This window comes from Pelobates fuscus, chromosome 6 (assembly GCF_036172605.1).
Source record: "Pelobates fuscus isolate aPelFus1 chromosome 6, aPelFus1.pri, whole genome shotgun sequence".
In the NCBI taxonomy this organism is placed as follows: Eukaryota; Metazoa; Chordata; class Amphibia; order Anura; family Pelobatidae; genus Pelobates; species Pelobates fuscus.
In genome coordinates, this window is record NC_086322.1 from 41931891 (window position 1) to 42003979 (window position 72089).

Below are 72089 nucleotides of genomic sequence, written 5' to 3' on the forward strand. Positions count from 1 at the left end.
TTGTGACGGACCCGCTGGCACTCCGACCGAGTAACTCCAATCGATGCTCCTAGTGCTTGCCGAGGACGCCAATCACTCCAACCGACACCATCAGCACTGCAGACTTATCCCATCCCCCAAGCATGAGCCAAGGCTTCAAGAAAGGGTCAAGCAGGTCTGTTTAATGAGCACACAAAAGCAACAGCACTCATGCAGCAAAACAACTCCTCCTCAGAGGAAAACAAAATGACAGTTAAGGTCAGTCAGTGTTTGGAAATATGACAGTTATTAAGGGTCTAAACTGGTGCTCTAAGAAGGGAGGGGGGAATAAAACAGTCAAACTAAGTCCATAAAACAGGGGTTTCTTCACACTCTGCAACCGAAGGGCATAGCAAAACTGCAGATCCTTTGTCAGAGCATTTAAAGGGCCAGAACCAGTCTAATAAAATCCACTATGCCCAAATAACGTATTTAAAGGGCAAAATCTTCCAGGGGCCATAGTCATACGGCAAGAGGCTGGTAATTAGTCCTCTCCAGGCACAAGTGGCGAAGGGCACTTCGTCACAACTATATTTTTTCCTTCAAAGTCAGCCTGACAGACACTAGAATTGTGTTTACGCACAAATGTAAACATTGCAGTTTACTAGAAAAGGCAATGTTTTACCTTGTTCAATAATGGAGACAGTGTCTATGCACCAAAACCCCTTTATTAAGATGAAGTGATTCTGGTGCCAACCGTGATCTTCGATTCAGGAACTTCTTTTTATTTATTTTTTCCCTTTTGTAACTCAGTTAACCTTCTACATATAAAAAAAAAAAATCATAATGTAGAGGCAAGAGTAAGCAGAAGTTCAAAATGTTAAATTGTGGGGGGATTATGGAACTTCTACCTAACTGGTGCACTGGAAAAATACTGTCACATATAAACAACTACCAATTTGAAAGGAAGGGGAAATAAAATATATCAAATCTAATTTACAGTAACAGAACACACGATTTGGAAATCACATTTCATCTACATTATAAGAATGGTAAACAAGAATATAAACTTTTAAACTCTGCTTGCCAAAAGAAGAATATTGTTTTTAAGCATGTATACCAGGAGTTATAGGCGTTTAATTTTATAATTCAGCTCTTTCTTACAGTGGTTTTCCCTCTGGCAACTAATCACATGTAAAAGACAGACCATGTATTGACATTACTTTTGTAACGTATTGTATCTTTGTAACCAGATAGCTCTTTCTTTCTTCCAGTTTCAAAGAATTATGGGAAAAAAAAGAATTAATTTCCCCAAAACACATGCAAGGCTCATAACAAAAAAAAGTGTTTAAGAATGAGGTATTGACCCTACGGGTTATTGCACCACCCTGACTTTGCTAAATTTCCACACATATGCACTCCAAACCAAGAACTGTGCTATGCATTAAGTTTGCATACCTGTGCTCTTCATAAGCCTTTGAAATTGTCTAATGTGGAGTCAAATTGACATTTCTTTACTCTGGTTGAGTACCTCGGTTACTTCTTGGCTTCTTAGGCTATTTTCGAGCCATCCAATATCGCTGTGCTGAGTGGAAGTATTCGGTGCCATTAAGAGTGATCAGATGTCCATCTCAAAGTAATCAGAGCAGCATGCAGAGGTGAAATGTAGCAAATGATTATAGCCTTTATCCCATACCATGAGTCAAGACTACATGTAGGGGTTAAACAGAACTGACTTTATTGCAGATGTGCAGAAGTATTTACACCAGCAGAGGTTCATTTGCAAATAGGGTAATTAACTGTACATACAGTTCCCAATCAAGTCAGCTTTCTACCCCTTGTTTTTCTTGCTGAAATCATCTCTCTTAATTTTGTCCATATAATTTAAACAACCTGAAACAATGATTGCCCCTTGAAAAAAAAATGTATCACCCAAGCAAGAGGAACCCCTACCCTGCAACCCTGAGTCCATGACAGGTTACTCCAAGTCTTCAGTGATTTGACGTGGTCATGGTGCGTGGACGCTGTCTGTGCAGCTCTGGACATACAGAGACTAACACCTCCTAAGCGAAATTTCACCTCCAGCAGTGTTATAGGTATGTCACCAGCCAGTCCGAAACTAGAGTTACAGGCCAGGTAATGTAAATTCTGTGCAACTGGTCAGTGGACCACCAATGAGCACTGGAACCTGGTGGGGACCCAGATAAAGGGGCATTGCCAGGAAATCAGGCCATGGAACTCCTGGCATCATAAACACAACAGTGGGCTGTAGTGGTTATCACAGTGTATTTATTTAATTTGCTCATCGATCCAAAATAGTCAAATCAGAATATCACAATATTTTTTTGTATATAATCGTATGCTACTTACACTATAGTCACCAAAACAACTACAGCTTAATTTAGTTGTTCTGGTGTTTATAGCATGTCCATGCAGCCATACAGCCACTAGAGGTGCTTCCTGGGTCGTTGTGCAGCACTGACGTTCAGCATCTCTATTCTTTGCATGGAGGCGCTGAACATTCCTCATAGAGATGCACTGATTCAATGCATCTCCATAGGGAGATGCTGGTTGGCCAGCGCAACGTTTTGGCACACATGCATTTTAGCCTCCTGGATTGGCTAAGATGGTCAATTCTGATGATCTCAGCCAAGGAGTCGTAGCCAGTGACAGCAGACATGCGCAGTGCTGGAAAAAAGGTTTCTAACCCTATTTAAGGTGGGTAGTGGGGGGGCCGTGCACTTAAAATGACTAACCCTATAGTGTCGGAAATACACGTTTGTATGTCTGACCCTATTGTGTTCCTTTAAGTCACAATCACAAGAGGGGACTTTTTTTTTCTTCATTAGGCATACATGTTCAAAATACATGACCAGCATTCTAACAAAAAAGATATTAAAAAGTGACCTCTGTGACATTCTCTCGGCCATACACGGGAGACAGCTTAGGCAGTGGTTCTTAAATTTTAAACATATATCCACATTGTTTACACAGCATAAGTTTAGTGAAACAATATTGTTATACAAATTTCTAACCACTTTTCCAATTCAAATGAGATCATTGCCGTAACAGGCATGGTAAAAATCACTGCCTTTGACGCCATTTCCCCCACCACCCCGCCACTGAAGCAAATTATTGCCCCAGCATGCCGAAAACATGGATGCCTTTTGATACGCCTCAGGCACCAAAATCCGTGCAGAGTGCCTCGGGCCTACGGCGCGGAAATCCCGCGGCTACCGCACATTACCCTCTGGGACGGGGACGACTTGGCCCTGGTACCACTCACAGCCAGCCCACCTACGAAACCACATGAACCCATAAATGGCCGCAAATCCCAGAAACCGGCGCCGGCAGCAATTGCCTCAAACCATATTAGCTAGATACTGTCCTCGACTCCCCGCACCCAGGAGGCATTGCCATAGCGGCCTGAGAATACTGCCAGCACGGTATTAATGCTCTTTTGACTGCTACGTACGCAGCCTGTTCTATTCACTGAATGTTTAATTACGGATTTACTATAATGATCCTGACGCTATAGGCCTGGACTGCATCTGGAGCATAAACACCTGTGACGAACACGACTTACTGGCAAACTTCCAAAACATGTTCGTTGCAGAAATCAGCCTGGTAAAAACTAAATTACAAGCAGTCACAAACCGCCTCCGAGCATCTGAGGAGGACACTGCTGACCTGAGGTAAGGCATGACAACTCAAGGAGACTCAATACAGCATCTGCAAGATTCCCACTCCCTATTAGCTGCCAGAATGCATACACTAGAGCCGACAAAAGAACGTCAAAATTCGGGGTGTGGATGACTCCCTCCCCACTGACGAATTACCACATCTCATCAGGCGACTTATCGTATCTATCCTTCCAGTCAAACATGCTAAACAGTTCGCATATGATGGACTTTACTGCATTGCAATATTCTTGCAAACGCCAAATAACGTTCCCAAGAATGATGTAGAATTATTAAAAATCTTTATTGAACTTGTATTGAATTATTGCACTAACTCCGTTTTAACCTGATACTGTGACAAATCCTCCATTTTGTCCTCATAACCTGACTTCTCCATTTCAAAACTACATTACATGACAGAATTTCCCAGCACAACTAACACAATAGACAAAGACTGTATTTTCCATAAAAGACATGACTACCCAGGAACTGCTGAATTTCCCCTAACTCGCAACATAGTATGAAGACAAGGCCATGAGAACACTGTAGTAATGAAATGTTCTATTCATAAGAGACCTTGCACCTGACCACAAGACCTGACATCACTGACCGTGTAAAATGACGCTCAAGCCCCCCTTTCCACCGAGTAAACCTCATGCTAAGGGAAATGGCGCTTGAGCCCCTTGTCCCCACCCGTGTCCAAAACAATACCACCTCTCGGTGGGTGGACACGAAGCTAACCACTTAGTTTTTGAGCCAATTAATTATATTGATAGGTGGACACTAATCCAGACACTTAACAATTAATCCAATTAATGATGTTTATTTACTGATATCTTGATAATCAATGATGACGCAAAATGCCTCTTAACCCCTTAAGGACACATGACATGTGTGACATGTCATGATTCCCTTTTATTCCAGAAGTTTGGTCCTTAAGGGGTTAAAAGGGCCTGCGAGCCCGCTCTTGCTTCACTTGCCAATAAATTTCCTCGAAGTTATTTTAACCTGAACTCCGTGTGTCAGACTGAATTACTTCAGCGTATATACGCAATTCAATTTTCTTTAATTTGGACAGGAACAGATAGACATTTAAACATTTTGGTTTACTGAAAAAGTACCATAACAACTTTGGCGCCCGAACAGGGACCCCGGGCTATGTCTGGCCGGTGAGCCGTCCTAAGGAAGACGCAGTTGGACGGAGGAATCCGGGGGGAAGGAAAGGAGATTGATCACCTCCAGGTACACGGTAGAGACTTCTGCAGAGCCACCGGTATGTTCCGGCCCCTTTGATTGACCCGTCCATGTGTCTGTGACTGCTTCCCGGGAGGACATCAAAGACAGGTAATATCTTGCCCGGGGTCTCATTACCCATTTATTTACCTGCATTTAGTCTATCTGTTGCCTGGGTGTGTCTGTATTGGCATGGTCTAGTTTGAGTGCCCGGGCTGAGTGTTTATTTGTCTCCCCTGTTGAGTTGGGGGCTTCCTGACCCGGACCCTCCAGCTCTAAGTGTTGAGTTGGGGGCTTCCTGACCCAGACCCTCCAGCTCTAAGTGTTGAGTTGGGGGCTTCCTGACCCCGGACCCTCCAGCTTTAAGCGCTGAGTTGGGGGCTTTCCTGATTATTTAATTTGTGGTAGGGGACTCAGTCTCCTGGGGGGATTCAAGTAGGCATTGCTTGTTTTCCACATCACTTGGTAGTGAGACTTATAAGTGGGTTTTATAGGGGCACTACGGGAGTGAGGATAGAGGTGGCCACACTTTGTGGACTGCTGTAACGAGGGAGGCTAGACAGGATTCGGGTCGGAGATGATTGCTGTTTCCTGTGGCCGCTGGTAGTGAGACTTGAGGAAGTCGTTCTCCGAGCGGGGACACTACGAGGTTGAGGGAGGTGACTTGAGTCACATGAGTAAAAGAAAGGAACTACTGTTGATTTTATTTGAACTGTGATGCATGCACTGTATTTCAACTGTATTGTTGTCTTGTTTGTTTAATTAGGAGTCATTCAAACTCCTGTGTCTGTCTCTAAGGATTTTTCCTTACCTTTTTACCTTTTCTACACTTCCTGTACTATTACACTATCCACTCCCATTCCTCTTACTAGAGAAGTGATTGGTCACACACTTCTCACCTCGCTCCAATCCGTGTCTACCACCCCGGGTAGGCGGATTCAGTGACTAGTCTACGTTTTGGGAAGACGCACTTGAGTAGGACCCACCTTCCTCAAGTGGCAGTCGAGCATTGTAGACGTTCTTGTTCAATTTTCCTTATCTTTCCCTATATCTAGGACGCTGGTGTAGGGGAAGGGGGAATATGGGGCAGGAATTGAGTAAGCCCAGTAAGGGCTGGCTAGCATGTGATTTAGTTGAAGACAGAGAGGGTGAGGAGATGGTTAAAGGTGTTGAAAAGATTGCTAAAGTATGTAAACTTGCTGTGCCGACATGTGGTAGATTGCAGCCAGAAAGTTGGCGTAGATTACTGATGGAGAAGAAAGGCAAGCTTGCAAATAATGATTTATTAAAGACAGCTGAAGCATGGTACAGAGTAGCGAAGGCTATTCAGCAAGAAGGTTGGGTTGAGGAAGAAATAATTCACAAGGGTGTGAAATTGTTTGTGTATCATAATAACTGTGTTGCTGGGGCTTTTCCTCAGCCAGCGCCCCAAAATGGCGCCCAGGGGATGTCTATCCCCAAGGTTCAGTCAGCAATAGGTGATAGCCAACTGACTATGTTCCCCACTCCCAATCATCCCAACGCCCATCCCACCACCTCCCCCGTTTGCCCGGTCCTGAATTCTGATGGATCTTTCTTTTCCCCTTCTCCTTCCCTAACACTCCCATCATCCTCATCCATCCCTAAAACACCTTCTGTGTCTATTCCTAACATTTCATCTGCCATTCCTTCCCCGCACTTTCTCTCCGTTGATAATCCTACCCTCCCATCTGCATCTGCCCAGTTAGCTAACCCCTCCTCCCCCGCCACTGTCAATCTTGCTGATCCCACTCCGGCTCCTCCTTCTTCACCCACCTCTACTGATTCTTCTCCATCCTCTCCCTTGCCCGCCCCTACCACGGCCCAGGTTCCCACCCCCTTTGCTAATCCCTACCCAACTTTCCTGCCCTCTCCAGGTTCCGCCCCAGCCCCGGCCCAGATGGCTTGGCCATACCCCTTCCCTTACCCCATGTCCATGCCCTATCCAAATTATCCATACCCCTTTCCCCAAGCCACTCCCCAAGTTCCGGTCATGCCCAGTCCGGTACAGTCTGCCCCGGATATGCCCACATCCAACATGGCCGCCGCTTCTTCCCTTAACCCCAATGAAACTTCATTCCCCGCCTCCAATATGGCGGCGCCCAGTCATTCAGCACCCCTGATGCCGGTGCTTCCCGGTGATTACCGATCCCAAGATTATGACCCAAAGGCGACTCCCGCCTCCGGGACTCCCTCTCATCCCCCGGCTCTGTCACCTCAGGTGATCCCCTCACGCAGAAGGGCCCAGATCATAGAGTTAGATGAGGAAGAGGATGACAGGCTGTCTCAGGATTCATTGGAGGCTGCGAGAGTCTCGGCCCACTGCTCTATTGAAGATCCCTTCGGCCATAAGGGTCGGGGAGAACGGGCCCCTCCTAAATATGTAGCCTTTAACCCCACACAAGCTAGTGCTTTAATGAAATCTCTCCCTGACCCGGAAAAACAGCCTATGCCTTTTTACCGAGGGATAGTTCAGATTCAAAAGACTTACTCTGCCGCATGGCGTGACTTACTGAGCATTTGTGCTATTAAAGCAGGGGATGCATATTGGCCCAGCATGGCCCGCCACCTCAGCACAGATCTGCTCACGAGTGATGTTGATTACCCCTCCGGAGTAACTTTTTGCAACCAATTGAAAGACTGGGCTAAAGATAAGCTTGCAGATCAGGCTGCTGGCCTTACTGATGTTGTGCAGGACAAAGGTGAATCTGTAGAAAGATTTCATGCAAGACTGTATCAAATGTTTACAGATTTGGGATTTGATCTTACTGACAAAATTCAGTAAGGGTACCATAACAAGAACATTATACTCTGCTGCCAGTCCTATGTGGACAAACAAAGGCTGCTACAGGCGCTGCGGGGGAAAACCCCATTTCTATTCAAGACTCATTCACTTACCTTCTACCAGGATCTAAACAAAGCCACACTAATGTGGCGAAAATTTCTACAAGCCCTAAGCCAGGCATAGGCAACCTTCGGCACTGCAGATGTTTTGGACTACACCTCCCATGATGCTTTGCCAACATTATGGGTGTAAGAGCATTATGAGGGGTGTAGTCCACAACATCTGGAGTGCCGAAGGTTGCCTACCCCCCTGCCCTAGACCTTCTGCGTCAGATCCGGCAACACCTTGACGACGAGTCTGGAATGTCGACAGCATCACTCCCTTTATTCCCGGAGGGGAACGAGACTCAGTAACTCACATACCTTTGCAACTTTAATGGTTATGTTGTTTCACATTTTGCCTTTACGTTTATTAATGCTCTTTTGACTGCTACGTACGCAGCCTGTTCTATTCACTGAATGTAACGGATTTACTATAATGATCCTGACGCTATAGTTTGCATGACATCAGAGGGCAAACTAAATAATTAGCTACCGAATGCTCCTACTAAAACACAACGGGCCCTTCTGATCTTGAACCCATAAAGGGGACAGGGGAATAATTGAACCCCAGGGGACAGGGGAATAATTTAAGAGCCTGAGTCATACATGCATAAGCGTTTAATTATAGGATGAGCTCCTACTTTTGCTACTTACAACAGTCTAGCTGCCTTGCTACTCTGAGCCAGGGTGAATGGTACCACTCTCCCACACACTGTAAGGGACTCTGAAGCCAGGGTACTTAGGCATGATGGCCTCCCAACACGTAACGCAGACACACCAACTAGCCGCACATGAATGCATACCAAACCCCAAGGGCTCTTTTTAAAGGAGTGGACACCTTTACTCTTTGATTATTTTTTGTTCCCTATTTTTTATATCCAATGACTATACTCATGTCTGGACAAAATCTGTTTCACCAGCCATGTTATATTCTCTAGTACACCACAAATCCTCAGGAAAAGCAAAACTGCCTGGTGGGCATAGGCTGCGCACTCTCTTAGCATCAGGGTTTGGGAATCATACTTACTTTGACCCCCAAACTTTCATGGTGCAAGTGTTTTATGTTCATTTTTCATGTGTTAAATACAGCCATTATCTGAGGCACCAAAGGAATCATTACCCTGTTACACTTTAGTTGAATATAAGAGAACATGTTTCTCATTGTATGCTCTCACCAGCTACCCTAACACATTCCCACTCAGCCATGCTCAGAATGGAGGGAAAGTACTTCTGATTACTAGCTAGAACTGCTTGACTTAGATCATCCACATATGTGCTCTTGTAATCTTTTACCTTAAAAAATTGTGCAAATGTAACATACAGTATGCCATACCAATGTTATCGTATGTCAACAATTGATTTGCATGCAGACGTCGTTGTGGCACTGCACACTTCTTTGTACTCACTTGCACTACCAAAATAAAGAATTACAAACACTTAAATCATACAGTAATTATTAAGTTAGAAGAATCAAAATTTGTATATCATTTCAGAATAAAAAAAAAAACACAAAACACTTCTAGGACCCAAAATAAATGGAAGTATTTATTAGGGAAGGCTGTACAGTCAAGTGAATAGATCCATGTTAGACTTTGATCTAGGGAGAAGTAAAATAACAGTTATGGCTTTGCATGGCTGTGCAACATATTGGAGTAAACCTTGGGCGGCCACAGAAGGATGGACATGATGGACGATAAGGTGGATGTGTGCTGTGCAGTTTCCTTCCATGCTCCTACAGCATTTTCCGCTTTTCAAATTCCTATGAATTGAATTAATATAAGAATGTTAAACATGTTGCAAAAACGGAGCAAATGTGAATATGTGTTTTTATATATATAATTTTTTTTTTTGGTCAGGAAATTTTCACAACAGTAGACTGGTACTCTGTTGCCACCTGGTGTGTGACAGAGACATTACGTTATGCAGCCAAAACATTCAGAACTGCAGTGACTATTTCAAAAACATGCATTTCTGAGTTTTCATTTCAAACAGTCAATTTAGTTGGAAATCTTCACGTAGCAACTTGGAAATAGTAAAACTTGGAAAACTTTGTCGAATTTAAGGTCTGCAAAAAGTCAGGACTAATTTACTATAAAAATAAACACACTCCTACAGCCATATTGGCATTACACCTGCCTTGAGAACGCAGGTTGTTTCCAGCCCTGATATTGTGCTGAAAATAATGTTGTTTTATAAAGTAAAACATTTCAGAGACGCATGTGGTATATTATCTGTTAAGCTAATCTGTCTCACTTAAATATTTTGCTTATAGCTGCATAAAATTACAAAAACTCTTGAACAATAAATCCAAAACCCACAATTCTAGCAGGGCATGCTCTGTGTCCCCAGCGAAAGGTTGTTTGACTTTGTGGGTCATATTTAGCTGTGATACTCTAATTAGCTCACTCTCAAAAATGTAAAAAATAAAAAATGAAAAAAATCAGATCTGAAAGCTTATGTAACGGTGGTTAAAATTCAAAAGTAAATTTAAACTTTAAGCCACAGTAGTTTAAATGGAAACATTCTAGGTTTTCAATTTGCCTAATTTAGCCTGACATTTGAAATTTACTTTGAATTCAGTTTGAATTCTCAACTATTCACACTTCAGAAGAAAAAAGAAAAAAAAAAAATCCTGTTCAAGAACTTCGAGTTCAACATGTTATATCTATGTTGACAAAAGCACTGCATGCGATGTACTTTGTATGGAAGAATGCAGCCCTATTTCTATACTTTACCAGCAATGCGAAAGCACACCGTAAAAGTTGTGTTTCTGTAAATATTAATCTCTTGATTCGTTTTTAAGTAAATGGGCTCACACTGTGGCAGCATTACATTTAATTAAAACGCAACAAGTGCTGTATTGGGTAAGCAACCATAATAACCTGGATATCGATCTGCACTAAAAGATTATTATCTAAAGGGTTGTACAAAACATAACATTAAACACAACAAAGTCTCTTATGTTTAGAGCGTTTTTTTTCTCCCTCAGGTCTGCGGGCGACACAAAAGCAAAGCAATATAATAACATATGTCTCACTTGAGTATTAAATTGCTGAGATGTTGCGATTTTAAGATGAAAGGCACAAAAAAAAAATAATAATGCACAGAATGATTGTGCTTCAAAGAGAGAGCAATCCAAATGAACACACCGACAACACAATCAGGATGTGTATGACAATTATACGTTATTAGAAGAAAAGCTGAAGTCATTTACAGCTTCAAAATACCTCCAGCACTACGGAATGAATGTTTCATAAGTAGCATGACTGTGTGCCATTTCCTGACAGCTGTGCTGTAATACAGCTATTCTGTGCCATTTGCATGTTACTGTGCCAAGTGAAATTTTCATTCTAAACAATTAAGCCTGGCTCGTGCTCTATGGTGTTTAGATCAGGTTTTACAGTGAGACCTTGCACGTTCTTATAGCACTTATAATATCTGGAGGCTGAAGAGAAGCATGAGAGAGAGGAAAAAAAAAGAATATATATGGCTCACAAGCAAACACTGCTCATTATAATTAAAACGGCCAAAGCACATGAAAAACACATTGATTTAACAATCATAATCACTTTGCAAAGCTCAGGGATTCTGTGCTACAGAATTTGGAACATCTGTGTCATTTACCTTGTGCATAGTGCTGCCCAGCTGGGCAGGGGACATGCTGACAACCACGCCAGCTCTCTGCAAAGCTGCAATTTTCTCCTTTGCCCCGCCTTTTCCACCTGCAATGATTGCACCAGCATGTCCCATTCTTCTGCCTGGTGGAGCAGTCAGGCCAGCAATGAATGACACTACAGGTTTGGCATCAGGACCCTACAAAAAAAATGAAAAAAAAAAAAACATTACACAATGTGTTTTTTTTTTTTTATTAACGAAAATAAGTTTCTTATATATTGAGATTGAACAGAAAAAAAAGGCAAAGTATAAATAAAAAGAGTGATGTACCTCAGGGATCTGTACTTGGACCCATTCTCTTGATTTTTTTTTTTTTTTGTGATATTGCAGAAGGTCTTGATGCTAAGGTATGTATTTTTGCTGATGTTCCAGGAGGGATAAGCCAAATGGCAAATAATTTTGGAAAACTAGAAAAACGCTCAGAGTTGAGGCAGCTGACATTTAATGTGAATAAGTGCAAGATAATGTATTTTGGACGTAAAAACCCAAAGGCAGAGAGTACAGAATATTTGATACTCTACTAACCTCAACATCTGAGGAACGGCATTTAGGGGTAATTATTTCAGATGACTGAAAGGTAGGCAGACAATATAATAGAACAGCAGTAAATGCTAGCAGAATGCTTGATTGTATAGGGAGAGGTATTGGCAGTGCTCATGCCATTGTACAGAACATTGGTGAGACCTCCCTTGGAGTATTGTACGCAGTACTGGAGACCGTATCTCCAAAAGGATATCGATACTTTAGAGAGTTCAGCGAAGGGCTATTAAACTGGTTCATGGATTACAGGATAAAACTTACAAGGAAAGATTCATCGAATTGCGAAGAATTATTGCAGGTATAAGAAGCGCTACATTTGAAGAAACATTATATCCCTGAAGAAGTCCTTTGCTACTATTTGGACGAAACGCGTTGGATTTAAGGACTTTTGATTTGTTTACACATTCTGTTTTTATTGTATACTTTTCTTTTAATTTTCTGCAGCCAAATCGGACTGTTTCCAGACCATCACGCTGCCTTTTATTCCACTTGAAGTGGAGATATGCCTATAGCATCTACCTGTCTGTAAGTGCATTCTAATAAATTGTTTTCCAATTTTCTACATACTTCACCATGTATGGTTTTCTTCCAACATTCCTTTGAAGATATTTTCCACCAAAGAATCAACTATCAACTCTAGATTCTATTTAACTCCAGGAGGGGTGAGGAGCCTGCTTTCTACTTACGTTTGTGAGTTTGCTACTAGCACTACACATGTTTATTATATCTAAACTGTATTACACTATGATATAATTTTTATGATTTCAGATTTACTATTATTTTCTAAAGATTTATCTATCCTGGATCCAATTCCCCGGTTGTACTAGAATTTTGTACGTTTATTTGGGTGTTTTTCCCACCTCTTTGTCTGTATTTACTATTTTGGTGTTAGTGAGGTACACCTGGGATTACTCCTATCCAACATACTATACATTTATTTCATATATATTTTTAGTGCATATACTTTTTGCTTTATCACAGGGACTAATGAAAGTATTTCGAAAATTGATTAGATGGGCCGAATGGTTCTTATTTGCCGTCACATTCTATGTTTCTATAAATTTGTCAAATCAATAAAGAAATTAAGTTCTAACAAAAGCAGAGTCTGCTCACAAAAAGTGATAAAGCACATGGACCGGTAGAGTAAAACGGACCTCCAGAAAAGTACTAGCAGATATGTGTGTTAAAAGGGAAATACTCTGTATGCGGGGAGGTATGGATCACAATAAAATAATTACTGATCAAACTTATGTTTGAATGGGGTAATAAGAACTGCTCATTAAACTTGGAAACATTTCCATTGTCATTTTGCACACACTAACTACATTTCTAACTATTTCCCAGTTCTCATTAAAAAAACTGCAGCTTAACTTGCTGTTAATGTGGTTAGAAGTACTAATCTCTATAAATTTCAAAGCAAGGAAGGGAAACAAATTAGTTTACAACAGGAGGTGAGAAAAGATGAAGTAGCAAACACAAGAGCAAATGGACGATGCTGTTAAATAAGAGATCAAGAATAATCAATGTCTTTGCTCGTTTTACTTGCTTCCTCAATTCCAACTCTCTCTATCCTCTTCAGTCTGGCTTACGCTCCCTCCACTCTACTAAGACTGCTCTGACTATAGTTACAAAAGACCTAATCGTAGCTAAATAGAAAGGCTACTACTTACAAATTCTTCTTGACATCTCTGACACTGCTGATCTGTTGACCTTTTCCAAACTCTTGAATTCCTCGTTATCTGTGACACTGTCTTCTCATGGTTTTTCTCTCACAAAGCTCATTCAGTGTCTCCTTTTCCAAGGACACCTCATCCTCTCATTGTGCATAGGTTGGAGTTCCTAGACACTGTTCTTGGTCCACTTCAGCTCTCTCTTTACATGGTTCCTCTTGGCAAACTCATTAATTCCTTTGGGTTCTGCTACCACCTGTATGCCGATGACACCCAGATCTAGCTATCCGCCCCTGATCTCTCTCCCGCTGTCCTACAATGTGTCACTGCTTGCCTGTCTTTCTGAAACTCAGTCTCTATAAATCAGAGCTCTTTTGCCCTCTTCATAATACTGACCCTGCTCTTTCATTTTCCTTGCAAGTTGAGGACTCCTGCATCAGCCATCCTTGCAAGCTCGCTGTTTTGGTGTTATTGATCCTGGCCTCACCTTTGTACCTCATATCCAGTCCGTTGCTAAAAACGGTCAATTCCACCTTAAAAACCATTGCCCGCATCCACTTCTTCTTTATGCAAGATGCTGCAAATGAGCTTGTTCATGCTCTGAATTTCTCACCAGAATTACTGTAATTCTCTCCTGATTCGTCTCCCCAGAAGCCGTACTTGCCCTGCTACAATCTGTAACGAAAGCTGCTGCCAGGCTGATCTTCTCTCCTGTCGCTCCTCTCATACCTTGCTCATCTGTAGATCCTTACACTGGCTTCCTGTATTCTATAGGTGTAAATATTCAAAATACTAACCCTTACCTACAAAGCTCTAAACAACTCTGGCCCCTGTAATATTTCCTCCCCGATTTGTAGGTATGCCCCTTTATGGTCTCTTTGCTCTGCAGGTGACCTTCTCATGTCTGCTGCTTGCACCCTTACTGCAAACTTGGACTTTCCACGGGTGTCTCCTTTACTTTGGAATAGCCTGTCTAACCCCATTAGACTCTACCCTAGACTTCAATAGTTTAAGAAGCCCCACAAAACCCATCTGTTCAGAAATGCTGAAGTTCTGCTACTTTTCCACCTTGTTTTTTTGTTTGCTGTCCCCTTTGATGCCCTTCCTATTGTGTTTTTATACTCCACTCCACTTCTTTTGAGCAGGGTCCTCATCTACCTATTGTTCCTGTAACATTTTGTAATTGATAGATATATAAAAATAAACAATAGGAATGGCAGTTCAATGTTGTATTGATCCTGATGAAAGTTCTGAAAAGGACTGAAATGTTGATCCTACTTGATCTCACTTTTTAATCTTGCTAATACAGAAGATATTTTATTGAAGACCGTGACTGCTGCCATTCCTCTGGTTTTTTGGATAACCAAAGTCCCAGGCTGGGCACCCGGCAAGTATAGGACACTATAGCCTGAGTGCAAGGATTTTCTGATAAGATATATGTATATATCCAACTCATTCCACAGCGCTTCACAAAATTACACAATAAATGAGACCATTATAAAAATATACACACACACACATACATATATGATCCTAAACCCATTTACCTAGGTCATATATTCCTTGTTTTACAAAAAACTTGAAAACAATCTCAAAATGGAAGCAAGTAAAATGCACAAGGGTAAAGCTATGTAATGTTCTGTATTGTAATATTTAATACACTTACATCGGTTTGTAATGTTAGGTATATAACTTCAAAATTAAACAAACTACTTGAGCAAAATTAAGCATACATGTTTCTGGAGAGTGCATTTAAAAAAAAAAAAAAAATCTATATATTTTCCCAATACTTACGGTATTGTGTTCTTTCAGGAAATTAGCAGCATTTTCTTCAGCACTTCCACCTATCTCACCGATCAGGATGATACCTTCTGTTTTAGGATCCTTCAAGAAGACGTCAAGGCAGTCAATGAAATTGGTTCCATTGAATGGATCTCCACCAATACCTTTAAAATTTAGGAGAACATAATTCATAATGTTAAAAATTGTGCAGCGTATCAGTTAATCTACACATCATGTATAGAAAGATCATGAGAAAGTGATCGATCTATATTTAAATATATATATATATATATATATATATATATATTAAATACATGTCTAGTTTATCCAACTCAGGTTACTCTAGTAGTCACAGGTGGTGATGCGAGGTGTATGCTACACCTTTATTTAATGGTGTAACCTAGCCCTTTATTTAAAAAGAAAGAGCATTTCAAAAATATAAACATATCACTTCACAAGCAAAAAGAGAGAATCAGGATTCCAAGTGGTCCTGACCTATTAAAGGGACACTGTAGGCACCCAGACCACTTCAGCTAATTTAAGTGGTCTGGGTGCTGTGATCATTTTGCACTTAGTTTACAATGTAGCTCTAAGTCTGCCCTGTGTGGCTGTCTAACAGACAGCCACTAGAGGGCTTCCGGAATCCAAACGGACTTGGCAAAAAAGTGCCAGTGAAGAAGCAGTCACACAGAACACAAACATTGAAATAGTGTTATGATCTGATAAATGTAATTATGACAAAAAGTGGAGAAGATGGATCGGTAGACAGCAATACCCAACAACATATATGAAGGGTCTATAAGTTCCACATAAGTCAACCTTGGAAATCTGTTTTCCAAAAAGGAACCCATTTAGAAAGCTACATGCATAAACACACTAAATATTGTCTTACAAACCAGCTCCATGTGCAGCTTGACATCAAGTCTACTTTCAGTCAAAAGTTAAATTATTTTATGTATTTGCTCAGATACCGTATATTTGTTTCCCTTTCCTCAGTTTTGCCTCAATTTTAAACAGACATTTTATAAGATTAACTAGAGATTTCAGTTCATGAGCCAATACTAAAAACAAGCAATTACGCCAAGACTGTATCTCAGTTCTGAAAGCAAATCGATTTACGTGTCCTCCAGATATTGCTGTCAATGTAATCAGCGCTTTGCGGAGGGCATGCACAATGAGCCATGTTAGCGCAATACATCTTATTTCTATTTTAATTGGGAATAGACCTGCGGGGAAACTGGTTTAAATAGTTTAAATAAGATAAAGTAACTGTCAGTAGATCAAACTGACTGACATAATCCTGTTTCTGTGAGAGACACAAAACTCATTATTTAGCAATTCATTTTAAATGAAGTTTAATGACATTCTGATGCATGTCTGTTTTATAGTGCTCTACAGATCGCCCTTCAATGCACAGAGAAGCTGCATCAAGAACTCAGATTAAAGTTTATGAAAGCCTACATTTCATTTTGTTCTCCAGACCTTTCTTTTCCTTCACCAAAAAATAAAAATCCCAGTCACAGTAAAAACAGCAGACCTCCTTTATTTGAATGTCTAATCATAAAGGAACACATCAAAGTTTGAGGATTCCTTGGTGAACTGGCGATTACTTATCTTTTTTATATAAAACACCCAAATTCTGATCATTACATAGTGGTAGTGTCTTCAATCAATAACACATGAGATTGCTTAGGCAACTTCATTTTTCCATACATGTCTATGAAATTGAGTTAAAGGGACACTCCAGCCATAGAAACATGTATTCCTGACACTATAGTTCTAAAACCGCTGTTTAGGTGTTCGATACCCCTTGTTCCTGTCCCCCGCCCCCCCCCCCCCCCTCACCTTATTTCCAGCACCTCGTTTGTTTTGTCATGGCTGGCCCAGGCCCGCCTCCTTGGCTGAGATCAAATTTGAGGATCTCAGGCAATTCAATGCACCAATAAGCATCTCCTCATAGAGATGCATTGAATCAATGCACCTTTATGGGGAGTGTTCAGCATCTCCATGCAGCACTAACACAGTAAGCACCTCTAGTGGCTGTCTGAGTGACTGCCACGAGAGGCGTTACTAAGCAGTAATGTATACACTGACTTTTCTCTGAAAAGGCAGTGTTTACATTAAAAAGCCAGCAGGGGCAAGCTGTAGACATCAGAGCTATATCAAGCTGTAGTGGTTCTGGTGACTATAGTATCCCATTAATGCATTTGATAGTATGTTTTTTGCATGCTTAAACCTTTGCATAAAAAAAAAAAAAAAAAATCAAAATCAAGTTTAGCAGAAGGCTGCACTATTTAGCCATTCACCCTTATTCCAGAAAAAGACTTCCTTATCCAGTGTCTGTACACCGCTCAGCCACTGATAGCACCAAGTGATCTGAACTATAAAGCAACCTGCATTAGAAGGAGAGGAAATCCAGGTAGACATATAGTAAGAATATCACTACTGGTTTATAGTTTCTCTTACCATCTGCAGCCAAGTTGTAAATTTAAAGCAGCTCATTGGGTGTTGTTGGGACAAAGACTGTGTGCATACCATTGATAAGGAAGTCTTTCTGGCATGGCTGGGTGTAGCGAAGGAGGCCGGCTTATTATTCTGATGGATGACAGATGGTCATGCAATAAAAATACAGCATAATGAGGTCAAAATCTATCAAATGCATTGAAGTTGTACTGGTGCCTGGAGTGCCCCTTAGCTTCCCATAACGCCCCATTTGCTGCCAGTATTTATATGAAAGAGGTATAATCCTCTAAAACAAGTACCTGCTTTGCCTTAAATGCTAACCATTTGAGCAATAAGTTAAACCTTGCAAATAATAAAGAGAACTTGAAGTACAGCAAAGAAATCAGGTGAAAGTGGAGGATATGCAAGCCAAGAGTCTTCATCTCAAGTTGACATTAAGAAAAATCATTGCTTTCATCCTCTCTTTTTCTACAATAAATTTGTAAATTATCTGGAGTGAACCAATCAAAGGGCAGTGATGCAATGTTTCTAAACCAGTAGCAAATCCAGTCAGCTGTTTGTGAACATGTTTTATGTACTATTAGAAGCCTTTTCTATAGGGTGCTGCAGAACTTTGGTAGATTATACATAATAGGGAGATTTAAACAGACGCAGCTTGATCCACAGTAACTATAGTAACACCAGGATGAGTTTCTCCTTATGCTCCACTAATCAAAAGTTAAAACACAAGGGACATACCAACACACAGAGACTGCCCCAATCCAACCTGCGTCGTCTGATGAACAGCTTCATATGTCAGAGTTCCTGATCTTGAAACAATACCTGCAGGAAAAGGAACCAGGAAAAATTGTATTAACCTCAGAGTAGATAATTTCGGTGTAATTGTGAGGACCAAGTCACAAGTAGGTAAGGAAGACATTAAAAGAGTTTTCTTTATTGATAAACAGATATCTAGGAATTATTTTCAGCAAGACGTTGAAACACGTTATTATTATTATTTTATTATGTATATAGCGCTATCAGATTCCGTAGCGCTGTACAATGGGTGGACTAACAGACATGTAATTGACGGCGCTCTATAAATAATAATAATAATAATAATAATAATTGTAACCAGACAACTGGACGCACAGGAACAGAGGGGTTGAGGACCCTGCTCCATGAGCTTACATTCTAGAGGGAGTGGGGTATAGTGACACAAAGGGTAAAAGTAGGGGTATGAAGTAGGTTGTTAGAAAAGTATTAGGGCTTAGCAAGTAATTTTGACAGTTGCAGGAAACAAAAGACACGCTATTGTGACTATAGGCATGAAATGGAAGCAGAGTAATGTCGCTGTTGCGTATCACAGCAACATGACCCCCACAGTAACCAAGAACAAAGCATTCTATCACACCGTTATATAATTTTCTATTTAATCTGCTGTGCATTTTGTATGCAGAGTATTCTAGCTAATCAAGCAGCTGGAGGAAAAACAAAAAAAACTAGTCTAAAACCATTTAACTCAATCACAGTTTAATTCTATTTGCAAAAATACACATTCATAACTTTTGATAAAACATTTTTTTTTTTTTTTAAACAGCTTTACTAAATAGTGCTGTTATATCACCACCTAGTGCTTATACCAAAGTAGTGCAAACTGAAGAAATTGAGGGTTATTTTGTATGTCATATGCCTTTTAAAGATATATGCAATAAAAACAAGAGCTGGGGTACACAGCAGCTGTCCACGGGCTATTTAAGCTGCAAAACACAGATTTGTATTAGGCTACAAAAATCTCAGTCTTCGTCCAAGGTCCGTTTGGGACAGTTTAACTGTCAATTTACTACTGTCATTGAGTCGCGAGCAAATGTTTACAGCAAAAAGTGTGCATAAATGAACCCTTCACATTTATTTAAAGGGGCACTATAGTCACCAGAACAACTACAGCTTATTGCATTTGTTCTGGTGAGTAGAATCATTCCCTTCAGGCTTTTTGCTGTAAAGACTGTCTTTTCAGAGAAAATACAGTGTTTACATTACAGCCTAGGGATAACTTCACTGGCCACTCCTCAAATGGCTGCTAGAGGTGCTTTCTTAAGCAGTCGTGTATAATGTGCAGCACTACCATTCAGTGTCTCCTCCCTCTGCATGCAGACACTAAATTTTTGTCATAGAGATGCATGGATTCAATTCATCTCTATGAAGAGATGCTAATTGGCCAGGGCTGTGTTTGACTTGTGCTGGCTCTGCCCCTGATCTGACTCCTTGACAGTCTCAGCCAATCCTATGTGAAAGCATTGTGATTGGCTCAGATCACCACTTTTGATGATGTCTTTAAAGGGACACTATAGGGTCAGGAACACAAACATGTATTCCTGACCCTATAGTGTTAAACCCACCATTTAGGTGGCTTGCTCCCCCCTCAGTCTACTTAAAAAAGGTGTAAACTCACCTTATTTCCTGCGCTGCGTGGGTCCACATGCGCAGGCCCCGCCCCAGATCTGGCTTTTAATTGAGGACATCATCAGAATTGCAGATTGTTAGCCAGTCCAATGCTTTCCCACAGGTACACACATTAAAACACATTACATATATGGGGAAACACTTTGGGGCAACTGCGCCCCAGAAAGGAGGGGGGGGGGGGGTTATACATATAAAACATATCACTAGATAGCCCCGGGTTCCATCTAGCAAATAGCAGGGCTATCTGATTAGTTCCACAGAGTTGTTTGGTTTAGTCCAGTAAATTCAAACTTCGCATCTAAAACAAGCAACAACCAATCAGCTGAAAGGCGCAAAACCAATTTGCGCCAATCAGCGCTCTGGGAGGAGAGGGGTTTCGCCGCCCAATCAGAAAAGGCGCATAACCCAGTTGCATCAATCGGCGCTCGAGGAGGAGAGGGGTTTTTCCGCTCAATCAGGAGTAAGGGCTGAAACAGGAGCTCCTTCTCTGATTGGTCACCTGCACCCCGCAGCGACCAATCAGCGCTCACTGGTGCTGACCAATCAGGAGAATGGTGCTAACCCAGTTTGAATGGACTCTCCTTCTCACATTGGTCTTTACGGACTTCCAGGCGGCCTGCGGGACCCACGTGGCTTCGTGGCCGACTCACAGCTCCAGGGATTCGCTATTGCTAGCGCCTCTCTCTGGCGGTTACCTCCACTTAGCTCCCGGGTAGAGGAAATAGTGATTATAGCTATATTAGGAGCAGGTAGGGAGATCCAAGCCGCTGTTACTCCAACAGTGTCCCCACAAACCTCAGGGACCCGTTCATGGAGTCCCGGCGTGAAGACCCTGCAAGGGAAGTGTATCGTTTCGAGATACGAATGCTCCCCCGAGGTGGGGTTCGTCTGTATGAACTGGCGGCCACCCAGGGGAGCACTCAATTATTTCCCTTGCGGTTTCACACTTATGTTGCAGGTGCGACCGTTCTGATGGATTGGTGTGAACATTCTAATGGGGCACTGGGGTGGTCCGCGTTTGGGAGGCAAATAGGCTCCGTTCGCATTGGGTACTCCCGAACGGTACACAGGGCAAAATACGAGAAATGCATACAAATACATGGGGAATCACAGAATGCAAGGGGTAACCTTAAGAATATACAGTCGGAACAAAAAATACAAGGGGAAAAATATACGAATGCTCAGTGGGCATGGTACTAAGTGGCGGTGGCCCACCACACACATTAAGACTTTCTATACAGAGCAATAAATCCCCAGATTAAGGACAGGAAGGAACAATTGTTCAATTAAGTATTTCAAAACTTGTTTTTATACATAGTTTGCCAGGGGCAGGCTTTCTATATGGGAACTTCAGGGGAACTGATCAGTAATTTTAATACATAGGTGTAAAATGTAGATCACAACTTCTCCACAACTCTTCTTCTGGTCAGGCAGTGTGCTAGGTAAAGAATGATGCAAATGCTGATGAAAAAGATGCTTTATCTAGGTTTCCACCATTACAAAATAATCCTGCCATGTGTATGCACAATAAGTGGGAGGCCACTTTCATTATCGTGTGTATGTGCTGGGTATAATAAGATATTGTAAACACAGGAAAAAACTAACAACAAAATAAAACAGCACAAGTGTATGTGGGACATTTCCCAACACACTCACTAGCAGGGAAGCATTACTATCATCAATGTTTATCTGCAAATGGGATATTCAAGCACATGTCATGCTCAGTGTTTTACCAACACTTTAATAACTCTGCCGCTGTAAACACTAGCAAAGACATTTAACATTGATTTAATCAACAGAAGATGGCTAATCAAGTAGACAATTTAAAATAATTCCCTCTCTAAAAAAGTGCAACGAGGAATGTAATATAAAAACTTTAATCTAAGTGAAAACACAATGAGATTTTATTCTTGTACAAATCACGGTTAAGATAAACATGTCATTTTGATATATCTTGGTTAAGTAGCTTAGAACACTGGGTAATAATCAGCAATCATAACATGCATACATTGTTAAAGTAACACTCCAAACACCATAACTACTAGTGACTCTGTAGTGGTTATGGTGCTAAGAGTGCCCTGGTACCCACCTATTGTAAGTAGTTAAAGGACCACTATAGGCACCCAGACCACTTCAGCTCAATGAAGTGATCTGGGTGCCAGATCCATCTACTGTTAACCCTGCAGCTGTAAACATAGCAGTTTCAGAGAAACACTAGGGTTAATCCAGCCTCTAGTGGCTGTCTCTTTTTAGAATTTGCTTCCTCATAAGCACAAGTAGAGCCAGAAACTCCTCCATAGGAACTTAGTTTAGCTTTTCTGAGATAATACAGATCTGTCCCCTCTGTCTGCCTGAAATATTTTCTCTCTTTGTCTGCAGAGACAGTTAACTTGTCTTCAGAACAAAACTGAGGCTATACTCCGAGAGCTTTGAAATCTGCTGGTTGTATCCTCCCCCATTCACATTGCACAGTCCTAAAGTTTGAGACTGAGATAGAAGTGTGAGAGAGACAGCAGGCAGCTTCAGTTCAGGTTTTGATAGATTATAGAACATATCTCATTTTAAAAGCACTGTGTGCAAGTTAGTGTCGGACACATTTTTAATCTTTTAAACAGCCAACATTATCTGCCTTTTAACATTTCAGGTGCAGGGCTAAGAGTCTGCTCTCTTTCTCCTCCTCCTGTACATCCAGAAAGCCACTAGAGGGACTTCAGGGTTCCTTATTATAAGGTTCCTTTAGAGCAGGGATGTCGAACATGCGGCCCCCCAGATGTTGCTGAACTACAACTCCCATGATTCCCTGGCTATCTGTTTCATTGAGAGAATCATGGGAGTTGTAGTTCAGCAACATCTGGGGGGCCGCATGTTCGACATCCCTGCTTTAGAGGGAACCTTTGGTCCCGAACAAAATATTATTTTGTAGGAATATAAGTTCCCTCCCATCAGTGACCTCTGTCCACTCGTTCTGTTGAAAAATGCAAGGTTAATATATTTTACTCACCTTATTTCCAACGCTAAGATACATTGCAGCAGCCCGCTCTGCCACCCTTTTCAGTAAAGCTTGATGGTATCTTTCATCTTCCAGTCCAATGAGAAACACATGCATAACAGGCACCACTCTCCACCAATCAAATGTTCTCCATGAGAAGCATTGATCAAAGAAAAGAGTATGACAGTTACAATAGAATAAGCACCATCTAGTGGGTGTCAGGAAGTCGTCCACTAGAGGTGTGTTTAGCCCTGCAATAAACATATTGCCATAACTACAAAACAGCAATATTTTACATAGTAAAGTTATAATAGGCTAGTGAACCCAGCTAGATGAAATGGTCTGGGTGCCTAGAGTGGTCCTTTCAGTGAAGTCAAAGTCAAAGTCAAAATTCTGGTATATATAAGGACATAGGGCAAGGCAGTAGTTACTGCCATGAAACAACGTTCATACAGTTCCACAATTTAACATAGAATTATTATTTTTAGTCAGACCAATATGGGGCTACTTAACGCCAATTAAATTAATAACATTTGTTGGTTTGTTTCTGATGGATAAGGCAGCCCACTTTGTCCAGATATTCCTACTGTACATCTCCCTCCTGGGAATGCCTTGCAATGGCTATAAATAAGCTATTGAATATAGGTAAAACCAAACAAGAAATTACATAACATTTGGATAAAAAAAAAAAAAATTCACACCTTTTAGTGCATGTTGAAACTAGTTACATTGGTCCAATAATTAAGTTGGACATACTGGATTATTTTACAGAAGTATTGGTGCCTTTAGATTTATTTTATTTTTTTGTTTTTAATATGCTATGCTACAAAGTCAAAATGTTTTATAGTCTACAGCTCGTTTTCTTTTTTTCTTGTAACCCAGCACTAAATGTGTTCTGCCTTGCACATTTTACAAAGGCTTTTTATTCAACTCAAATTTGAAGGAAGCACTAAGACTGTGCCATTAAGCTACCGCTTTACGAGTGCACAAAAAAATATATCTACAAAATGTAATTGCATTCTTATTTGATTTTTCAATTTTCAGTTTATGGGTACTTCCCTCAGCAGAGATGTGCAGAATACTAATTTGCTCTTTTTCCATAGGATTCTGCTTAGCTTCCAAAAAAATTAAAACACTTGTCCCAAAACCTAATTATCTACTTAGAGAACAGAAATTATTTTGTCAAGGGCTCTTCATAGCTGGTACACCTCCCCCCCTCCTACACCTTGCTTATACCTGCAATTGTTAAAATAAAATATATATACACACACATATGACACCTCATATCAACTGAGTAAGTTGGAGTTACAGGTGTAAGGTTTGAGAAGGTCTTGTGTGCTGATCAGAAAAACAATAGCCAATATGTAATTCATTAGTTGTACTAGGAGTGCCTATTACAGGTTTTCAGCATTGAGGTACACAAATCTATTCAGTGTTCGATCAATACTTACTTGCAAATATCTACCACTGTGCAAACAGTGACATTCAACAGGGCACTTAAGTGGGGGGGGGGGTTTACTTGTCTCACAAAACCCATGCCCTCTCTTCCCAAAATATCTTGAGGATGTACTGTTTGGGCTAGGTTTAAGCTTGTTAAGTCCCTTCACACCAACTTTAACAAGTCATTTCAGCACACAGGACAGACCAGACTGTACTGAAACAGAAAACCATTCTCACATAGTTGTAACGACACTGTAGGTTGTACTATTAAGAAGTCCCTTTACTTGAACAGAAATGATGGACATAGCCCAAACCAAGGAAAATTGCCCTAGATGATCTCTCCTCCACCATCTGCTAAACACAAAATTGTGTGTAGTATTTTGTAAATCATCCAATGGTGGATGTAAAGGAAGCTGGTAGATAAATAGGTGGTGGTGGGGAAAGAAAAAAACAAAACAAAAAAAAAAAAAAACCTGCAACATTCACACACACACACAGGTGTCAGAAAGTGTACTAGTGTTTAAAGAGCAAACTATTACGGTTATCGAGAATTCCTTTCAGCTAGCGATACATCATTCAGTGAACAGCTGTTTAGAACTAGTCCAGCCCTTGCTAATTGAATATCACTGCTGAAGAAATCCTTTACTATCAAAGCACACCATCTTCTATACACCTAAATGCCCATAATAACTCAGCTAAGAATTGGCACTCATAACAGTGTCCATACTTGTAATGAAACACTGCAACTCGCTGGGTAATAGTCTGTTTATGGCATTTGCGAACCCAGTACCAAATGATCCCAAGTTAATACTTTAAAGTTAGAAAGGAAAGAAAGAAGAAGAGGAAGAAAAAAAGTCTTTGCATCAAGCTACTTGCCATTAAAAAGATGCATGCAACTGGCTGAGAAGATGAATAATTTTACTACGGTCATTCCTTCTGACAACCTCAGCTTTCCACTGTACCTTCGGTCAGGGCAAGAGACAGATAACTTATTCACAACTTGCAAGGTAACTTGGCTTTAAATAATGCCAGGAAAGAACGATCAGCTTGCCTTGTCTAATTTATTATTTTTCTGTTTGAACTTGTATGAAATAGGAAGATATATTCGGCGATAATGTATGTTTGGAACACGTTGCATGGCACCTTCTACAAAGCTGGGCAATAAATACTGCATACCCTAAATGAAAGCAATCTCTCTTGTTTATCCCCTTTGTGCTGGAAAATAAAAAATAAAATAAAAAATGGAAGGAAAAAATGATGGTTTCTGCAAGGACACAATATCTTCTCATAAAAAGTACTTTTTGGTTGATGAAAAACCTAGGTGCATTTGGAAATGTTCTCCAGCGGCTATAAATATAACATGGGTCTTCTCCTTAGAAGGCATATTTCATTCCAATAGGAAAGTTATCTTTTAACGTAAGGGAAGTTTAAATATATCACAAGCGTGGTTAAGAACTCTAGAAGGGAAACTATAGCCAGGAGAGAGGTCATTTTTCATTACCCTTAAAAGTAATGTGTTTTTTCCATCATGAATAAACAAGAATGTTATTTTACATCCTCTTACCTTCATGAATACGTTCTTACTGCTATAGGTAAATAGAGCTTGTTGTTCTGTTGTTATCCTGCAACATGGGAAGAGCTAGATATATTGCTATAGCCAGATAAAATTACCATAAAAAAGTTATATGATGTGATGCACAGTCAGTAACCCCATCATACTTGTCTATGGTGTTTACTATGAGGGACAGCACCACCTCTGGCTCTCGTGATACAGGGAAATGTTCTTTACCAAAACTATATAGTTATATATATATATATATATATATATATATATATATATATATATATATATATATATATATATATATATATATATATATATAGATATATATAGAGAGAGAGATTTAAAAAAACAAAAAAAAAAAAAAAACACGTAGTAGCATTTAATGAAACATTAAAATAAAAAATATAACGTGCTCCTGCCTGGATCATTGTATCATTACAGCCCGTGTAATACAAGTCTGGATTTAATTTTTGACACCTACTGGAATTGGAAAAGTCTGAACTGTATTTCTGTATTAGAACGGCCTAGCTTTAGTTTTTCTTCAAAGGAAAACATTGTAGTAAATGCTTCATATCTGAGATGAAGTAGATTTACACTAGTAGACTGACATAATTATCTTTCTGAACACCTGCTATTTATATGCCGTCTTAAATAAAAATTAATGCGAGGTGAAGTTTAACCGCCGCACTTGCTCACTTGCAAGTGATATCCCTTCCTCAAATTAATTGATAAACAACAGGATAGGACCAACAGAAAAATACATGTCATTCTTTAAGGGAAGACGGTAGCGTTAGCAATACAAGACTGTATTCCAAACACAAGTGTCCCAGTGCCTGATTCCTTCACCCTTCTCATTTACAATAAAAACCTTAAAAAAAAAAAAAAAATGGTGCCGCTAGCCCCTCCTCCCACAATGTGATTGGATCTCTGTGCGATGACCAATCTAATGCTGCCTTTGGAAAATGAAGTGCTTATGCAGCAAGTGCTGCTCGCATGTGCATATACTTCTCATAGAAGAGCATTGAACTCGATATTTTCCAATGAGTTGCATTGGTCATATCGACTTGGTTGTTTTTGCGGAGCGCCACTAGTGGCTGTCTAGAAGACAACCACGAGAGGTGTGCTTGACCCTGCAATGAAAACATTACAAATGGTTTAAAACTACTTTAGTGGTCCTTTAGATGTTTGATACAAGAGCTTTTATAAAACCATTCTACCTTATCCAGTAAAGTGAATTAAAAAGTACTGGGAATATTTGAGGAGATAATCACTGGGTTGAATTCAAATGATAATCTACACCAAACTAAATATTATAAGACAATGTCAGGATTATTCCCTAAAGTGAGAATTCAAAGTGGATTTCCTATTTAAGTTCACAGTAGCTGAACTGAACCAAAAGCTTAACTGGCAGAGAATTTTTTCCAGTTCAGCTCTATTGACAGTAAAATGTAAATTCACTCTGAATTCTCGTTTTAGTAAAGAACCCTGTTTAGAACTGTTAAATTAAACGTATATGCATGATTACAAACATTTCCGGTTTCTGAAATGCAATCATAATATTCAAATATTTATGCAGGGGATAAGAGAATCGACTTACGTTGCTAGATTCAGTTAATATTTAGCACTAGATCTCAGACAATATCTTATTTCCATTTTATGTTTCTGTAACTATCATAAAGTAACGATTTATTCACTAAACAGTACATTTTTATGATATTACATACAACAATTGTAAATTCAAGAACAACAAATATGTTAGGCTGTTTATTCTTTTTACACACTGCCTTTCATGCAAAGCCGTAAAAGGAACACTACAAAGTTATAAATAAATACATTTATTGAGGGATTGATGGGAAATCTCTTTGCGCCCTTCCCCCCCCCAGGAGAGAGAGAAAAAAAAAAAAAAAAAAAAGTTTACTTCTAATCCAGCAACAACATAAAGAGGTGCATGTTTGACAACTGCCTTGAAATGATAAGCTTCTGCTTTGTGTCCTAGCACAAGGCAATCGAGAAGACCACCTTCCATGCTGTCTGACAGCTGAAGAGGCAACATCTTTTTTTCTTGAAAATCAGTACCTTAAGAAAGTGAGAGGGAATGAAGACTGGTATGCTGAAGTGTTGAGCAAAACTGCTGTGTTAGAGAATTTTCATTAAGTTTGTATTAAATAATCACTAGCGGGTACATAGGACACATCAGCTAAAACATCTATTTAAATTTGACATCATACATAAAAATGTAAGTATTTTATCATTGTTTTCTAAAATGTAAAATAATCAGTGGACAGATATTTACACTGAACAATGATAGTTCAAAGCCATTTTGAGTTCAATGTTTACCCGTAATCAGTCAGAACTAGGGACAACTTTGTTCCAAGGCATCAGAGTTCAGAAGCATTTACAGTACAACCTGCATAAATAATTAAGTCCTTGACCACATCTCTTCTAAGGCTGGCAAAAGAAAGTTTAACCAATGCAGAAATCTGTTCTAATAGGCAGCAAAGCAATCCAATGACCTCCAAGATTTTGACCCTGTGTATGTTCCTTTGTCCCAGAAGGGTTTATCCAATAAACTGTGAATTGTGGTGAATTAAAAGCCAAATATCGGGGGGCCATCACGGAACGCCTTCGAGTCACTGAGGAGGACGCTGCTGAAATAAAGCTACACATGACCACCCAAGGGGAAACTATAAAACAGCTACAAACCTCCCACTCCCAAATAGCAGCCAGAATGGATGCACTGGAAGATAAAAGCAGACAAAATAATATCAAGATAAGAGGAATAGCAGACACCGTACCAGCAGAAGAACTACCCCATCTCATTAGGCGACTCACTGCGGCCATCCTCCCAACCAAGCACGCAAAACAGTTAGCCTATGATGGACTATACCGCATCACAACACCCTCGCAAACGCCAAAAACCCAGCCTAGGGACATCATACTCTGCTGTCGATCCGTTGCGGATAAACAACGACTGCTGCAGGCACTGCGGGGGAAAACCCCATTCCAATTCGAGACCCACTCACTCACATTCTATCAGGACCTAAGTAAGGCCACACTCATGTGGCGGAAGACAATGCGCCCCATCACGCAGCCTCTGCAAACCGCTGGTATTCCCTATAGATGGACTAACTCAAGGGCACTGCTGTGCACCAAAGAGGGGAAATCCTTTAAAGCTACCAACCCTGGCAAGGGCCTGCAATTTTTACAAGCCCTAGGCCTTCCAGCACCAGACCCGGTGACGCTACCCCAGAGAGTCTGGGATGTTGACAACATACCTCCTTTCATCCCCGGAAGGGAAAAAGACACTGTCACATGAATAAGATCTCGACTGCATGATGTTTTCAGCTTAACGTTAACACAACTGTTCAAATATTGTACCTTAGGCCAATACATGCGTCTATGCATTAGAAATTGCCCATAGGCACTCTTGTTTAAAGGACCACTCTAGGCACCCAGACCACTTCAGCTTAATGAAGTGGTCTGGGTGCCAGGTCCCTCTAGGATTAACCCTTTTTTTTTTTTTTTATAAACATAGCAGTTTCAGAGAAACTGCTATGTTTATAATAGGGTTAATCCAGCCTCCAAATCCTCTAGTGGCTGTCTCACTGACAGCCGCTAGAGGCGCTTGCGTGATTCTCACTGTGAAAATCACAGTGAGAGCACGCAAGCGTCCATAGGAAAGCATTGTAAATGCTTTCCTATGAGACCGGCTGAATGCGCGCGCAGCTCTTGCTGCGCATGCGCATTCAGCAGAAAGGGAGGATCGGAGGCGGAGATGAGGAGGAGAGCTCCCCGCCCGGCGCTGGAATAAAGGTAAGTTTTAACCCCTTCCTCACAATCCAGCCCGGCGGGAGGGGGTCCCTGAGGGTGGGGGCACCCTCAGGGCACTATAGTGCCAGGAAAACAAGTATGTTTTCCTGGCACTATAGTGGTCCTTTAATGTATTCCTGTTTAGTGTTTCTTGTTACATGCACCGACTGCTTCCACACCGATACACACATGCTCCTGATGCTACTATACGAACAACTTTAGAGGCCCCACTACCTGCTCAGCCACTACACACACTCACCACAACGGGACCGTCTGACACCGACACGCTCCTATCCTCCTCCCCTATACTGCCCTGTGAAACGGGGGTACTAAGACACATACAAGACACCGGGGTCTACACCCCGTGAGCTAGCCAAGCAAGCAGCCCAACAGAACCTCAGAAGAAACGTGACAGGGGGGCCATGCTAACACCCCCTAGCCCAATCTTCCAGTCCCATCAGGCCGGACCACCAGAGCTAACCAGAGAACGACACCTTTACCTGAAGACAGGGCAACCTATCCTGCAAGGGCTGGCTTATCAACATAACAGGCAATACACCTATTGTCCCCTACTTACAACATACAGACGTAACCTTGTAACACCACAATTCATTTACAAATCACCAGACCACTACCTTCACTAATTAAAAATGTGCTGACTCAACCGCCATGTCATAATTTGCTACAGACGTATTGTTATTGTATTCGCTGTTCTGGCGCTGTAAAAATCTGTTACTCCAAGCACACGAAAAATAAAGAATAAAAAAAAAAAAAAAAAAAAAAAGCCAAATATCAAAATGCAGACCCAAAAAAAAAAACACAAAAACACTTCAGTTGGAAACTCTCTCAACTGGATAACATCTTCCAATGCATTTATTTTGGCAGGATTTGCAGTTAGGCTTTCAGATCATTATAAATATTTTTTATTTTTTTATTTTTTTTAAGTGTTAAAGGTGTTAATCAGCCAGTCCAAAAAGAGAGCTTTGGGCTCAGCATGTTGCATGCACAACCTGAGCTAAGCTTAGCTTTTTTTTCTCCCAGAAGAGCTTAGTCACAGGCTGAGAATCTTCTAAGAGCCTAATGGAATCCAGTTCACTAAACCATGAACCAGGTTATTGGTAAACGGATAGCAGACACTGTATAGCTGCTCACAGTTTACAAAGAATCTCCACTTACATCTAATGTGCAAGGTGTTATGGGATAATGGGATAAGAGCGGATACCTGTTAGGGTTGGGTCTGCCAATAAACCATGCATTTATGGAACCTTTAGCTGTATACATTTTTGCACTATTGAACTTTAATTCATCATCAATATAATATAATCAAATATGTTACGGTTCCTATAGTTCCCCTTTTAAGATGTTTCAGTCCTGAGAAGAAAGAGGTTCCATGAGCAGCGGAATCATTCTCGTATGAGGTTTGCAAGTTGTCAAAAAGAACCTTCATATTAGAATATTACAAATACATTATAAAAAGTCTTAGAATTTGTGTTTAAAAAAAAATTAAAAATAAAATGTATTGTTCACTTGTAGATCTAGGAAAGTGACATTTTAGTAACTTACCAATCCGCCCTTTCTTGTGAATATGACCAGGCATGATTCCAATCTTACATTCTCCAGGCTATTAAAAAAAAAAAAAAATGCAATGAAACCTTTGTTACTTAGTACATACATACATACATACATACACACTTGTGATTATGATGGGTGGAAACAATCCAGAAAATTAAACTCTGCCTCCTCTAGATCCTTCAAGTGCATTAAACTGCATATTTTTACCTACTGCATTATAGACAATGACAGACGGCAGAAGTGCAAAAACACAATGTACAATTAAGGTGCAGAACAGATACCTTCCATAACAAACAAGATCTCTCTCTGCAATTTTCATTTTGTGGAGACAAATTAATTTGTTAGACAACTGAAAATGAACCTGCAAAATGTAAGCAAAAAAAAAAAAGTGCCAATCTGGAGGAATTTTCCAAATCAGCTAGGCTATTTTTGTCTAAATGTTGCCAGTCTTCCATTGACGATAACAGACCATTTACTGATTAAACCAGTCACTAGTTGTATGTATGACACGGCAATAAAAAAATAAAAATCATCATCTTGAATATGTACGTAGCAGGCAGTGTTCGGGAAAGAAGAAGGTCTCCTATATATCTAGCCTCCCAAGTGGAATGGCTGATCTTTTCTCATTTGACAGCATTTTGAAGATATGACAATTTCACAGAAACCTTAAGCCATAGAATAATGATGCTCTTAAACACTTTTAACTCACATTGATGACTCCAGGACAGTTCGGTCCAATTAGTCTAGTGGTTGTCTGGCGAAGGAGTCTGTGCTTCACACGGACCATGTCCTGCTGAGGGATTCCTTCAGTAATGCATACTACCAGGGGGACCTCGGCATCTATAGATTCATGTATAGCAGCAGCAGCAAAGGGAGGTGGCACATAAATAACAGAGGCAGTAGCACCAGTCGCCTGTCTGGCCTGAAGTAAAAGCAAACGAAAAACAGAAAAAAAATATACATGTCAAAATAAATCTGGTGGACAAATCCTGTAGTGATAAACAGCACAATGGCATTGATTATTATGTTCATTTAAAAGCACCAACATTTTCAGCAGTGTTTCACAATCCACACATCAATAAATGGCAGGATTTGAAGGCTGGTACAAAAGGAAAAGTGATCGTGACAAGTTCTTTAAAGGAACACTCCTTTTAATTACATGGTTTGCATGGTAGCTCTATAAATACATGTTAAACATATGGAATGAAAACTATTTCTAGCAACAGGATACAGAGGCAGCAACTTATACCAATGTATATACAGAGTCCCTGATGTGTCAGTGTACAACTGAAGCTGCAATAAACTAGGAGCATGTTTTGTAGCTTAGCAATTATTTGGCAGATCAGTTTTTCAATCCATGCTAAACATTGTTTTTTTTACATATGCCTACTGCAATTACCTCTGCCACGGAGTTGAAAACTGGTAGCCCGAGATGAGTGCTTCCTCCTTTTCCTGGAGAAACACCTCCAACTAACTTGGTGCCATATTCTAGGGCCTGCTGGCTATGAAATGTACCCTAAAAGAAAAACCAAACATTACAAAACAAGAAAGAAATACAAGAATTTCACTATAGACCTAAAAATGAATCAAGCATTTAAAAAAAAAAAAAGAAAGAAAGAAAGAAAGAAAGAAAAAACACACAAATACTTTGCAAACGGTGAACACTGCTTGATATACACTTTATTTTCAGTTATATTTATTTAAGTGTGTGTCTTTTTGGTAAAAAAAAAAAAAAAAAATGTTCTGTGTCCCATCATACAGCAGAGTAAATTTGGCGTCTTATGTTTAGGTTCCCTTCCTATGGAATAGCCTGCCTACCGCCATCAGACTCTCCCCTAGTCTTGCATCTTTTAAGAAGTGCCTTAAAACCCATCTCTTTAGGAAAAGCTTATGGCCTCTGAGACTAACCTCTACCTCACATACCTGTCTCTTGCCCTCTCCTAAACGGCAGCCCACCTTTTTTGATTGCAAATTCCTGTCCTAATGTGTTTAACACCCTACCTCCTATAAAATGTAAGCTCGATTGAGCAGGGTCCTCTTCAACCTATTGTTCCCGTAAGCTTATTTGTAATTGTCGTATTTATAGTTAAATCCCCTCTCATAATATTGTAAAGCGCTACGGAATCTGTTGGCGCTATATAAATGGCAATAATAATAGGTTTATCTCTAGTCATTGAATGTGTTTGTTTTGTTTAACCCCTTAAGGGCTAAGCCAAATTTACACGTTTTGATCAAAATAAATTGTAAACAAAACTTGGAATTTGACTATAGGTCATTTCATATTAAGTGCACCCACACTTATTATATATCCTTTTATTCAGGAAAAATACGGCTTTCATTTAACATCAACTAATTAACTATGAAACAATTTAATATGAATGAAATATATATTAATGTGAGAAATTAAGACATTGTTTTTTTTGTTCTGCATGACATTTTAACTGTGAATGTCATAATACGGTTTGCTTTTACTGCAATAAAATACACATATTTGTATTCAGGAATGTTTTATGTGTAAAACAGTACCCCCTATGTACATGTTTTATGGTGTTTTGGGAAGTTACAGGGTCAAATATAGCATGTTACATTTTTTTCACAATGAAATCCGTCAGGTCGGTTACGTTGCCTTTGAGACCGTATGGTAGCCGAGAAATGAGAATTACCCCCATGATGGCATACCATTTGCAATAATAGGCAATCCAAGTTATTGAAAATGGGGTATGTCCAGTATTTATTTTAGTAGCCACTTCGTCACAAACACTGGCCAAAGTTAGTGTTAATATTTGTTTGTTTGTGTGTGAAAAATTCATAAAATGCAAAAAACTAATTTAACATCAATTTTGGCCAGTGTTTAGTACTAAGTGGCTACTAAAAAAGACTGGGCATATCCCATTTGCAATACCTTGGGTTGTCTACTTTTGCAAATGGTATGCCATCATGGGGGGAATTCTCATTCCTGGGCTACCATACGCTCTCAAAGGCAACCTAACCAATCTGGCAAATTTCAATGTGAAAAAACTGAAACACAAGCCTTATATTTAACGCTCTAACTTTTTAAAACACCATAAAACCTGTACATGAGGGGTACTGTTATACTCCGGAGACTTCGCTGAACACAAATATCAGTGTTTCAAAACCGTAAAAGGTATCACAACAATAATATTGTCAATGTAATTGCCGTTTGTGTGTGGAAAATGCAAAAAACGTCTCTTTCACTGATGATATCGTTGTAATACATTTTAATGTTTTGAAACAATAATATTTGTGATAAGCAAAGCCTCCCGAGTAAAACAGTACCCCCCATGTACAGGTTTTATGGTGTCTTGGAAAGTTTCAGGGTTAAATATAGTGCTAGCAAATTAAGTTCTCTGGACTTACTGCCTGTGTTATCAGGCAGGTCCCGCAAATTGTAATTAATAAAATAACTTAATTATGTAAAAAGATTACATAAATATATACGTAGAACACACACACAATTTTTATATATATATATATATATATATATATATATATATATATATATATACACACATACACACACACACACACACACACACACACACACACAGCGCCTATAGAATTTAAGTTGGTTTGAGCAGGGTCCTCTCCAACCTATCGTTCCTTTAAGTTTTTTGTAATTGTCCTATTTATAGTTAGATCCTCCCCTTCTCATAATAGTGTAAAGCTCTACGGAATCTGTTGGCGCTAGATAAATGGCAATAAAAATATACACACACACAGTTTGTAGGTTTAGCACTCCAGCTTTATAGCCTGGTGCTAGACTGCACTGCATACACCAAAAAGATAAAAGGTAGCCAGCACTCTAGCTCTTGAGGAGAAAAAAAAAAAAAAAAAGATTTTCTTTATTGAATTGAAGATCCCACAGAAGGTCAATGTTTCCGTTTACATTATAATATTATGTCCTGATGAAAGTTCTAATGTGAACTGAAACATTGACCTTCTGTGGGATCTTCAATTCAATAAAGAAAATCTTTTTTCACAACACCTAGAGTGTCATTCCAGGCACTCTCCCTGCTGGCACTGCTATGGACTGCTATTCCGTCCATGTGATCGTGAGGCCCTCGCAAGGACCTCACGATAACATGGCCCAGGAGGGCCAGATCAGCAGCAGGGGGCTTCCTGTGATGACAGGTAAGTCCCCCCCATCATCATCGGAAGCGAATAAGTAAGTCCCCTGGACAGCGGGGACATACTATGCCGCCCGCCAGCGTTTAAAGCCGGGTCCCCAAGGACTGCATAGCACGCCTGCCGTCCTTATGGGGTTAATAAACAATAAATATTTCTAACATCCAATCCATATACAGACACTCTTCACTTACCGACCGGGTTTTGTTCCTACGGACAGGGAAATCCCTCTAATTTATGCTCGTGGGTGTTTCCCCGAACATAGACATGCGCATCAGAACAGGGAAACCCCACGATGGCTCGCCCTTACTCCTGGGCGTAAGTGCGAGCCGTCGTAAAACAGGTAGGTCGCTAAATGAGGACCACCTGTAAATTAAATGAGTTCTTAGAACTAAAGCCGCCGGGACAAATTCCCAAATGAAGGTAATAACCAGTTCAGAAGATGGAGAGAAAAAAAAACACACACACACACACAAAATTAAACAGTTTTCTTACAATGTAGCTCTTCAAAGTTTGTGTTTGTGCTCACAGAAAACATGTATTAAAAAGAAAATAACCGTACAAGAGAAAAAAAAAGTGAAACATTATGAGTATAGCAATAGCTCATACTGAAATCAAATAGATCACATTTCTGAATTTTTAAATTAATCCCAGAAGTACAAAGAGGCACATATTACAATAAAAGAGCAATTCTGATATGGTTCTATTAAATATTCAATGAGTTTTGAGAAAGTGTAACCAGCATAAGGTTTACTGCTGCGGTCACATTTATAGTCGTATAAAATGACACTCTTTATGATATAGGGCACAATCTGACAGAGAAATGTGTTGCATTCAAGCACAGCTAAACATTAATCAGTTCAACAGCTCTGGCTAGAGATTCTTTGTCTTCATTTAAGTAACACAAACAACTCAAAAGCAAAGGCTTTAATACTATGTATGCTTTCTACTTTTACAGGAACCACCAACTTTTATTTAGATTTTTTGACATGACATGAATGTAGGCATTAAAACAAAACTTTGATTTATACTAGTGATTTTCAGGGCTATATCCAGCTCCATCCTTACCTTTGACCCAACATGCAGAGGTTTCCTGGATCTGCCATCATACATAAAAAGTTTTGCTGTCAGTATTTACACTTCATAAACTACAGGAGGAAATTTGATAAATCCAAAAGGAACTGCTTTGATTAATTAACCTCTCTCTCCTGACCCATAGGAATACTAAAAACTCAAGAGCAACACTTTTCAGCTCATTTAAGTAGCCTGGGTGCAGTGCCCTTGGTCCCTTCAACCGTGCAAAGGTAATCATTGCAGTTATTGATTAACTGCAATAATTACATTGCAGAGTTAACTCCACCTCCAGTTGTTGTCCACTAGACATTGACTAGAGGCGCTTAAAGGGACACTATAGTCACCTGAACAACTTTAGCTTAATGAAGCAGTTTTGGTGTATAGAACATGCCCTGCAGCCTCACTGATCAATCCTCTGCCATTTAGGAGTTAAATCCCTTTGTTTATGAACCCTAGTCACACCTCCCTGCATGTGACTTGCACAGCCTTCCATAAACACTTCCTGTAAAGAGAGCCCTATTTAGGCTTTCTTTATTGCAAGTTCTGTTTAATTAAGATTTTCTTATCCCCTGCTATGTTAATAGCTTGCTAGACCCTGCAAGAGCCTCCTGTATGTGATTAAAGTTCAATTTAGAGATTGAGATACAATTATTTAACCCCTTAAGGACACATGACGTGTGTGACATGTCATGATTCCCTTTTATTCCAGATGTTTGGTCCTTAAAGGGTTAAGGTAAATAAATATGTTTGAAAGTGAAACCAGTTTTTTTTCATGCAGGCTCTATCAATCATAGCCAGGGGAGGTGTGGCTAGGGCTGCATAAACAGAAACAAAGTGATTTATCTCCTAAATGACAGTGAATTGAGCAGTGAAATTAAAGGGGAATGATCTATACACTAAAACTGCTTTATTTAGCTAAAGTCATTTAGGAAACTATAGTGTTCCTTTAAGGTTTGTTGGGAGACTTTTGGCCGCCTGAAGCTGGACGTCCCCACGCAATGCATGAGAACATCCAGCGTATGCTAAAACCTTAAAGGAAAGCATTGAGGGACATCGGCGCTGGATTCAGGTATGTGAGTTAAGGGCCCTTAACCATTTATATGCTGCGAGGAGAAGGGGTTAGAGAGCGAGGGGGGCACCTTTGGGTACAATAGTACTAGGAATACAATTTTGTATTCCTAACATATATAGTATCTATTTAAGATACAAGAGGCATATGGAAAGGTAAACAGGAAAGAAAAAAATATCATGACAGACGCTTTAAGTATAGCCATCATTGTCTAGCCAATCTGTACCATTTGCAATGGACAGGTAACCCTTAATGGTGAACAAATTCCCTAATAAGACAGCACTTAATTGCATTATTTTGCCCTTCTGTTGTATATGGAAGTGTGCACGTGTGAGATATTAAATCACTGTACTTGTGGCAAAGAAAAGCAGTGACATGGGTACACCAGAATGGACAGAGCAGCACATCAGACAGGGAGTTCTTGAAACGCACCAGTTGGATTGTGAATACCTACAGGCAAAAGGCCCCAAAGAGTCCTGAGTCCTTGGTCTATGGCTGAGGGCCCAAGTGCCCACTACATCACTGCTACTGATTCGCGATCTACTGGTCAGCTCTTGAACCTCGAATGGTAGATCGCAATCCACCATTTGACTATCCCAGCCATAAGGGATTTGTAAAACACTGATTTGAACTAAAAATCCCAATGCAGTGGTGCAAATCACAATTCTACCCTACAAACTCTCAGGAGACATGTGACTTCACGAGCCTTGAGGAGCCATGGATGTTATAAATAACAGGAAAAAAAAAAAAAAAAAAGAGTAGAAGAAACATTTTAAATTGAGCTTTTACAACAACATGCTTAGAGCTAAACCCCAGCCAGATTTATTTTCCATAGCAAAAACTAAAAAGAGGAGAGTGATAATCTGTTAAGTTTATTCAAGCACTCAAACCAGAGAATCAGAATGTTTTCTTAAAAATCACGCAAAACAAATAATGGTGTTAAAATAGGATTAAAAGTATTCAAAAAAAAAAAAATATTTAAGAAGTTCAATGGAAAGCAATTGCCAAGCAATGTTGACCAAAGGAATACTTCTTTGCAAAGCTTTAGAAACAAATATGTAAATAAGAACAGTAGAATATGAGGCGAGAGGCTTATTTTAAATCAGTACATATAAAGAATAAAATTTACTTAAAAGGACACTATAGTCAACAAAACAACTACAACGTATTGTATTTCTTCTGATGAGTAGTCATTAATAGCACTTCCTGTCAGACCATGTACCGCGTGGTACAGGAGGGGAGAGAGGGGAAATCAGTCACCTGGGAGTAGTGGTCAGGGCAATTTTTGCACTGGGGCCCGATGGTGTCTAGTTATGCCTCTGCTTGTATCTTTAGTACAAATGTATCTGGCATCCTAAGTTTCAGAACACTTTATTGACAACGATTGGGCTCCTAGAATGCATAGTAAACCCATGTACAGTTTCATTTAGAAAAGCGGGTGAGATAACAAAGAGGAAACCCTGGGTAGCTTGCTTTCTAGCATAAACAAATTTAAACTGAAATGATGCAGCTGTGATTAAAGAGGGACTCTTAAGTTTTGGTTGGTGAAAGATCTTACTTATTCATCTAGAAATTTCTATGGAGCTTGCAATCTTTACTGTATATTCTGCACATGCATGAAAGGCCCCATCTTCCCACAATTTGCAACTTGTGCGCACCTACTAAAGTGAGCCATACGCAATGCAGGTAACCTAAGTAGTTGTAGAAAAAAACTTTACATTTATCTCAAATATCATGCTGTAAAAAAATAATAATGGACAACTTATTTAGTTAGAATGTGACGTTCCTTTTAAAGTGACAGTTTATCTTTTGAGGGGCAGTTAAAAAATGTATAATGGAATATAGGGTCTGTTTCCATGGAATCCCTGCACATGAATAGACATGACAGTAAAGAAAAAAAAATGTAAAACATGAACCAAAACCAAATTTTCTGCAAGCCTGGAAAACCCCTTTAAGTCTGTCTACTAAAGGCATTCAGACCACTTTTAATGATGTGGTCTGGGTACAGTGCCTATGTAGTCTTAACACTGCAATGTAAAACACAGCCATTTTGTATAAACAGCAATTAAAGGACCACTAAAGTCACCTAGGCCACTTCATCTCAAGTAGCAGTGGTCCTGTCAATTTACCACTCAAGCAAAAACATTACACTCGGTCAATGGAGATAGTTCCAGTGCAGTGACCAAGTTAAATTTGGTCTCCTGACACAGAGGAATCCAGAAGACAGCACTGATTCCGTGTCTTCCTATGAGAAAGTTTGGATGCATGTCTGGCACTCGCCATACATGTGCATCAGGTCCCCGATGCGTCTCTGGATTGGACCACATCGGAGGAGGCAATGCTTTTTTATTTAAGTCCGGGGAATAGGAATAAATGTTAATTAATTTTAGCTCAGAACTTTAGAAAATGTTACAGTGTCGTAATGATATAAATTTCAGCAAAAATATAGTTTGCTGTTTTGGGGCCAGTTGGAACGGCTCCATCATAATGGTTTCATTAGCACATAAATGCCAGTTACCAATTAATTCCACAATAAATAGGGGGCAGGATTTGTTTGTCTTTAATTCTCTGAACATAAACAGCTGCAAATATCTCAGAAATGATCCATTAGGGAGCACCAAACACAAATGAATTTGTTTATTAAAAAGAAAAAAATTATAATAATGAACAGATTGGTAATTTCATTTGAACTATCTGGCATCTGAAATACTGTATCCAGTCCAAATGCCTGTGTCAGTTACATTATTTGCAAGTTTATAATTCAAATTCTGCCTATTAAACATCATCATAATAAGGTTTGAAAATCTGGAATGAAAAGTGTTAAAAGCAACACTAAACCATTTGTTTTTGGATGGCAATTCAGGGATCTGAATCCAACAGAACAGTTGTGAATTTAAATTTAACAAACCAGTTAACCTACTCAGTCAAAATAACAATTTATGCTTTAAAAGCCACGGAATACATTTCCCTTCATTTTCATTAGAGCTGTGGTTAATAGATCTGCAGATTTCAAATATAAATTCTAGTAAGAAGTATGGAATGGCTGGCTGTAAGATACTGAGAACAGGATACCTTAACATAGGTCAAAACTGCGAACTCTAGGGGAGGAAAGAATATCATATTCTTGTGAACTCTACAACTAATTTTAGAAGAGGACGATAGATGTGGTGTGAAATTTTGTATGCTTTTTTGTCACTTTTCTGGAATAAGTTTAAATGACTAATAATATCCCAAATGTAAATGTTTTTATAGGAATGAAAGACAATGATCACGTATAATTTATGGCACGTTCAACTTGTTCAAATTTACTGCTGCACAAAGGACTAAAGTGAAAGTATGAAGAAAAAGAAAAATACTAAAGCATTTTAAATTAAAATAGAATGATTGGCTGCTTTCAACCAATCAGAATACAGTTGGTATTCAAATCAGGATCAGTGACCAAAACCCAAAAGGGGAACAATTTCTACACAAATCTACTCTTACTTAACATGTTTATTTAATTTGTTTTTTTGCAAATTTTTTTTTTATTAAGTGGTAAATGCACCAAATATACATGCCAGTCAGATTTTATGTTGAATATTTAGTGTTCCTCTCCCATCCCCTCCCCCCCCCTTAGTGGTCTTCTCCTCTCCTCTCCCCTCCCCCTTAGTGGTCCTTTCCCTTCTTCCCTCCCACCCCCCTTATTGGTCATTCCCCCCTCTCTCCCCCGTCATCCCCCTTAGTGTTCCTGTCCCCCCCACCCAGTTAGTGGTCCTCTCCCCTACCTTATGTGCCTCATTACCTTTCTTGTAGCGTAGCCGAGCACAGGGGACCAAGGTTCAGGATCTTCAGATTACGCTCAACCACGCTATACTGAGTGACTGGTAGGGGTCACTCGATTCTTGCGACCCCAGGGCCTGTATGCCCTAAGACGTCCGTTGGTGCCGCTTTATAACACGCCGCCGCTCACATTATATATCAGTATCAATAGTGGCCGATACCGATATTTGCCAAAATCCAGAACACGATAATCAGTCAATCCTCAAGTCATACTAATAAGTATTTTGTTTTTAATTCTTATTTTATTTGGTTTCACAAAGCATTAAAGACGCCAATACAAAAGGTAATTGATAGTTAAATTTTTAGCTTTTTTATTATTTCAATTTACAAACATTTAATGGAGGCTGCATGGCTTCAATAAGATGGCAATTTTGAGAAGCCGTGAGTTTGCCAAGGATGCGTACTATGTTAAGTATAATGTTCAAATTGATTTCCAAGACCTATCAATAGTGAACACATGTCAAAACCACATGAAGCCTGTGATTAAAGGACCACTTCACACCTATAAAGCACTTCAGCTTGCTGAAGAGCGAAGAGCTTTATGTGCGAGGAGAGTCCCATGACAGTTGATAAAAATGCAGATTTCTCATAGAAATTACAAATTAATTATGAAACACCTTCCTGGCTGTCTGTTAAATAGCTTCAGAGACTTTTTTTTTTCTCTTTTCGTTAGGCCCACAGTGGCAATGGAAGGGGCAGACATTTTTATGCTAGAGGGCGTCTGCTTTCACCCATTAGTGACCGCGAGCCTTCGTATCTGGTTCTCTCTGCTCTCAGCTGCAGCTTCATAACTTTCCCAAATGGAGGTATATAAAAGCACCTCTCCTCATTTGCCTGGAGTATGAGGGAGAGTTAACTACCTTCCAAAAATTGCCTTTTTCCTGAGGTAATTTGTGGTAGTAAGCAATAGTGCAATGTTGCTCACAAAATACCCGTAGTTTATCCATTTTGGGTCAGATTTAAATATTCTCTTCTTCCCACTTTAGATAAGGTTGGTTATCTCCACATAAAATCACCAGTGCTTCTGGACAGCAGTGTGAACACAATATAACTGAATAACAGAATGCCTAAGACATTGAGAAAACTCACCTGCTTTCCAGTGAAACCTTGGCATATGACTTTAGTATCCTTATTAATGAACAAGTTCTGCCGTGAAGCTGCATAAGAGCAGTGTCTTACTGCATTATGTTGCACTGGGAAAACAAAAGAAAACAATTGTTAGTTAGCATATATTGAGTATTACAAAGCAATACATTTTCTAGGGATCGACTGATTATCGGTACTATCGATAATGAGGTGGGCCGGTGCGTCCATAAGGTGGCACAAGCAGCCGCCTTAGGGCGCACCGAGCCGGGGGGCGCTAGAATGGAGTGCAACTATCTTCTGAGACCACTATATGCCTGAACTACACCTTCAGTGTGTAAGTGTTATTTAATCTAGCGCAATAATTGGTCTTTTAAGTCTGCACTTATTGCTGTATATATCTTTTGTTCCCACATGCCCTCGGTTTGTAGTCTGAGGAGTTCATACTATTCTAACATCATCTTTTTTTGACATGCCTACAATCAACTAACTTGTGTGAGTGTAACCTTGAACTATATATATTCACTAGTTTAGGATATACTACTCTATGAGTTGTTTCTATTCTCCCCTCTGTAGATATCTATTTTGTTTGTATTTTCTGTGAGGACTGGAAGGAGTCCTTTATCCTCTACACTGTGGGAGCTACATATAGGTAAAACTATCCTATATATTTTATTCACCAAAAGGGTATACCCATTTGTTTTGGCAGGAGGTTGGCACACAGGCATTCTGTAGCGTGGCCGAGCGAGGCAGTGTGCACCGCAGTACAGGAACTTATGGTTTCCTGTACCCGGCCAGACTGAAAGGAAATGCTCACTGAGAGAGCACTTCCAGTCAGTATGGCCAGGTAGAGGAGACAATATCCTGTACTGCGGGAGACAAGACAGGAGGAAATTAGAGGAGGGGGGGCAGGGAACAACGCTATGGGACGGGGAAACAACGCTATGGGACGGGGAAACAACGCTATGGGACGGGGAAACAACGCTATGGGACGGGGAAACAACGCTATGGGACGGGGAAACAACGCTATGGGACGGGGAAACAACGCTATGGGACGGGGAAACAACGCTATGGGACGGGGAAACAACGCTATGGGACGGGGAAACAACGCTATGGGACGGGGAAACAACGCTATGGGACGGGGAAACAACGCTATGGGACGGGGAAACAACGCTATGGGACGGGGAAACAACGCTATGGGACGGGGAAACAACGCTATGGGACGGGGAAACAACGCTATGGGACGGGGAGGGGGTCAGGAAAGAACACTATGGGACAGGGGAGGGGGTCAGGAAAGAACACTATGGGACAGGGGAGGGGGTCAGGAAAGAACACTATGGGACAGGGGAGGGAAAAGGAACACTGGGATAGGAGGAAGGGAGAGGAATATTAACCCCATTAAGGACCAAACTTCTGGAATAAAAGGGGATCATGACATGTCACACATGTCATGTGTCCTTAAGGAACACTATAGGGTCAGGAACACAAACATGTATTACTGACCCTATAGAGTTTAACTCACCATTTAGGTGGCTTGCCCTCCCTTAGTTCCCCTATAAAAGTTTAAAACTCACCTTATTTCCAGCGCCATATAAGTCTGTTGGCACTGGCTCCACCCACTTTGTGACAATCAAAATGGCTGATTTTTAGTCAGTCAATCTGGATTGGCTAAAATCAGCACGGGGCATGCCCAAATGCTGTTCTGGCCATTTAGGACCTTTTCATAGAGATGCATTGAATCAATACATCTCTATGAGGAAAATTCAGCGTCTCCATGCAGAGCGTGGGGACGCTGAACAACAGGGCTGCTTTTTTCGGCAGCACTGACCCAGGAAGCACCTCCAGCGACCATCTAAGGAGTGGCCACTTGGAGGTGTCCCTAGAGGCAATGTAAACAATGCAGTGTTTGCATGAAAAAAGCCTGATGAGAACCATTATACTCAACAGAATAACTACAATAAGCTGTAGTTGTTCTGGTGACGATAGTGTCCCTTTAAGGGGAATGCAGGGGAAGGTGGGAGAGAGTTCCTATTGCACATATTTACACACAAACACACTGTATCCACTACACAAACACTGCATTTACTAAACAAATACTCTCACTGCATCCACTACACACACACATATAAATATTCTTGAAAACATGAAAAAAATCTGACTGGCATGTATATTTTGTGCATTTACCACTTAATTAAAAAAAGATTAGCAAAAAAAAAAAAAACATTTTTTCCCCTCAAAACAGTAAATGTACAGAATATCAGATATCGGTAAGCTATCCGCTATCGTCCTGAAAGTTTACAGATTATCGGTATCAGCTCCAAAAAAATAATAATTTTCTATATCGGTCGATCCCTAACATTTTCCCGAGCTGTATGGGACAGGGGAGGGGACATCATACTTGGATGAGATTGTTGGACCTTGCATTCAAAAGCCATGTTTATTACTATGGAGTTGTCCCCTCTTACCACACACCTTTACGAAGATTTGGATTTTGTCTGTGGGAATTTCTGACCAATCAGCCAAAAGAGCATTTGCAAGGTCAGGTACTGAAATTGGATGAGAAGGCCTGGCTCATGACAGGTGTTAAAATTCCTCCCAAAGCTGATCAATGTAGTTGAGGTCAGGACTCTCTGCAGTCCATTGAAGCAGCCTTGAAATAATGAGAGACTGGCCTCCAGGCTCCCTAACAATCACTGTGATGACATGTCTGTTTGCCAGATAAACTTGTTATCACTGTGACTGACTTTTACAGCAACTAATTAGAACTGGATAATGTGAAAATAGTATCAAAGTAGATTAAACAGATAGGGGGATATAAATAGTTTTACCACAAATCTCTGGAAATCAAGCAGACTGTCTCCAATGTCCCCCAAATAATTTGTCAAATGTGTACAAGTGGGATATTGCTGTACTCTGCAAATGCAGCAGAAAAATGTGGAGTCTTTGAAGTTGTAGGAAACACACAGCCTGTGAAATTCACCATTAAAATTCTATATATTTGAGAGCCTTATTGTCTAGCTATATCAACATCCCCATAAAACTGGAGGGGCCTGTTTAGAATTATTATAACTGGAATGTATAAAGCACCAACATATTCCGCAGCGCTGTACAATTGGAAAAAAGACAATGCAGTATAAAAATACCAGTACAAAAAGGCCCTGCCTGTGAGTTTACAATCTAAAGGTTAAAATGGGGGAGATAAGAAAAGAGGTAGCAGAGGAATTTGGAGGTGATGGCAGAGAAAATTAATAGTATAACTGCAGTAACTACCAGACAGCCACTATGGCGCTGGACGTCCTCACGTCCTGCATAAGGACACCCAGTGTCAGATTTTGCCCCATAGAAAATAATTCATTCAATTCTTTTATATGGGGAGGTCTAATGCGCATTAGCGCCCACTCGTTGCAGGACTTTAGGGGCAGAGCGTGAGCCCAGCACCAAGGAACATCGTCTGTGTGATAAGGTAAGTAAATAAAGGGCTTTTAACCCTTTGTTTAACCGGGAGGGAAAGGAGGCGGCAGGGGGTGCGATAGTGCCATGAATACAGCTTTGTATTCCTGGCACTATAGTATCCCTTTAATAATCTTGAAATTCATGAGTTGTGAAAAGCAAGTGCCACTTTAGAATCTTAGATTTATTCCCCCCCCCCCCCCCCCCCGCCCCATTTGCTTTAAATTTTGTAGTTTGGTTTCCAATTCACTACAAATTAACGGTTAATCCCTCCTGCAAATTCTACAAGGAACTTGACTTCACAAAACTTTTTTTTAACGTTCTCTTCTTAAAAATATACTATAAGACAACCACGAGACTGATAAATCACACAAAATGTGAGAAGCAAAGACAACGAATTGCACAGCTTTTTGAAAAGTAATTACAGATAAACACAGTAAATAAGCAGGGAATTAACAATCTGGGGAAAAATGCAAATTCAAACTACAGACTGTGCGGAAACTGAAGCACTGCCAATAACACTTGTAAAACAATTTACTGGGAGCATTCAGATACAAGCACTGCACAGGGAAGGCTGCCTGCATTTGCCTGGTACTTTGTGAAATAATAAAAAGAGATAAATACAAAAGATGCTTTCCAATTGCCTGATTTTAACAGGATTTAAAAAGTCTAAAAAAATAATCAAAAATATATTTGCTATACCTCTCCATTACTTCTTCATGTGGATAAATTATCATTATTCATTTAAAAAGAAAGGCAATTGTTATCATATATAGATTTGCTTTGCATCCACTTGACTGTTATAAACAGGATCTTAGAATCTAACAAGGTCCTAATACCAAGCATGTACCCCAGGGCTCGACAAATCCCAGGTGCCAGGCCGCCATGGCACCTAGGAATTTTGTCCTGGCGCCTGGGATTTGTCAGCCAGTTACCGTTCAGGGGAGGTGGGCGGCTGGCCGAGGATGTATGGAAGTAGCTGGCCAACCCAGGGAGCAAGGGGGCGATTGTCTGGCCCAGGAAGCAGTAATCTTCGGGCTCTGCTCCCTTGCATTCCCTGCTGTAATGACAGGAGCCAGAATATAACGTCACTCCAGCCCCGCATCACAAAAAAGCGCACACAAAAAAAAAAAAAAAAAAAAATCATAGCATGGACAAAAAAAAAAAAAAAATCTGCATTCCAGAGCTTTACAGCAGTGAAACTCACAGTAATCTGCAATGCATATAGGAATATTAGAGATGTATAGCACAAAATCACAGTGTGTAATGTCTGAGTTTTACACAATTAAACAGTAATTACACATCCAACAGTAATATAAATAAATATAAACAAGCTCCACAGAAATAAAGCTGTAAAGTGAGGTTTGTGATCAATGAAATCAAAATTGCACAGATTTCCATAATTACGAAATTCACAGTAATGGGCAATGTCAGATGCACTTTTTTGCCGTAAAAATCACTGAAACACAAATTAGGCAGGGGGCTGCACAAGCATTCCTAACCCTCTTTTTGTGTGCATTCCCGAGTCCCCTCAAAACACCTACAATATAATTTTCCTTTATTAAATTTATTTTGTTTTTTATTTAGTTATATTAACTCTGTAAAACGACACTCTGCCCCAATCACCATCTCCTCATAAAGAGGCATTAAATCAATGATTCTCTAAGGGGAAGGTTTAGCATCTCCTTGTAGCGCGTGGAGACGCTGTGCAGCAGTGACACAGGGGGCACCTCTAGTTACTGTCTGCGTGACTGCCTCTAGAGGTGCTGCTAGGAACCAATGTAAACACTTTCCTCTGAAAAGGCAGTGTTTACACTGAAATGCCTGCAGAGACAGGTTATAGACACCAGAGCCACTACATTAAGCTGTACTAGTTCTGGGGACTATATAGTGTCCCTTTAAGTAAAGCATAACGCAGAAGCAGAGAGAGATGGAACTACCCACTACTGGGTCGTCTGCAGGAGTGTGGTCGTCTGTTAGTGTGGTTATCGAAAATTCTCACTGCATTCTAGGTCTGAAGACCAGATATACAAGTCAGGCCTATGGACCTTTTATTTAACACTTTAGTTAAGAAAAGTGTGGTATTATATACACAGATAGTGGTGTTGGTGACCGACCTTTGAAGAAAGAAAAAAACACTCCCAATTATTGAACACAGCATGCAGGTTAAAACCTGTTTTTGTCAGGGAATAGTACAGAGGGCAGTAAGAATCCCTGCAAGCAGCTTTCTGTTTCAAAGGTGACACAAGAACCAGAGCAAAGTTCACCGGGATGGTTTTACATCTCTTACTACCAGCAGTACATACAGATGATTTGTAAGCACTTTGTTTCCTCACTCCATTCACGAATCTAAACCTTGAAAAGTAAACCATTACTGGAATCTCTCAGCACTTGGAAGAAGGGGGGGGGGGGGGGGGGGGGGAAAGGCACACTGTGCCTTCCTGTCGGTCGAATCCCTAGAGAACCCTATGACAAATCTAAAAATAAAATCTTTCCAGGACATGTTTAAAAAGTAGATGTCAATATTATTTTGTGTGCATGGATTGAAGATCACAAATGCATGAAACAGTTTTAGAGACAAAATAAGTTATCGAGGAACTTACAGGTAAGTAGTTCTTGTTTTTTTTTTACTCCAGTAAATGCTATAGAAGTGTAATGCAGAAGAAATATGTATAAAAACAAAGGAAATTAAAAGAAAAAAAATCCCTCACTTTCATTCACAGTATTGCTACGCTGCTGCAACTTCACTGTCCCATGCTGCACATGTGAACTCAGGCATTTTCTCCAGCACTGCTGTACATGCCCTGTGCATACAGAATTGTAAACGTAAACTTACCGGTATTTACTCTGCATAGCAAAGCATGTAACTGAAAATAAAAATCAATAAATAAAAAATTAAAAAAAAAAGCCACAAACAGTAGCTAACTTTTAGTTCAATATTAGGTTATGCCATAATTCAGGAATTAAACAGCCATGGATTACTTTATTATTTGGCAAAAAAAAAAAAAAACTACAGTTATAGAATACAAAACAAGGCTGGAATGTTACGAAATTAAAATGCAGGATATGGAATATACATTTTCAAGACTAGAACTATGTTAAAGGGACTCTCCAGTGCCAGAAAAACAATCCGTTTTCCTGGCACTGCAGGTCCCCTTCTGTATTCCCACCACCCATCCCCTGGTAGCTGATGGGGTGAAAACCCCTTCAGTCACTTACCTGAGACCCCGCCGATGTCCCTCGGCGGTGGTTTCGGGTCGCGGCCGCTCCTCCCAGTGATTATGTCAGCCAGTGGGCGAGACTGATCCCGCCCGCCGGCTGAGGAAACCTATTGCGCATGCGCATTAAAGCTCTCCTTTAATGCTTTCCTATGGGGAATTGAGCGACGCTGGAGGTCCTCACACAGCGTGAGGACGTCCAGCAACGCTCTAGCACAGGTTTCCTGTGCTATGGACACGGAAGTGCCCTCTAGTGGAGTTAACCCTGCAAGGTAATTATTGCAGTTTATGAAAACTGCAATAATTACACTTGCAGGGTTAAGGGTAGTGGGAGTTGGCACCCAGACCACTCCAATGGGCAGAAGTGGTCTGGGTGCCTGGAGTGTCCCTTTAAGCTATTCATATAAACAGTCAGTTGCTATCAGGAGGCTGGGGAAACGTTAGATAATTCCTCATCTAGAGAAAAAAGAAATATTAACAGTAAAAGGCAAGCTAATTGAATGTATTTTCAGCTATATATTTCAAGAGTTAAATAAAAACTCTCCAGTTCTCAAAAAAAGTAGATTTCCCATTTCATGACTATATTTAGAATTGTGACTGAACTTCAGTGTTTATTTACTCTTTCATGGTGAAACGATTTTAGAAAAGTATTTTTGACGGGATTTCTATGGTCTAATCTTTTACTATCCAACCTAGCCCAAGCACCATAACTATAAATAAACTGGCCCACCGAAGGGCAGGCTATTTCAGCTGCTGCTTGTTCTCAGTATTCTCTTGCACCCAGTATTTTGCTCTCCATAAGTTTAAAGGGTAATCCAGACGTGGACCACTTGCTCACGGTGCCTAGAGAGATATCAGCTATGCCTCACAAGGCTGAAACTATCGTCTGGGGTTGCTGTATCTCTCGTGCAGAGGGAACTTGCTGGCATTTTGGATCTGGACTGCCCGTATGGGTGGGACCAGTCTGATATGTTTCAGAGATTTTCTCTCTGTAATGGCACAAGATGAGCTGAAACCAGCTTGAGAACTGAGCGGGGACCCACCGAAGGGCAGGCTATTTCAGCTGCTGCCTGTTCTCAGTATTCTCTTGCGCCCAGTATTTTGCTCAATCACAGCAATAGATATCACTGTGTCCTTAACAGAATCTACCAATACATTTCTGAAATGCAAGTACCTACAAGAGGCTATCATTCAAGGAAGGCACTTTCAATCACAAATCTCTAAAATTACTTTTATCTCAATACTGCCTTTCTCCCCTCTTTTTGTTATACTTTTTTTTTTATTCCTCAAAACTTTGTTTGATTATTGGATAGTTTTTTTTTGTTTTTTTTAACACAGCTAAAGAGCCCGTTAATCGACTCTACACCTCTATCATGCAGGAGGTGGAGTTAAGCCTACAATGTAATTATTGCAGGGCACTGCATCCAGACTACTTCAATGAGATGAAGTGTTCTGGGTGACTATTGTGTCCCTTTAATGTTGTTCCAATTGTGCATGTAGCGCGCGCACGCACACACACACACACAGCAGTCAGGCACTGACATGCGCTGTCTGCCAATCCTAATACACAGCCAGAACTATGCTGTGTAGAAATTTATATCAGCTGCTGTCAATTTAAACAGTTTAGTGAATAACCCTGTTCATGCTTGGAGGATCATGCGGTGCATTTAAAGTTATGAGAAAATACAGAATTACCTCAAATCTAGTATACTTCTGCACAATTACATCAGCAATTAGTTAAACTTTTAAGCCAATGACAACCTTGCATGTCCTCGACCTCTAACTTATACTGCCATGTATCCCTGAGTAAGGCTGTCAAATATCCATTTCAATTAGCGGTGTTTATAAAAAATAAACTGTTAAGGTTAACACATTCATTAAGTATACATTTTTTTTATATAGATTGCACAATAAAAGCATTGTTTGATCCACTAGGCACGCTTTATCAGGACTCACAACCTTCTACTTTCACTCATCTCCATTCTGCTTGGGATCCCGACAAGGCTAGAAACCCCAAGACCTCAACAAGGTAATCTAGTATACGAAAGCTTTTTATTGTGCTCTTTGCTCCGTAAACACAATGAATACCTTTTCTCTACAGATCAACTTCTAAAGTCTCATTGCCTCAAGATCAGACTTGACGGAATTTAAGTAAATCCTGTGTACACTACAATATCCTACAAAGTTATTAACCTGCCATATTTGCTTATCCATTGCTCCACCTTTTAAATACCCCCAAAACCTGATACCTTTTAGGTATTCACAGTTCTATTTGACAAAAAAAAAAAAAAGTCCCAGATCGGTCATCTACACGAATAACCCAATGCAAGCTACCAACAACTGCCCTGCATCCAGAAAATAACTCCAACTAATCCCTAGGGCCTAGGCCATGCATGACTATACAGATTTTAACTCTCATTTAAGCGACAACTAGACCTGTACTCCCACCCATGTAATATACCTGCAGCCCCAATGCCTGACACAACTTACCTCACCAGGAGACCTGTACTCATATACATGCAATGTACCTGTAGCACCTATATCCCACCAATATACCTGTACATATCACTCATTCCCTGTGCAGGAAGGTTCCAGCTCCCAATACCTGCAGAGCCCCCAGTAACCCCCTGACCCCCATAACTCTGCCATTGCATGGAGCCCCCCCCCCCCCCCCCCGTCTGAAACTGCATGGAGAGCCCCCCTGTCTGAAACTGCATGGAGAGCCCCCCTGTCTGAAACTGCATGGAGAGCCCCCCTGTCTGAAACTGCATGGAGAGCCCCCCTGTCTGAAACTGCATGGAGAGCCCCCCTGTCTGAAACTGCATGGAGAGCCCCCCTGTCTGAAACTGCATGGAGAGCCCCCCTGTCTGAAACTGCATGGAGAGCCCCCCTGTCTGAAACTGCATGGAGAGCCCCCCTGTCTGAAACTGCATGGAGAGCCCCCCTGTCTGAAACTGCATGGAGAGCCCCCCTGTCTGAAACTGCATGGAGAGCCCCCCTATCTGAAACTGCATGGAGAGCCCCCCTGTCTGAAACTGCATGGAGAGCCCCCCCCCCCTCCCCTGTCTGAAACTGCATGGAGAGCCCCCCCCCCCATCCTCCCCTGTCTGAAACTGCATGGAGAGCCCCCCCCTCCTCCCCTGTCTGAAACTGCATGGAGAGCCCCCCCCCCTCCCCTGTCTGAAACTGCATGGAGAGCCCCCCCCCTCCCCTGTCTGAAACTGCATGGAGAGCCCCCCCCCTCCTCCCCTGTCTGAAACTGCATGGAGAGCCCCCCCCCTCCTCCCCTGTCTGAAACTGCATGGAGAGCCCCCCCCCTCCTCCCCTGTCTGAAACTGCATGGAGAGCCCCCCCCCCTCCCCTGTCTGAAACTGCATGGAGAGCCCCCCCCTCCTCCCCTGTCTGAAACTGCATGGAGAGCCCCCCCCCCTCCCCTGTCTGAAACTGCATGGAGAGCCCCCCCCCCCCTCCTCCCCTGTCTGAAACTGCATGGAGAGCCCCCCTCCTCCCCTGTCTGAAACTGCATGGAGAGCCCCCCTCCTCCCCTGTCTGAAACTGCATGGAGAGCCCCCCCCCCCTCCTCCTCCCCTGTCTGAAACTGCATGGAGAGCCCCCCCCCCCTCCTCCCCTGTCTGAAACTGCATGGAGAGCCCCCCCCCCTCCTCCCCTGTCAAACTGCATGGAGAGCCCCCCCCCCCCCCCTCCTCCCCTGTCAAACTGCATGGAGAGCCCCCCCCCCCCTGTCTGAAACTGCATGAAGAGCCCGCCCCCCCCTGTCTGAAACTGCATGGAGAGCCCCCCCCCCTGTCTGAAACTGCATGGAGAGCCCCCTCCTCCCCTGTCTGAAACTGCATGGAGAGCCCCTTCCCTGTCTGAAACTGCATGGAGAGATCCCCCCTGTCTGAAACTGCTTTGATATCCCCCCCCCCTTGCATGGGGAGCCTCCCCCCACTGTCATTGCATGGAGAGACCCCCCCTGTCTGAAACTGCATAGAGAGCCCCCCCCTGTCACTGCATGGAGAGCCCCCCACACCTGTCTGAAACTGCATGGGGAGTTACTAATCCCCACTGAGCTCCAGCTCTGCCGAGACCGTGCAATCAGTGACAGCACCCTCCCAGGCCACCTACCGACAAGGCGCCCGAGAATCCGTCCGTGCAGCATGTTGCGGGTCCTTCACCAATGACAGCCCCTGACTGGGAGAGCAGAGCAGAGAGGAGGGAGGGTCCTGAGAGCAGGGCCCCGGGCTGCCCGAGGCAGTGCCTGAATACAAAGTGCAATGTGTGGGCGGGCTACACACTCAGCCAGGAGCTGGGGGGAAAGACAGGACCGGCTGTGAAATACACTGCACAGAAACGGCGAATCGTTTATTTAAATACGGCTTCAAACAGAAAGGGCAGCTAAGCAACGTCAGCAACGGAAAGCCTTCCACCATAGAGAAGGAACGCGCGGATAGAAGCGCTGCGCGATGCATGCCGGGAAGTGTAGTTCCCCTTTCTGAACGTAATTTCTGCTTCAATGGCAATAACGATAGAGGCGGAGAGCTGGGAGAGAGCGGCAGCGCGCGGGGACAGAAGGGATTTGTAGTTCTCACGTTGGAGTTGTGAATCCTGGTGTCCAGGGCACTGGATGGTGTTCAAGGTTATTTACTAAAAGGAACACATAATGTATTGTTCCACATTTTTTTAAATGTGAAAATAAAATAAACTCCTAGCTTGCTAAGCTTAAGTTATTATTGAATTCCCAACAAATTCTTAAATTAGTAAATAACGCTGTATTTCGTAAGCGTTAAAAGTTAGAAACAAGAAAAAACAAACCAAAATAAAACTTTTTGAAAAATTGTATCTTGAATGCGGTTTAGATTATTGCGTTTATGGAATTATACATTCTTAATGATGTATAATTTTTAGATGCGCATGCGCTGTGCCTGGGCGCTAAAAGAGCCGCATGCTCTGCAGACCGCAAGGTCGTGCAGGCTGGTGCAAGACAGACAATCCCGTAGAATCCCTCCGGTGTTGCCAATGGCGTGAGTCATGACAATGGTGACGAACCCTCTCATGCCCACTCACTGGAGCTGATCTGCATACCTCCCATTGTTGGGAAGTGCGATGGATCCCAGCACTGGGGAGCCCCCGGGTTGCTCTAACGTTTTTAAATTGTAAACTCGTTTACTGTTCCAGTATGTCAATCGTGTTTCGTTAGACTTTTAGTCTCTGTTTTGTTTGCCTGTTGTTCAGCGTTGCAGAATATGTTGGCGCTATAATCGTAATTGTTATTAAATTTACTTATGCATGCTCTGTCTAAAAGAAGTTTATACACAATAGATATTTGAGATGATCCAATATTTTTTATTAGCCCCCTTTGCATTTTTAAACAAGAACAAAATATATTTTGAACAGCTTAGTAGATATACCCCAAATGAAAACATGTGTACGCTTAATAATGGATTTGTTCATTTGGGGTTTATCTAAAAACATCTTGAAAAGCTGCATATATCTTGTCTAAAGCCTTTGCAAGCCTTCCACCTTTTCTCCAGCCCGGATTTTCTGTTGCTGTCTAATAATCACAGACTTCCCAATGCAGTTAAACTCTTTGCGAGACAAACTACCATGAAGTAACAGAAACGTTGTCTGAGGAAATTAATTATGTTCTAAATGTGTCAATTTCTACTGGAATCTTCATGTTCAGTAAAATGAAAAAAAGAGGACACACTTTTCACGCATAGATCACGCCAGCAAGCTAACATGCTTTAGGTGTGTGCAGACATCCCAAATACAAAACCTTTCTTCAGGTAGGTGGCTTCACCAGCTACTGCGCACTCTCGCACCTCCCCACACACAGACACAAGGACATGTCATTTTATTATGACAGAACACAACTATTTAACAACTTATTGCAACTATTTAGACACAATATTAACACTCTGACACATGCACACACCTTGACACACAGATACACACACTCAGATACACATACTGGCACATACACACACTGACAGATTCAAACACTAGCACATACACACAAATACACTCACTAACACATATACACAGATATAAAGTAGAAATGTAATTTATTTACACCAGTGCCCGTGTGGGGCACAATATGTAGGTCGCACTATTAGGAAATTGAAAGAACGTATTCTAGAGTACCTTCGAGCTATAGCCAATAGGGAGACCAGACATATAGCCCTGTTTCCACTGAGTGGTACGGTTCGGGTCGGTTCGGTTTTGTACGCTACTTTAGTTGTTTCGATTATAAAAGGGGCCCATATAACCGAACTAAACTGCACCATTCCTGGGCCCCCTTCAGTTGTAGGTCTATAGGAAAATGGTACGGTATGGTTAGGGCGGAGCTACTGACATCACACGATACAATCAATTGATTGGGGGACAGAAAAATATCACTGCGTCAATTGGTGGACAGAAAAACGTCATTGCATCACTGCGGTCTAAACCCCGCATGCTCCCTGGCGGTCCGACTTGCAGTGGAAACACCCACTGAATAGGCTGGACCATTGTAACCCGAACCGCACCGACCTGAACCGTACCGCTCAGTGGAAACAAGCCAAGAGTGTACCCAGACATTGTATTAATAGTAATTTTTATGATCCTAAGAATTTTCTTTGTATTTGGATAGATATAGTGAAGGCTGATATCAGGAGAGGCAATGTGACACAGAAGGTGTGCCAACATGAGACTTAGTGGATTTATAAATTAAATTAAATTAAATTAAACACTTGAGAATATAGGTTTGAATATTGTTTTGGATATTATGGCTTTTATGTGATGTACTAACTCTGTTTTTTAATTTTTGTCTTTCCATCTGTTTCTGTATTTTTCTGCCTGTACACAACATTTAAAGAGCATACATGGTTTTAGTTATATGTATATTTTTTCGTTTGTATTGTACTGGAATCTGATACCATATTGTGAATAGTTTTATATAATTTTTTATATGTTTATTTCAATATTGTTTTATATTGAACGATTTATGTATTCATACATTATTATTATTATTATTATTTTATTATTTGCTGTTTAATGTGTCCCTATGGAGTTCATACTATATCGTTTGTCTTATTGACATGTCTTTATTGTGTATTGCCCTGGAATTTTATGACATTGGTTCAAAGCATGATCCACGATAACAGACTTGGTTTAAATACTAAGTGCATGCACATGCACAACTTTTTAGTCACGATGGTGATCCTGTGCAGCCATCATTTTGGTGGTAGATATAAAGGTACGCCTTATGGATTAATTGATTTTATTTCCAAGTAAAAGATTGCCGCCTGGAAGGGAATGCGGATGAAGCTGCCAGGAATGTATTCTTGGCGCTTTATTCAAACGGGGATCATTTATGTCGCCGGCATGATCCTGGTCGGCTATCTTTTTGGATGGGTAACAGGAAACACGTGTGACCTATAACGGACATCATTGGTGAGGTTTATAAGGCGGGACTGTTTGGACAGTCAGAATCTGCTTTACCTTGACAAAGTCTCACTGACGAAAGCCGTTGGTATACAAGTGCTTCCAGTGGTATCCTGCAGCCTGGGTTTATTTCAATTTCAGGCGAACCAATACCCTGCTGTCTTTTGGTTACACTATATCTACCAGGGAGGACCAGGATTTATGCTGAGAGATCACTGCTGTATATTATTATTATTATTATTATTATTATTATTATTATTGCCATTTATATAGCGCCAACAGATTACGTAGCGCTTTACAATATTTTGAGAGGGGGGGAATGTAACAATAAATAGGACAATTACAAGAAAACTTACAGGAACAATAGGTTGAAGAGGATCCTGCTCAAACAAGCTTACAGACTATATGGTAGAAGGGTCTTTGGACCTTCTGATGTGCCTTATGAACTTTATGTTTGTGAGTACAATATTTACTATATTTGTGTGTGCTTTTACACTATGTTGTTTTTCTATGTATTTTTATTCAAGTGATTAAATAGCAAGAAGATTTTATCTTTATCTGGATTGCTGTATTTACACTCTGATAAAGAGGAATATTTTAACATATGTATAATTTTATTCCATTAAATCTATTTTGGTGTTACCACACATTATATATTTGTCTGTAACGGTGCACCACACTCTTTTGTGCTGTTTTTGTTTTTTATATATCACGGTTGTCTGAGTTAATATCTGTTTTTTATTTACAGAGATCTACACACTGACATACAGATATACACACAGATACACACACTGGCATACAGATATACACACTGACACACAGATGCACACACTGGCACATACACATAGATACATACACTGACACACAGATACACTCTGGCACATACACAATAACACACAGATACACACACTGGCACATACACACAGATACACACACTGACACATACACACTGACACACAGATACACACACAGGCATACAGATATACACACTGACACACAGATGCACACACTGGCACATACACATAGATACACACACTGGCACATACACACTGACACACAGATACACACTGGCACATACACATAGATACACACACTAACACACAGATACACACACACAATCTGACACAATTACACACATACATGTAATATTGATATACTTGCAGCAACTTTCCTGTTAGCTTACCTTTTGTGTCCAGCATGGTGGCTTGCTTGGGATGTGGTGATGGCTGAGGCTGATGTGAGTGAGCATGCAGAGCTCACTCCAGCCTCTTCTCTGCCTTCATGCTTCCTGTGGTTGTGCCTGCAGCCTCTTCCTCCTCTCTCTGGTGCGGCACATTATAAAGCTGGGAGGAAGTGATTTGCTGTCACTTCCTCCCTGCCGGCCAATTTCACAGGAGCCTGGTCGCACTCTTAAAGGGCCGGCATCCGACTAGGCCCCTGCTCAGAGATAATACACATCGGGGGACGGCAAATCATATAATATCCCAAAATCACACACAATCTGACATACGCTGTATGTCAGATTGTATGTGTGATTTCCGGGATATTGTGTCTGATTTGAGGGTGTAATGGAGTCTCCTATCTGTGTGTGGATTGTCCCATTTAAGGGTTACACCAAGCACCATGGCCATTTCAGTAATTTGAGTTGGTCATGGTGCTTGGAGTATACACATGAAGTATAACCTTTTTATGCCAAAGGTGTAACTCCACCTCCACCTCTGGCAATGTAACTCTGTGCATAGAAACGTGCACAGAATTGACAGTAGCCAACCTAGAGCTCTAGGTTGTCTACTGTCAATTCTGTGCATGTTTCTATGCACAAAGTGACACCCATTGTCTGGTTGTGGTCAGCTGATGCTGTTAGCCAATGAGTGACCACATGAATCAGCATCTGGAGTCTGCAGCTCTACCCACACTGGACTTTTCAATAGACAAGCAGATACATTTGTTTATCAAGACCTGGAGCTCTTACTATAAAAAAAAAAAAAAAAAAAAAAGCATTGCACTGCAGTAAAATTTTAACTGCCAGAGAATTGCACTATTTTCATAGACAATAAAAATGTGTTAAATGATGAATTATAAAAAAAAAAAAAAAAAGGACAAAGCTTTAAATTTCCTGTGTTGGACGCAGGAAAAATTAGCAAACTAAAAGATCTGAGTAACTTTGACAAGGGCCAAATAGTGATGGCTAAACGACTGGGTCAAAGCATCTCCCAAACAGCAAGTCTTGTGGGATATTTCTGGTATGCAGTGGTTAGTAACTGGCAGGTGAACTGACATGAGGGTCATAGGCTCCCAAGGCTCATTGATCCATGGGGGGAGCAAAGGCTAGCAGTCTGGTCTTATCATACAGAAGAGCTATTATAGCTCACATTGCTAAAATACTTAACGCTGGCCATGTTGGAAAGTTGTCAGAACACACAGGGCTTCGCAGTTTACTGCTTATGGGAATGTCTAGCTGTATGACAGTCAGAGTGCCCATGATTACCCCTGTCAACTGCCGAAAGCATTTTTAAAGGGGATGTGAGAGTCAGAACTGAGCCATAGAGCAATGAAAGAAGGTTGCCTGATCTGATGAATCACGTTTACTTTTAGATCAAGTGAATGGCTGGGTGCATGTGCATCATTTACTTGGGGAGGAGATGGCAGCAGGATGCACTATGGGGAAAAAAGCAGGCCGGAGGAGGCAGGGTTATGCAATTAGAGGCAGGTTAACCATGCATTAAAAATATTATCCTTCCAACGACAATGTATTCAACTGCAGGGTTAAAATGTAGGGGCAGGGGGCACATGGCATCCAGACCTCTTCACCTCAATGGAGTGGTCTGGGTGCCTACAGCGATCCTGTGAGGGTAAAATACACAATGTATGACTCCAGAATTTACATTGTTTGTATTTATGATACATGATTAATTGATTCCAGTTGTTTATTATGCATTGTTTTGTAAGAACTTAATATCAATACTAATCTTCAATATGACGATTTAAACACTGTAATGCTGTGACATTCTTTTAACATAAAAAAATCTCTTTTTTGTCCACTAGATGTCACTGGCATTCCACTAGTCAAATGCTATTTCAGTGCGCCAGTAAGAGGTAAAAATGCCAGCAATATACAGTTATCGCGCGTTAGAAATATTTAAAGCATTAAATATTTTAGCTAAATATAGCAAGTAGTATTACAATTTGCATAAACCCATATAAATACATTAGTCGTATATAAAGTTACTTATAGGTAAAGAAGTTACATTATGACAAAATGTTTATTTAAATTGTCACTAAATTAATTTTTAACTATTTCTTCTGAAAAAGTAGTAAAAAAAAATGCACCAACAGGTAAAATTTATTGTATCTTTTCACCCATTCACTGACTAGCAATATGTATTATAATTAGTGATGTCAACAGAACATTGATTAAAAGGTGGGTATTTGTTTTTTTGTTTTTGAAGGTCCATTCTGAAAAGTTCATAAGCAGGGGATATGGTCATTTTTACTTATTTATTTTGTCACGCCTTTATGTGACAAAATAGTACTTATGCTTCTGTCTGAATGATTGCAAAACAACTGGTACCATATAACTGATGATAAAAAAAAAAAAATACAAGTTATAATAATAATAATAATAATAATAATTTTAAAAACAATTACAAAATACAAGCGTTCTATCCGACTCCATGCATTTGGACCTATAAAGAGTGCCATATTTATAGTAAAATGCTTAATTGTAAAGATGGCATACCAGAAACAAGGTCTTGGCATAACACTCCAATTGCCAGAGTGCTACAGAGGTGAAAATGTGTAACAAAGTTAAAGGGACACTCCAGGCACCCAGACCACTTCTGCCCATTGGAGTGGTCTGGGTGCCAACTCCCACTACTCTTAACCCTGCAAGTGTAATTATTGCAGTTTTTTTATAAACTGCAATAATTACCTTGCAGGGTTAACTCCACCTCTAGTGGCTGTCTACTAGACAGCCATTAGATGTCTCTTCCTGGTCCATAGCACAGGAAACCTGTGCTAGAGCGTCGCTGGATGTCCTCACGCTGTGTGAGGACCTCCAGCGTCGCTCAAATCCCCATAGGAAAGCATTGAAATGATTTTTCAATGCTTTCCTATGGGGAGCGCTAATGCGCATGCGCGGCATTGCCGCGCTTGCGCATTAGGTCTCCTCGGCCGGTGGGCGGGATCAGTCTCGCCCACCGGCCGACGCAATGGAGAGGAGGAGCGTCGCGGAGGAGGAGACAGCTGCGAGGGACATCGCCGCTGCCTTAGGTAAGTGACTGAAGGGGTTTTCACCTCTTCAGTACCTGGGGATTGGTGGGTGGGAGGGAGAGGGACCCTCCAGTGCCAGGAAAACGGATCGTTTTCCTGGCACTGGAGATTCCCTTTAATTAATCATTCTATGTCAGCATCTGCAAATTAGAGTCCTAGCAAATGGAAAAGGTGGGGCTCTAGCAAGTGGTATCCTGTGAAACAGAAAGTAGCATGCTGGGATCTAGGTGCTTCATTGTGGACACCCACACTTCCAAGTTCAAAAATTTGTTGGTGTCAATGACTCAATCAAACAGCTCAGCATGGACTTCATACAGAACGATGAGGAAAGAGAGAACTGGACCGGGACCAGTGTCAGAGTTAACTAAATGAGTCATCAAATATTGGCAGGGGCCCACAATTCACAAATCCAAAACATGAGAATAAAGAGGGATTGTAGTTTGTATTGTATCCCCATCAATGCAGGGAATTGTGACTCAATAAAATGAGTTGGGTGGCCGACTATGATAACTAGGATATTGGAGACATCAAGTGAATCAACAAAACACATTGCTGATCTGGCTATTCACTAAACAACAAATTGTGAGAAACTAAAAGCTAAATTACCATATTATGGCAAACATTTTTTTTCAGATATTCTCCAACTCATATGTGTTCAAAACTTGGTTGTTTTATTGTCTATTTTGGCAATTTGAATTTTAAACAGAGTTCCACAGCACTAAAACACACCATAAATTTGGGGGTATTTTTATATGTGAATTCAAGTGTGTATTGCATAAAATACACCTTTTTCCCATTGTTGTTCCTTTGACCACACCCTCTCCTTCAACACTTGTGTCGCTCTGCTCATACACCATACCTCCCCATTTCTATCTCTCTTCCCTTGTTCCTCTTCTGTCTTTTAGCTCTCCAGGAGTGTCTGTGAGATCTTTACCTCTTTCCACTTCAGGGCAACTTCTTTTATTGTCCAAGAAGAAAGTATTCATCCCAGGCTTATCGTTTGGAGAATTTCAGACACATTCAGATACATTTTGGATTACAAGAGTTCTGTACCTGCAACTTTTTTTTTTTTTTTCAATTTGAAACTTGGTTTTATTGGTTTTTCACATCGTGCAAGCTTTTGGCGCCTGCTCGCCAGGGTACAGAATGAAAAAAGAGGAGTGTGCAGGAACATTCTGGTACATATTGGGGGTGTATACATACAACGCTTTTCAACATTCAATCATTGCAACTTGGTATTTCTCCTATACTCATTGTTATTGTTTGTATCTCGTGTTTTACCCTTCTCCCAGTGGTTCTAACTTGTCTGCGTGCTTTCCTGTGTTGTTACATTATATATTGGTGTGTCTTCCCTCTTTCCCCTTGCCTCTTACTTTGGTTTTGTTCCCTTGTCATCTGTTGAGGTATTGTGTGAGTGTTCCCCTAGGAATTCCCTCCACTTCTCTCCCGCTCGTTTAATATGTTTTCGTGGCTGTAGGTGTTTGGTTGCCATCTCTTAGTATTTCCAGTTCAGAGTGATTTGGTCTAGTAATGCCTCTCTTTTGGGTACTTTCTGTGATTTCCATAGCCTGGCTATTAGCGTTACTGCAGCTAGCAACAGATGGAATATCAGGCCTTTTTCAACCTTGTGTGTTGCGGTATACACTGTTCAATGCTAGGTGTCCAGGTTCTGCGTAGGAGGTCTCTAGCTATTGTTTCCACCTCCTTCCAGTATGGTTTGATTTTTTGGCATGCCCACCATATGTGACCCATCGAGCCCTTCTCTTTCCCACATCTCCAACATGTGTTGGGTAAACCTGGGTATAGTGCTGCCAGTTTCTCCGGTACTAAATACCATCTGTATTGCAGTTTACGTATAGTCTCTAGATGTGTGGTGCATAGTGTGTACCCTTTGTGCGCTACGAAGGCCTTCTGCCATTCATCTTTGCTTATATCATGCCCTAGCTCCTCGTGCCATGCTTGTTGAAACGTCATCGTATTGTCTGTTTATGTGCCCAGCAAGGCCGTGTATAGTGTTGAGAGTATTTTCTTGGGGGGTCTGTGAGTCAAACATGTGTTCTCGACTTTGTGTGTATGCATGGTCTCTTGGTTCCCTAGTTCTATTCCTGTTAGCAATGATTTCATTTGTAGGTAGGGGAATATTGACTTACTAGGTAGGCTGTAGTTGGTTTGGAGTTCTGGGAATGGCAACAGGCTGTTATTTTTGTATAAATGTGTAAGTGTCGTGCATCCCGCTTCTCTCCAAACTTTCGTATCTAGAGTTGGGATGCCTACTGTTAGGCATGACAACGGTGCGTCTTGGTGAATATTGTCTGGTGTCTCCCCTCTCTCTCTCACTTCGTCCCAGTGTTTCAGTATTAGTGTCGTGGTTGGGAGAGGGTGTATAGTTTGTGGTCGCAGTGACCTGGGGAGCCAAAATAGGTCTCCCAGCCTTCGTCTGCCTATCCAGTGTGCTTCTATCTGAGTTCATTGTCGTGGTTCCCCTTCCGCTGTGGCCGCTTTGACTGCTGTCAGGTGTGCTGCTTTATAGTATGTCCTTATGCTTGGGAGTCCCAGTCCCCCTTTCGCTACTGGCTGTTGCAGAAGTTTTGCCGCCACTCTGGGCTTTTTGTTTGCCCATATGAAGCGGGTTAGGATTCTTTGTATGTTGTCTAGGTGTGTTTTTGGTAGTGCTATGGGTAGGGTGCGCAGTAGGTATTGGTATTTCGGGAGTATTATCATTTTCACTGCTGCTATCCTTCCCACCCATGACAGGTATTTCCCTTCCCAGGTTGTTAGCGTGGTGGTTATTTCCTTTTGTAGTGCGATATACAGGGAGTGCAGAATTATTAGGCAAGTTGTATTTTTGAGGATTAATTTTATTATTGAACAACAACCATGTTAATATCAAAGCTGAATATTTTTGGAAGTAGTTTTTAGTTTGTTTTTAGTTATAGCTATTTTAGGGGGATATCTGTGTGTGCAGGTGACTATTACTGTGCATAATTATTAGGCAACTTAACAAAAAACAAATATATACCCATTTCAATTATTTATTTTTACCAGTGAAACCAATATAACATCTCAACATTCACAAATATACATTTCTGACATTCAAAAACAAAACAAAAACAAATCAGTGACCAATATAGCCACCTTTCTCTGCAAGGACACTCAAAAGCCTGCCATCCATGGATTCTGTCAGTGTTTTGATCACCATCAACATTGCGTGCAGAAGCAACCACAGCCTCCCAGACACTGTTCAGAGAGGTGTACTGTTTTCCCTCCCTGTAAATCTCACATTTGATGATGGACCACAGGTTCTCAATGGGGTTCAGATCAGGTGAACAAGGAGGCCATGTCATTAGATTTTCTTCTTTTATACCCTTTCTTGCCAGCCACGCTGTGGAGTACTTGGACGCGTGTGATGGAGCATTGTCCTGCATGAAAATCATGTTTTTCTTGAAGGATGCAGACTTCTTCCTGTACCACTGCTTGAAGAAGGTGTCTTCCAGAAACTGGCAGTAGGACTGGGAGTTGAGCTTGACTCCATCCTCAACCCGAAAAGGCCCCACAAGCTCATCTTTGATGATACCAGCCCAAACCAGTACTCCACCTCCACCTTGCTGGCGTCTGAGTCGGACTGGAGCTCTCTGCCCTTTACCAATCCAGCCACGGGCCCATCCATCTGGCCCATCAAGACTCACTCTCATTGCATCAGTCCATAAAACCTTAGAAAAATCAGTCTTGAGATATTTCTTGGCCCAGTCTTGACGTTTCAGCTTGTGTGTTTTGTTCAGTGGTGGTCGTCTTTCAGCCTTTCTTACCTTGGCCATGTCTCTGAGTATTGCACACCTTGTGCTTTTGGGCACTCCAGTGATGTTGCAGCTCTGAAATATGGCCAAACTGGTGGCAAGTGGCATCTTGGCAGCTGCACGCTTGACTTTTCTCAGTTCATGGGCAGTTATTTTGCGCCTTGGTTTTTCCACACGCTTCTTGCGACCCTGTTGACTATTTTGAATGAAACGCTTGATTGTTCGATGATCACGCTTCAGAAGCTTTGCAATTTTAAGAGTGCTGCATCCCTCTGCAAGATATCTCACTATTTTTGACTTTTCTGAGCCTGTCAAGTCCTTCTTTTGAGCCATTTTGCCAAAGGAAAGGAAGTTGCCTAATAATTATGCACACCTGATATAGGGTGTTGATGTCATTAGACCACACCCCTTCTCATTACAGAGATGCACATCACCTAATATGCTTAATTGGTAGTAGGCTTTCGAGCCTATACAGCTTGGAGTAAGACAACATGCATAAAGAGGATGATGTGGTCAAAATACTCATTTGCCTAATAATTCTGCACTCTTTTTTCTCAAATAATTTGCTTAGGTTAGATGGTATTTTGATTTCCAGGAACGTCAGTCCTCCAATCAAAGGGGAAGGCTGATTTGAGTCTGATTAGTGATTCTTGTGATATCCCAAGACCCATGGCTTGTGTTTTGGAGACGTTTAGCTTGTAATATGAGTGTTTGCCATATTCTATGATGGTCGCCATTAAGTTGGGTAAGGATATATGGGGCTGGGTCAATGTGAGTAGGACGTCGTCTACGAATAAGTTTGCTTTGTATTCCCTGTCGCCCACTTGTATACCGTGAATTGATGTGTGTTGTCTTATGGCTATCGCCAGTGGCTCGAGAGCCATCACATATAGTAGAGGGGAGCCCTGGCGAGAGCCATTAGTTATGGTGAAGGGGTCTGAGACAAATCCTGCGTTTACTACTCTTGCAGATGGTGCGTTGTATAGCGCCCTGGCCGCGGAGATGAAGCCCTCTGGTGCCCCAACCTTGACGAGGACCTGCTCCAGAAACTCCCAACCCAAGCGGTCAATGGCTTTCTCCGCATCTAGTGACACCGTCACGCATCCCGTTTTCATACGCTGGACGCTGTATAGTATGTCCAGTACTTTCCTGATGTTGTCGCCCCCTTGTCTATTTTTTATAAACCCTACCTGGTCGGTGTGTATGATATGTGGCAGTATGTGTCCAAGTCATGTCGCATAAATTTGGGCATACAGTTTGGCGTCTGTATGCAAGAGGGAGATGGGACGGAAGTTTTGTGGGCATGTAGGTGGTTTCCCTGGTTTTGGGAGCGTGATGATGTGGGCTAGCAGTGTTTCGGTTGGCAGTCTTTGTCGGGATGTAGCTTCATTGAATGCATTTGTTAAGTGTGGTGTGAGAATGTTTTGAAATTTTTTGTAGTAGCAATTGGCGAAACCATCGGGGCCTGGTGATTTGCCCGTTGGTACATTTAGAATAGCTGTGGCCACCTCGTCTCGAGTGATTTTGGCGTTGAGTGTTTGTTGTTGTTGTGGCGTGAGTGTGGGCATTGGGATGGAATGTAGGTAGGTCTGTATAGCTTGTTGTTGGGGTTGGTGGGTGTGAGTGTCTTTTTCTAGGTTGTATAGGGAGGCGTAAAATTGTGCGAATATGTTGCTGATATCTTTTGGGACTGTGACTTTGTGCCCGGCTGTCGAGTTAAGGTGTGCTATTTTTTGTTTTGCCTGCTTAGCTTGTAATTGTTGTGCTACCAGTTTGCCCTCTTTGTTTCCCTGTGCGTACTGAGTTGCTTTTAGTCAATGTAAGTGGTGTCCCGTCTTGTCTAGTGCCTGCTTGTGGATGTCCCGTGTAATTCACATTATGTGTTTCTTCAATTTGTGTGATGGTTGTAATTGGTTCTGGAGTGTAAGCTCCTGGAGTTGTTTTTGGCAGTACCTCATCTGAGCCTGCACTTGTCTTTTCAGGGTGGTCGCCCTTTTTATCAGTATCCCCCTAATCACAGACTTGTGTGCTAGTCACACTGTGTTGTGTGACGTCTGGTCTGCCTTGTTATCTGTGAAGTAGTATGTTAGTTCGGTTGCTATCTTGTTTGTAAAGTTTGTATCTGTAAGGAGGGAGTCATTCAGTCTCCATGGGCTCCTGTGTGTGGACTCGTATAGGTCCGTCAGTGTTGCCTGTACTGGGGCATGGTCTGACCATGTGATCTGTTCTATGGAGCATTCTCTTATCTGTTCTAAGTGCTGGCCTGTTATCAGTATGTTGTCTATCCTTGAGTACGAATTGTGTACTGGTGAGAAGAAAGTGTATCCCCTTTCCCCTATATGTGTTGGCCTACATGCATCGTAGTAGTGGTGGTCTTGTAGTAGTCTAAGTATTGCTTTACTCTGTCTTTTGAGTGGTCTCAGTCTAGTTGTGGTGTCCATCACTGGGTCCATGACATGGTTAAGGTAACCGCATATTATTCCTATTCCTTTTTGTAGGGGAGCTAGTTTTTTAAAAAATTTTATGGAGAAAATGTATTTGTTCTTTGTTGGGGGCATAAATGCACGTGATGGTGTACATAACATCATTTATAGTTCCGACTACCATGACATACCTTCCCTCTGTGTCTATCTCTTGTCGTGTGAGGGTGAACGCTACATCCTTGGGTGATGAGGATAGATGCGCCCTTGGATTTGTTTGAATGTGTGGCGTGGAATTGGTGTGGGTAGTCTCTTGGGAGCAGTGGGGCATGTGCATGTGTTTTAAAGTGAGTTTCCTGGAGGCATACTACATCTGGTTTATGCTGATTTAAGTCTTTGTGGAGGAGGCTCCTTTTGGAGGGGTGGTTAAGTCCTTTCGTGTTGTTTGTGTATATTCTCATGGGGGTTAGTGCATTACGTGTCTGGGTGTTAGTGTCGTTGGTCTGTAGTCTTGTAGGGGTGCCGCCCTTCCCAGCTTTCTCGAATGGGGCGGCTTATCCCAGGGCCGGCCTTAGGGGTGTGCGAGCTGTGCGGCCGCACAGGGCGCCATGGCAACAGGGGCGCCATGGGGCCGACACAGCTTGCAAGTTCTACTGACTGGCAGGCTGTTTTAGAGATTGCAAGGTGCCAGGACTCTCCTCTCACCTTGCAGATGGAAGACTAGCTGAGCTCTCCCTGCAGTGTCTTCCTTGCTGTTAGAGTCAGAGACCGAGTGCACACGGGGGATTTCTGACTTCACACTGCCTGCAGGAGATTCAGTGAGTCATGGGAGGCGGAGTTATGCTCTCTACTCCCACATAGAGAATGGCTGCCTGCCACTGAGCAGCTCTGCGAGGGAGTGACCAGGAAGATTAACACCTAACACTCCTGTCCAGCACAAAATGGTAAGTTAATAAAATGGACACATTTTGGGTGAGATGAAAGCAGAGTATGAGGGAAATAGAGATTGGGAGATAGTGTGACAGAAGGACTTTGATGATGAATTGGGTGTCATGTGGCTAATAGAGGTTAGAAATGGAGAGGGGGCAGGGGGATAATGGAGATACAAAAGAGGTAATACTTGAGGAATGGGGTGGAATAGGGACAACAGAGATTAGAACTGGGAGAAGCACATGGGGATAATGGGGATACAACAGTGGTTAGAAATTGGGGAGATGGGATAAGTGAGAGATGTATGGATATAAAACAGAAACAGCTGGGCTAGAAGTAGGGGGAGACACAGTTTGTAAAGTGTTGGTATAAGGAGAGACAAATAGGATACAGGATAAACAAGAACTGGTGATGGGAAATGAGTGATAGATACAAGTATGGAGATGTGTGTGCAGAGCATGAGTGACAGTTATAGCAAAGGCTAGGTGAGAGACACCAGTGAGGGAAGGATGGTTAATAGACAAGCAGGAGAGAGTTGGATTAAAATAGACAAGTGTGAATATGAGTAGAATTATAAACATAGGAACTAGATGGGAAGAAACACATTGGGGAGTAATGGAGAGACAAATAAGCAGAAATAAGGGAGAAAGATATGTGAGAATATAAGGAGATATAAACCTGTGAGAAAAAGGCAAACTAGTTAAAAAATGTAAATGTATGCACATTTTCAGTCTCTGCATTTACACACACGACCACACCCAAACAGTTACATACATACACAGTTTCATCTATATTTTTACACACAGAAACTGACATTCCCCATAGGTACTCACCTAATACAATGTAGACGTACTCTAAAATCACAAACACTGACACTACAAACACACTGGCACTAGACACAGAGAACAGGAAGTGACCAGAGAGGGATGTGGCCAGGGGGCGCTGTGAAAATATTTTGCACAGGGCGCCTAAAGGTCCAAGGCCAGCCCTGGCTGGTCCCTTACAGTTTCTAGCCTTGTGTCTGTTCTTCTGGAGCAGGGCAGACCGCCGTATCTGGCAGTGTTTTGATACCTTGTGTGTCTTGCGTGTGCACCATGTGAAACCGTTAAACTAAGCATCCTAAATAAACCAAAAAATACCAAACAAATAATTAACTTTTGTGCCTTGTGTACGGCCTTGCGCCATTTAAAGGTGCCGTGGGGTAGGAAGCCCTGTGCTTCCATGCCTGAGCATACCGGTCAGTTGGCCTAACCTGTATTACGTCATAGTGCGGATTGCTCCTTATTATATTATATACATATTCTATTTTGGAGCCAACGAACAATAATATTGTCTGTGGGTGACAGTTTTGGGAGTGCCCTGGGTTTCTTTGATGCATCGATGCTGTCTCCGGAGTGAGGGTTGGGATATGGCTGGTCCATTGCCCCCTATCCCCGGTGTGTGGTACCCCAAATTGTGAGTTCAGTCCCAATGTCTTAATCTTTTTACTTGCCCCGTCTTGCAGCCTGCTTGAGTTCCTTAGCTCAGTTCTTTGTGACCCTCTTCCATGAGGGTGTGAGTCTGTCTCGGTTTGCTGTGGATTTTGTGGTCGTTGGTGGAGGTAGTCCCCACTCTTTAAGGGCCTGTAGTCCAGCCTCTGGGGATGTAATGGCTGTGGTCTTTCTCTCATGCATAACAAGCAGCTTGACCGGGAATCCTCACCTGCACGATTTCTTGTGGAGGCGAAGCAGTTCAGTGATGCCCGCGTATGATTTTCTTCTTTTCAGGGTGGCCACTGAACTGTCTGCGTATATTGCTGTCCCCTGATATGGGTTTGGTAGGTTAGGGCGCTGTCTACTGGCTCTCATTACGTCTTGTTTAGTATAAAAAAGTAGTGTAATCTCACTAGGACGTCACGCGGTGCCTCTGTTGTCAGGAACCGCGGTTTTGGTACTCTGTGGTACCTGTCTAGGAGCAGCATGTCTTGAGGGATGTCTGGCAGTAGTGTTTTGAACAGCCCCAGGTGTGCATGTAGGTCTGACACGCCGACCGATTCCGGTACACCTCTCAGCCGGAGGTTTTTCCTGCGTGACCGGTCTTCAATGTCAGCCATTTTGGTGTCTAGGGCTGTCAGGGTGTTTTGGATTTCCTCCATTTTCACCCGCATGTCATTATAGGCTTCCTCTTGGTCCGCTATTTTGTCTTCGAGTGTGGTGGTTCGTGTGCCCAGTTCCAGGAGGTCAGATTTAATTTCTTTCAGAGAGGTCTGGATGGTATGTTGTAGTTTGTTGTGCATTGCATCCAGCATTTGTTGCAGTACGTTTTGTGTCACTGGAGCATCCTCTGGTGTCTCACTGGCTTCTCCGTGGGCGCCATCTTGTGTCCCTTCCACAATTTTTGATGGAGGGTTTCTTACGTTGAAGAGGTTGTTTTTCTCGCCCTTTTCCTGCTGGCGTCTGCTTTTCTGTTGAGACATGGTGTAGTGAGGTTCGTATCTTTTATTTTGTTATGTTTTGGAGCTCATTTCACTTAAATGTAGGCCCGGGTATCACGGAGCTACTCTGACATGCGGCCGCTGCGGTTGAGCTTCAGGCCACGCCCCTTACCTGCAACATTGTAACCAACACATCAGCCGTGTACAAAATGTGTTGATGTGTCAATAAAACCACAGAGATTCATTGTTTTAAGACAATATTAACAAAAGTTCCACGACATATTTGCATAATGAAGGAATTATCACTTGTTTTTAAAAAAACAAAAAGTCTTGTTTCCTAATTTTTGACTATCTGACTAACATATATATTAGCCCATGGTTAAGTAGGGGGGATCCTGACCTGCAAGATAGCCAGATGTGTTTCACTGTAGCTCCTACTTACTCAAGCAAAAAAAGTGTAAAACTCGACTTAATTCCTGCTGGAATCGGTCCATTGTTCTTTGTGAACCAGTACTACTACAAACTGCAATATATTAAGCCTGGAAATCGGTGCCCCAACAGGTACTTACCTTGTCCGACACTGAGGCCTACTGAAGCTGGCAGTCCAGAAGCAGGGAGAGGTGGCTGATCTCCCGAATCTGGAGTCATGTTTTTACTCAGATTTCTTGCTACCATGTTTCCCTCTCCCTTTGGACTGTTAGGGGATATCCCGGTCCCTACTGGACGTTCTCACATCTCTGCTACCATGCTGACTTGGTAACCGTGTATTGCCTTTAAGATGTCTGCTGAGGGGGAGCCTTAGAACTGCCACTCAGGCCAGAAGGGCCAGTCATAAAGGAGAGCTTTGCAGCCAAATTTGACAGTCTGACAAGCATTTTGTCACCACATAAGCAGCCGACTTCACCTCCCCTGCTGTTTCAAAGACCCAGGCAAAGCAGGGTGATCTATGGGCTTGAGGCCCTTGCCCGCATACTGGCCTGGGTTCAAAGTTGTGTGGAGCAGAGCCACTAGAGTAACCTTGAAATGTTTAGTTCAGTAACACTATCAGCTACCCAGTGATACATTTTTCTATCTGATGAGCCCTACATGTTTCAGACCTTAACTGGTTCATCTTATTTAGACCACACTTCTTTACCTGATTCTGCTGAGCTTACAACCTAGTTATTATTTAAACATGACTATTCAGGCCTTTGGTTTCATGTTATATTTTCATTTTTATTTTAAATGAGGTGACTAAATCCTCTATGTATT

At 41.4% G+C, this 72089-nt stretch overlaps 1 protein-coding gene across 1 annotated transcript; it reads right to left on the bottom strand.

The window, feature by feature from the left end:
• Positions 1-9292: 9292 nt before the first annotated feature.
• SUCLG1 (succinate-CoA ligase GDP/ADP-forming subunit alpha) lies at positions 9293-53896 on the bottom strand. The gene is made up of 9 exons (XM_063457617.1): positions 53710-53896; positions 42920-43023; positions 33122-33238; positions 32432-32644; positions 31714-31771; positions 18644-18727; positions 15455-15606; positions 11400-11588; positions 9293-9534 (listed from the first exon to the last, which is right to left on the bottom strand). The coding sequence occupies exons 1-9, from the start codon at positions 53741-53743 to the stop codon at positions 9508-9510; spliced, it is 978 nt and encodes a 325-aa protein (XP_063313687.1). The 5' UTR covers positions 53744-53896; the 3' UTR covers positions 9293-9507.
• Positions 53897-72089: the final 18193 nt, after the last annotated feature.

What these genes read in the sequence shown, in the direction of transcription:
- SUCLG1 (XM_063457617.1), bottom strand. Translation starts at nt 53,743, where the DNA reads ATGCTGCACGGACGGATTCTCGGGCGCCTTGTCG. An exon ending in ACTGTCCTGGAGTCATCAAT is followed by an intron (nt 31,772 to 32,431) that starts GTGAGTTAAAAG and finishes TTTTTTTAATAG; the next exon opens with CCTGGAGAATGTAAGATTGG. An exon ending in TCACAAGAAAGGGCGGATTG is followed by an intron (nt 18,728 to 31,713) that starts GTAAGTTACTAA and finishes CTTTTCCTGCAG; the next exon opens with GTATTGTTTCAAGATCAGGA.